Source organism: Nuphar pumila, chromosome 14 (assembly GCF_984573655.1).
Source record: "Nuphar pumila chromosome 14, dmNupPumi1.hap1.1, whole genome shotgun sequence".
In the NCBI taxonomy this organism is placed as follows: Eukaryota; Viridiplantae; Streptophyta; class Magnoliopsida; order Nymphaeales; family Nymphaeaceae; genus Nuphar; species Nuphar pumila.
Window position 1 is genome coordinate 44,520,568 of NC_143262.1, and position 72,089 is coordinate 44,592,656.

General features: G+C 36.1%; 1 pseudogene; it reads left to right on the forward strand.

The window, feature by feature from the left end:
- Positions 1 to 9,842: 9,842 nt before the first annotated feature.
- On the forward strand, positions 9,843 to 57,158 carry LOC149816794 (putative DEAD-box ATP-dependent RNA helicase 29; annotated as a pseudogene).
- Positions 57,159 to 72,089: the final 14,931 nt, after the last annotated feature.

A 72,089-nucleotide genomic window follows, 5' to 3' on the forward strand; every position in this document is an offset into this window, starting at 1 on the left:
TCCTCGTCGTAGGAGCCATTTATCTATGCACACACGAGCACTTGTTTTTAGTTTCTTAATGTATATATGGAAGTAAAAGCTTTATTTACTTAATATACATCATATTTACACAAACATCGCCTTAAACAAAAATATCATGCCGCACTGGCAGACTTTAGGCGTTGAGAAACTATATACATGAGTCTACTGACTCCAAAACATCACCAGTCTCTTTAAGACTTGGATTTCTTTGATGAAGACGAACTCCAAAAGGTCCATCTATTGCCACATGGCCTTGGTGCAGGTACTACTAGCTTTGGCTTGGGCGGCACTTCCGCACTAGCAAGCGAATACTGGGGATATATGAGAGACTCCAGTCCACTTTCCCAGTCAGCAAGATCAAGACTCTGGGAGTCTGGAATAATGATTGGCGAACAGAAAGAATCCCCTCTTTTGTTCCTGCCATTTACGCTCGGCATATGTGATGCCGGATGGTAGCTTGGCGAGTGATAGACTTCTGCAGGGAAGTTCAAATCAAAATCCCTCAGCCTTGGTAATTCATCAAAAGATGTTGGGGTATGGTTGATCCCAACACTAGAGTGATGCGGTCCACTGACACGCGAAGTCTCATCCCTGAGACCCTTTGAAGCCCGCCGACCCATATCGGCGGTATATTTCCTTTGGCATTCGTTGGCGGAATGCCCATCTTCGCCACAATATTGGCAGTCTTGGACTTCATACGGGCATATCCACTCATCGTGCATGACCTTGCAGCGATAGCAGTATCCACGCGAGTCATGAGTTGCCATCTATACAAAGATGCATCCAGATAAGAACCAAAATATAAAAACATATACTTACAGTGCAATATCGGGACCATGACGGATCTTGAACCAGGTTTCTCAGACTCATGCTCTGATACCAATTCTGTAACGCCCCGGATTTCCAAAACAAAGCTAAGTTAAAATTTTCATGAATTTCTTTTTTTTTCTTTGCAGCGGAACTTAGAAAAGCTTTTAGCAGCGGAATCAGACGATAATGAGTCGTCAGTTTTAGAAAACTCCGAGCACGTTGCAGGTATGTGGCCAAGCAACTCATTGACCACCAAAGTGTTCCATTTTATCGAAAACATATGTTTATTACAACACTACTGCTTAGGAAAGCAGTGTAGGTTCAATAAAAAGGAAGCAGTACAACTCTGTCTAGAGAAACCCTGGAACTCGATGCCGCCTTGCCCCGCATATCGCCACGCAGGTCCAACACCTGAAATCCCCATAAAACGGGGTCAGAACCACTGATGGTCTGGTAAGCATGCAATCATGTAACCATTCAACTCAAGCACGATAATGACCACTCAGGGTCGCAATGCGCAATAACGATGCTCAAGCCTCCAAGACTTAGCGTATATCGCAGGAGCCTCCTCAGGGCTATGAGTTGAACATCCGCTCAAGTCTTCATGACTTAGAGCAAGCCTTTTCAGGGCTGTGATTTGAATAGCCGCTTAAGTCTCCACGACTTAGCCATGACCTCTTCCGGGTCTCAAAGTGATGTCTAGCTCAAGTCTTCATACTTGGCACATCCGTATCCCACGCATCTAAGGACAACTCCTCGAGCTTCGCTTAGTCGTGCGGATACAACACGGGTCTTCGCCCAGTCGGTCCAGTAGTATACCGAACATGACACCTTCACAAAGGTTATGCAGGACTGACTCAACACGTCATCCACTCATACATTCAAAGCATCGCTGTACCTAGAGCTAATGCATTGTTTGATAATTAACCGCTCCCGCCTTTGGTACGCAGGTAGAGCTATTGTCCGGGCATCAACGCGACGTTCTGGGGGTTGATTATTCTATGTATTTTAGATACCCCAGAGGCCTGTTGACCCTATCCATAGTAGGGCAGTGTGTTTCAACTGGGAGAATCCTACTAGGCCCATATTCGGATGCATCCTCTACTTGCAGTAGTTGGGTTCAATCCTTAGATCTTAAGGATAACCACGACCCCAAAACCCATGAGTGACTGAGGCCATCGTGGACTCTATCAGGTCCAAAGTAAAATACATGTCACTCAAGGCTGTACCATCACTGTCATTCCACAGTGAGCATAATTCCTGAAGGGGTCTGCCAGTCTTACAATTACTTGGACAGAATCTGCATGCCATTTAGGCAGCCCGTGCTTTCAGCACTACGGGAGTATGTACCCGACCCCATTCAGTCTTCCCCAACACAGTCATTACTGAGGGGGTACCCCTAACACGATCTTCAACCGCGGGGTATGTGCAACCTTAAGTCTTATTCATATGCATGCAGAACACCGCTCTTTGGCACTTCGGCCACCACGAGCATCACACCTCTTTGGGTGGAAACAACACACTCTGGCTCTTCGGCCCTTACGAGTCTGGTTGTGTAACCGTTCTCAATGAGCATGCATATGACTCGATCTAAATAGATCGGCTACTCGGCGTATTTTTACGCAACGAGTCCAAACCTAGCCAAGGCGCAACCTCTACTCCGGCTCAGCGGCCCTTACGAGCAAGGTGCCCTTGCAGGCACAAGGATACGAGCCGATCTGACATCGTTCCATCAACGGACATCATTATGCCGTTCCATTGGTTCCGACAGCTCTTCTGCCAACCATTTCGTCAGCACCTCCCCTGCTCTACCGGCAGTGGTGCGACGAACCCTTCTACGTTGTAGAGGGCAAACCATGAACTGGGTAGCACTCTGCTATATGTCAGAGTATCCTGCTACATTCTTTCTGAGCTATTCTTAGCTTCTTTAGAAATTTTAGCAGCACTTCCTCTCTTTTACGGAGAAAGCGTGCGTTTCTTTTATCCATTTCAGCGGCATCTCCCCTCTTTGGTAGGAAATCGCCACGCTTAATTCGGGAAATGGATGCGCACCGTTGTGCGTACTTTGCATCCATCAAGGTTGCAGAAACCCTTGGCCATAGCCAGGCCATACGAAAATTGACTTAGTCATTACGTAAAGAGCATTTTGCCAAAAACCGAAGCCTTTCCAATAGGGGCTTCATTCGTCAAGCAGAATCTTGAACGAGGAGCGGTCAAGGAATCGCATGGGCGATTTGGAGTTGATCTCCATTTGAACGCTCATTTATGCGCTATATATGTAGTATAAGCAGAAGCCTGTGCTTTATACAGCGGCGGCGTAAAGAAATGCATATACTATTGTTCAGGGTGTGTAACTGAACGAAATATTCTACATATATAACAAAGCAGAAGCCTTGGCATCGTTCGACGCAACGGCGTAAGTAAATACATTGCAGAAAGCAGGAGCCTTGGCATCGTTCGACGCGACGGCGTAAGTAAATGCATAATCGGAAGTGCAGTAATCGGAAGTGCAGAAAACAGGGAGCCTTGGCATCATACGACGCGACGGCAAAGGTAAATTACATAGCCTGTGCGATATAAGACGCGTCGGCAGAATCAGCAGATATACACCTAGATCTGTATCCAACGATAGTTACGAGGCGAGCGAGTGAACACCGAAGTGTCCTAGAGGGCTCAACCAAGAACTAGGGTGAGATACTATTTTTGAAGAACGCATATACTGCGCATTCGAACATATATATCCGACGATAGTTACGAGGCGAGCGCGTGAACACCGAAGCGTCCTAGAGGGCTCAACCAAGAACTAAAGCAAGATACTACTTCAGAAAGTATATTCTATATACAAACAATCAAATACTTGAGAGAGATGGATCAACGAAGCGAACTTACTTCAAATCATGGAAGAAATGGCTCCGGGTTGCTTCTTTGGCTTCGAGCCTTCCTTCGAGAGGTCAGACTAAGTCAGATGAAGCTGACTTAGTTGAGAAAGAGGTAGAGTAGGTCAAGCTACTCAACCTAAGTGGTTTGAACCAAACAGGGTTCGATCCAAGTCAACTGGGTTCAGCAGGTTCGAACTCAGCTCAAGTAGGCTAAGTCTGGGTTCAGAAATCCAAACCGAAATCTGGACCAAAAAGGACTTTGACTTTGACTTTAAACCCAACTAGGTTCAAGTCAAGTCAACTGGGTTTGGACCAGGTCAAGTGGGTTCAGACCCAGGTCAGGTGGGTTAGGACCAGGTCAGGCAGGCTCAGGCTAAGTCAGGCAGGCTCAGACCAGGTCAGGTGGGCTCAGGTGGGCTAGGCTAGGTAGGGGAGGTTTAGGAGAGAGAGAGAAGGCAAGAGAGAGAGGGAGGGTCGAAATTATGAGAAGAGAGAGAGTGGGGAGGGCTATTTATAGCCCAAGCCCACCTCCTCTTGGGTTTTTCCATGCCCCTTCTACCCCCTTGGCTTCTTTTTAATTCCAAGAGGTTCCTTGGTGTGGGGCCCACTTGGATATTCCATGGGATATTTTTGTGGGTCCCACCAGATATTTTCTGAGGAATATTTCTGTGGGTCCCACCAATATTTCCGTGGGTTCCGCAAGAATTTCGGGTTTTCGGCGATTTTTTCCGAAAAATTCTGAGTACGCCATTTTCTTCGTATTGACGTAACTAAGAAAGTTGGCTCGCAGGAATCCTTTGATTTCATTCAGGTAGGAAGTTATGGCTTCCAGAGTGTTTGAGCATATATTCGCGATTCGACGAATATCCTAAGTATAACTGGCTCGCAGGAATTGATTCATTTTGCATTCTGAGAAGAAATGCTATTTTTACCGGTAAATGCCTCATGAATTTTATTCAGATATTTTCTGAAAAATTGCGGTTCTTACATAGTGTGACAGGGTCTTGGTTTTCAACCAAAAACAAGTATAAAATGACCATAAAAATTGCTGAAAATTGGCACAAATAAGTTAGACTCAATAACAAAGACGCCGATTTTTACGGATCAGAAATCTGATCTTCGGTTAGGGAGATACGCCCCTGACAAGTTGGTCTTGATTCAAATGGCGATTTATGCGTGACGGCTTACTCAATAACACTACAAATCTCAATTGCGATTTGTGGTGTATTCCATGAGTCACTATAGCGATTTGTGGTGTTGTTCAGTAAATCATTATGCATAAATCACTATTGTGACTTATAGTGTCGTCAGCAAATCATTGTGCGATTTACGGACTAAATCGCTACCTTAATCAGGATCAACTTGTCGAGGGCATATCTCCCTAACCGGAGATCGTATTTGAAATATGTAAAAAATGGTGTCTTTTTTATTGAGTCTAATTTATTTATGACAATTTTCATCAATTTTTTTGGTCATTTCATTCCCCATTTTGATTAAAAACCAGATCCCTATTATTCTGCATTATTTGAGTTGCAGAGGTTTTTAGTTCATTTTGCAAGAGTCATATCTCTCCAACGGAAGATCATTTTCTAAATCTGCAACAAGGGTTTTCTTCTTTTATTTGACTAATTTATATCTGGAAATTTTTATAACTTTTTATACACATTTGATATATAAAATCTGTTAAAAACCAAGACTAGTTACAAATTAATCTTATTTAACCACGATTAAACAAAATAGTTCTGGTTTTTAATAGATTTAAAATATCAAATGAGTATATAAAGTTATAAAAATTTATAGATATAGACTAGACAAGTAAAGAAGAAAACCCTTTTTACAAATTTAGAAAATGGTCTCCCGTTGGGGAGATATGACTCTTGTAGAATGAACTAAAAACCTGAGTAACTCAAACGATATAGAGTGTAATAGTGTCTTGGTTTTTGAGCAAAAACAGATATGAAATTACTATAAAAATTGCCAAAAATTGGCAAAAATAAAGTAGACTCAATAAAGAATACGCCGTTTTTTACGGATCAGAAATCCAATCTCCGGTTAGGGAGATACGCCCCTGACAAGTTGGTCTTGATTCAAATAGTGATTAACGCGTGACAGCTTACTGAATAATAGTGATTTGTAGTGTATTTCATGAGTCGCTATAGCGATTTGTGGTATTGTTCAGTAAATCAATATGTATAAATCGTTGTTATGACTTACAGTGTTTTCAGCAAATTGTTGTGCGATTTACAACGTAAACCGTTACCTAAATGAGGACCAACTTGTCGGCAACATATCTACTTAACCGTAGATTGTATTTAAAATCCGTAAAAACAGTGTCTTCGTTATTGAGTCTAGTTTATTTTTGTCAATTTTCAGCAATTTTTATGGTCATTTCATTCCCCATTTTGATTATAAGTCAAACCCATATTATTTTTCATTATTTGAGTTGCATAGGTTTTTAGTTCATTTTGTAAGTCATATATCTTCAACGGGAGGTCATTTTCCAAATATGCAAAAAGGGTTTTCTTCTTTTATTTGTCTAGTTTATATCTGAAAAAATTTATAACTTTTTATACGCATTTGATATTTCAAATCTTTTAAAAACCATGACTGATTACAGATTAATCTTATTTAACCACGATTAAACAAAATAGTTCTGGTTTTTAACAGATTTAAAATATCAAATGAGTATATAATGGTATAAAAATTTTTAGATATAAACTAGACAAATAAAAAAAAAAACTTTTTACAAATTTGGAAAATAATGCCCGTTGGAGAGATATGACTTGCAAAATAAACTAAAAACTTGAGTAACTCAAACGATATAGAGTGTGATAAGGTTTTGGTTTTCGACCAAAAACTTGTATAAAATGACCATAAAAATTGTTGAAATTAACAGAAATATACTAGAGTCAATAACGAAAATACCGCTTTTTACGGATCAGAAATCCGATCTCCGATTAAGGAGATACGCCCCCGACAAGTTGAGCATGATTCAAATAGTGATTTACTCATGGCAGCTAACTGAAAAACACTACAAATCGCTATAGTGATTTGTATTGTCTTTCATGAGTCACTATAGCAATTTATGTTGTTATTCAGTAAATTATTATATGTAAATCGCTATTGTGACTTACAATGTTTTCAGCAAATCGATGTGCAATTTATGGCGTAAATCGCTACCTAAATCATGACCAACTTGTCGGGGGCATACCTCCCTAACCGGTTAGGGAGATACTCCCCCGACAAGTTGGTCTTGATTCAAATAACGATTTACATGTGACAGCTTACTGAGTAACACTACGAATCGCTATAGCGATTTGTAGTGTATTTCATGAGTCACTACAGCAATTTGTGGTGGTGTTCAGTAAATTATTATGTGTAAATCGCTATTGTGACCTACAATTTTGAACAGGGAGAACCCTTACAACATTCATGTTTTACATTTCTCTACCTGGATGCATTAGAGACAATAGTTCAACCATAGTTGAATAAGGGCTAATGTTTGCATAGAGTGAGAATTAACATTGTTCATATACATCTTTTAATGAGCTCATATATGTTTCCTCTGCATTCGAATGTGTAGTTCTTGTCTGGAGGGCAATCTGAAGTAGTGGATACTCTCAACCTGAATGCCATGAACCAGGGCCCGAACCCATGGCACATATCGTTCTCATATGCAAGAGCCCTCCAGAACACTTGCCTCAAGACATGGGGCGGGCGACCAGAGAACGTCAAGGGAGCACAGGATACACTGCTCCTGAGAGCCAAGGCCAACTCTCTTGCTTAGCTTGGAAAATGTACTCGTGAAGGAGAGACTGAGGAGTCTAAGCAGGGGATGTTTGTCAAGGGCTATGTCTACTGAGCGTAGTAGATGCATGCGCCATGCCACAACCCACATCCCACACTTCTTTGTTCCTACATATGATATTATATGGAGTAGGTTTTGATGCTTGCCTCCGTGCAGCATGTATACATTTATTTTTTTCTCTTGTTCTGCCTTGTAATGGTTAAATACTCATGTAGGCTAAGGCTATTTTTGTTTATTATTTGCGCTCTCTCTCTCTCTCTATATATATATATATAGAGAGAGAGAGATAGATAGATAGATAGATAGAGAGAGAGAGAGAGTGGTAGTTGTGCAATCCATAGGTGCACAACTAGCAGTGGAGTTTTGCTGAGCATCCATCACGCGTGTGATGGACACAACATTTTTTCTCGCAAAAAATGTTGAAAACCGTAAAAACCCATGCAAAAAAACCTTTAGTGGTGGTTTTGAAGCACCTCTAAAGATCTTAGTTCCGTTGGGACCTTTAAATGCGCTCGAAACCGCCGCTAAAAACCTTTTTTTAAAATGTCGGGCGCATCACCTAGGGGTGTTAGCAATACTTTAAAGCTTAAAGCTAATGATAAAAAATGTGCAAAAATGCAATTTTAGCATTTTTTGCACCATTTTCGCATGCTGGCCATCCATCCAGTGTGATTCCACCGTAGCTATGCACTACCACTTTATATATATATATATATATATATATATATATATATATATATATATATATATATATATATATATATATAATCTGCGTGTGTGAAAATAAGATTGTTGAATTTCAATGGATCACATCTTTGGAGATCACATTGATTTTCTCCACTGTTGAAGAAGTGATATTGAAATTTTTTTTTTTTGAATGGCAAGTTGGATTAGGCAGATCCCTACCAGTTATACAACAATACCATAGGATTTGAACTTGCAACGTCCCAACATAAGGAGATGTGCACTAGCTGCTCCTACCAAACAAGCGGAGTCCCCGTTGGATCTTGATATCTTACTGGACTATATATCCAAGCTCATGAGTCAAACTGATCTTCAGTTCAAATCCTACTGGATCCTATTATATTATCTTGCCTTTAGAATGGAAAAAAAAACGGGAGAAAATAGGTAGTTTAGAATGGTAAACTAAACAAAGTTAATTGAATATGAAAGGCAAAACCTTTCTTTTGGTAACTCTGTGGGCAAATCATTGTTTATATACATACAGATAAATGATCTGCCATTTTGGACACAGTGTCTAGGTGACAACATGACGTAAGCACACCATGTGAAATGCTATGACACGTACCCCTTTTTTTATTTTTTTATAATATTTGATAAATGATCTACTAGCAGTGGCCGAAATGCTGCTCTTGTCCAGCGGGTAACCGACTACGGCAGCTCCTCCTCTGCCTTCGAGGGACACCTACAACGGAATCTTTCTCCAGTACACCTACAACGAAGAACAACCTCGTCTTCACCATCATGATCCTCAAGACTGCCATCGGGATACTTAAGTCTTTGCAATCACTCCTTTTCTAGAATCGTCATTTTTTTTTTGCACCAATAGAGGAAAGGGTACTTAAGTCTTTGCAATCGCATTAAACTCCAACGCTAAGTGATGCTGACAAATATGAAGATACGAGTCGCACATGCTTACATATGTGGTGCTCATTGGGACCCCCGAACACAAGATGTAGCTAACAACCCTCTTTGTGGGGGGGAACATATAACCTGCTTCGAGGAGGCGATAACCCTAGACCCCCTCCCCCTTGAGAAACGTTAGAGTCGCCTTCTTAAAAGAAAACCCCAAGCCAAAAAAAACGTTTTGTTTGTTTGAAAAAAAAAGGACCCTAGGAGCATGGTGAAGCCCCTCCCTCTCTCTACTGTGTTCGCTTCATGGCCGTCTCAAACATGTGCTAAAAGAAGATCGCCCCTTGGTTGTGTGTTGACCCCTACGGAGGTCTGTGCAAGTGCTATGAAGAAGAGCTCTCTTGGTCAAATGTCGACCCTGAAGGGTCATGCATGTGCTATGACCCAGTGGAAGGACGTACATTCAACATTGGCCAACTTCTTGCAGGTGCTAACAGATTTGAACTTGCTTCTTTGTTTCTTTCTTGTTAGATATTACATAGTGCCTAAATCTGATTTGTTCATGAAAGAGGAATAAATTGTTGGATTAACCACCACGATTGACGTGGTGGTTATCCACGATGTGGATACATCCCCATATCAGGGATGATCCATCCGATAAATCAGCATACGATAAGGGGGAACGGCTACGCAAACCGTTCCCACCCTATGCTTTATAAATACAGGGTATCATGAGCTACCCTGAGATGAGAAATACAGGTCTACTCACCGACTACCTGAAGAAGCTTGCGCTTGTGGTAGCAGCATCCTGGCTGAGCAGAGAACCTCCGGCGACCTCCATCTTCGGTAACCACAGCAGTCCGCCAATGGCTGCCTCAGGTATGCTATCCTCTTCTATGTGATTTACTGTTTTAAATAACAATTTTTGGTTTGTCCCTGTCACAGGAGAGGCGATGCCGGAAACGACCCAACAATGGGTTATGGGCCCACGCCCCGCTTCCGCTGTGGGGTGTGTTTTTCTGGTCATCCAGCAATGCAGGTCGCCATGGGGCGACGCTACAGCTGGTCACCAACGACCGTCGCCGTTGGGCGACAGACAATAAAAAATTGCTCAGGTCTCTTACCTGTGGCCGTTGGGCTGCGGGGTTTTCTTCTAGCCGACTGCCTGCAGAACACCATGGATGCATCGTTGAGAGGAGGCAGCCTTTGTCGGCTGCTTTCACCACCGCCGACCATCAGGAATCATGTGGCATCCAGGGCAGAAGAGACCCTCTTTTTCGTTTTTCCCACGTATCGCCAGGAAATAGAATCTCCGGTTAGGGAGATACGCCCCTGACAAGTTGGTCTTGATTCAAATAGCGCTTTACGTGTGATGGCTTACTCAAGAACACTACAAATCGCTATAGCGATTTGTAGTGCATTCAATGAGTCACTATATTGATTTGTGGTGTTGTTCAGTAAATCATTATGTATAAGTCGCTATTGTGACTTATAGTGTCTTCAGCAAATCATTGTGCAATTTACAATGTAAATCGCTACTTGAATCAAGATCAACTTGTCGGGGGCATATCTCCCTAACCGAAGATTGTATTTCAAATCCGTAAAAAGCAATGTCTTTGTTATTGAGTCTAGTTTATTTTTGACAATTTTTAGCAATTTTTATCATCATTTTATTCACCATTTTGATTAAAAGCCAAACCCCTATTATTCTGTATTATTTAAGTTGCACAGGTTTTTAGTTTCATTTTACAAGAGCCATATCTCTCCAACGAGAGATCATTTTCCAAATCTGCAAAAGGCTTTTCTTCTTTTATTTGTCTAGTCTATATCTGAAAATTTTTATAACCTTTTATGCACATTTGATATTTCAAATTTGTTAAAAACCGAGACTCGTTACGGATTATTCATATTTAACAATGATTAAACAAAACAATTATATTTTTTAACAGATTTGAAATATCAAATGAGTATATAAAGTTATAAAAAAATTTAGATATAAACTAGACAAATAAAAAAAGAAAACCCTTTTTACAGATTTAGAAAGTGATCTCTCGTTGGGGAGATATGACTTGCAAAATAAACTAAAAATCTAAGTAACTCAAATGATATAGAGTGTGACAGGGTCTTGGTTTTTTACCACAAACAGGTATGAAATGATCATAAAAATTGCTGTGAATTTGCATAAATAAACTAGACTCAATAACAATTTATAGTATTGTTCAGTAAATCATTATGTGTAAATCGCTATTGTGACTTACAGTGTATTCAGCAAATCGATGTGTGATTTGTAGCATAAATCGCTACCTAAATCAGGATCAACTTGTGAGAGGGATATATCCCTAACCAAAAATCGTATTTCAAATCCGTAGAAAACGGTGTCTTCATTATTGAGTTTAGTTTATTTATGATAATTTTTAATAATTTTGATGGGCATTTCATTCCCCATTTTGATTAAAAACCAGACCTCTATTATTCTGTATTATTTAAGTTGCATAGGTTTTTAGTTCATTTTGCAAGAGTCATATATCTTCAATGGGAGATCATTTTCCAAATTTGCAAAAAGGGTTTTCTTCTTTTATTTGTCTGGTTTATATCTAGAAATTTTTATAAATTTTTATATATATTTGATATTTCAAATCTGTTAAAAAACGGGACTGGTTACAGATTAATCTTACTTAACCACGATTAAACAAAATAGTGCTGATTTTTAACAAATTAAAATATCAAATGAATATATAATGTTACAAAGAATTTTAGATATAAACTAGAGAAATAAAGAAAGAAAACCTTTTTTATATATTTGGAAAATGATCTCCCGTTGGAGAGATATGACTCTTGCAAAATGAACTAAAAACCTGAGTAACTCAAATGATATAGAGTGTGATAAGGTCTTGGTTTTTGACCAAAAAAAAGTATGAAATGACCATAAAAAATACCGAAAATAGACAAAAATAAACTAGACTCAATAACGAAAATGCCACTTTTTACAGATCAGAAATTTGATCTCTGATTAGGGAGATACGCCCCCGACAAGTTGGTCTTGATCCAAATAGTGATCTATGCATGACGGCTTACTGAATAACACTACAAATTGCTATAGCGATTTGTATTGTCTTTCATGAGTCACTATAGCGATTTGTAGTGTTATTTAGTAAATTATTATTGTGTAAATCACTATTGTGACTTATAATGTTTTCAGCAAATCGTTGTGCAATTTACGGCGTAAATCGCTACCTACACTACAAGAAAATGCGTTGTTAGCCACGGACTTTAGCGACGGCATATTTTTGTCGCTAGTTAGCTACGGATTAACGAGTGAAAACCATCCGTCGCTATAATCAACGAAGCTTAAGAAAATAGCGATGGCATATAGTCCGTCACCAAGTCCGTCGCTAATTAGCGACGACTTTTGCGACATATTGTTTTGTCGTTACGGCCGCACCATTTGGCGATGATGTTTGAGACAAAAGTTGTTACGTCGCTAATTAGTGACAGACTATATTCTGTCGCTCATTTCATAAATTTGATTTACGTTGGCTTAGCGATGGAATTAATCCGTCGCTAATTTTCGAATAACCCTAATCCCAGACAACTTTTTCTTTTCTTCTTTCGTTGCTCCCGCCATTCGCCGCTCCCGCCGTTTGCCCACTCCCGCCGTTCGCCGGTCCCACTCCCGTCGTCCGCCGCTTGGAGACAGGTAAAAGAGTATGTTGCCTTTTCGATAGGGGGTCGACCTCTGCGTTTTCCGGCAGGGGGTGTTCCAGCAAGGGGTCGACCCCCTGCCTTTCTGGCAGGGGTTTAACCCCCTGCCGGAACAGGAAAGGGGTCGACCCAGGCAGGCGACCCCCTGTTGTTCCAGTAGGGGGTTGACTCACTGGCAGAAAGGCTCGGGGTCGACCCCCTGCCCGAACAGAGGGTCAGTTAACCCCCCTATATTCCGTAAGGGGGTTAACCCCTATGTTTCGTAAGGGGGTCGACCCCCTGCCGGAACAGCAGGTGAGTCAACCCCTTGCCGGAACAACTTTTTTTTTGTGTGGTGACTGCATTTTAAAACAATGTATTTTTGTGTAGATTTTTCAACGAAACCAGCTCGTGCTCAGCCATCTGTGGTAAGTAAGCGACAAAAACAATGCAAATCGGGTAAATACCCATGGTGAGTAAGTGATGCAAGCGTATCACATGTTATTTAATTTATTAGATGTAACACTTTATTGTTCACACACTCACTTAGTTGTTGATATTTAGGGTTGCTTTGTTGGAGTTCGGAGATCATGCTGAGCATGATTTTAAAGTATGAATATGGAAGTGTTCTTATTTTTGGAGTACGGAGTCCATGCTAGGCATGATAATAGTTAGTGAGATATTGAAGCGTGTTTGCTGCAGGTACATGTTTGTCATTTGTTTGATATGAATGATTACGATGTATTGCAATGTTTAATGTAATTGTATCCGTGCTTGCATGTAGTTACTTTCAATTTGATTATGACTTCAATGCATAATTGTATAATGAAAGCATGCTTCAAATGATTGTATCGTGTCATTAATAGTTTACACATGAAAATATTAAGTTATCAATGCATGCATCAAAATTCTCGTTATTGTATGTCATCATATGTTGCATGATAAATTTGATATTTTCTTCATCGTAGCATTCTGATTGTTCTCTTTTAATTCGTTAGGCTATTATTCATAACATCATAAGAAAATGACTGCAAACTGTGAATGAATGTACCGTAGGATAGTGGACAATGAGTTCTCGCATGAATATATGGATGGTGTTGAAAGTTTTATTGAATTTGCAAAGGCAAGTGTCAGTACATTGGATCCCACAGGTCAGATTAGGTGTCCCTGCAAGATTTGTAAGAATAATCGATTTGTACAACCTTATAACGTTAGACATCACCTATACAGGAAGGGTTTTGTGAGTGATTATCAGAACTGGACGTTTCATGAAGAAGAATTTAGAAACGATTTTGATGCACGGGTGAATGTGGTGCACGATAATTCATATACATATTTGATATTTGATGTCGCAGGAACAGAACTAGCTATGAGTTCTAGTGATATAAGAACTGTCGTAGATGAAGAATCACCAAACGATGCAGCTAGTAGATTTTATGATTTACTTAGAGATGCTGATGAGCCACTTTGGAACGGTTGCGAGAGTCACACTATCTTGTCTGTAGTTCTTCAACTAATGAATTTGAAGTCCGAGTATAATTTGAGTCAATCATGTTTTGACCGTTTGTGCATGATTGTGAAGAGTATGTTGCCCAAAGATGAGAAATTGCCACAAAATTTCTAACATTGCTCGAGCTGTGAAGATTGACGATGGACAGTTATATGGGTTGAAGAGCCATGATTGTCATATTTTTATGTAACGATTGATACCCCTAGCATTCCATGATATGTTAAACAAACTTATATGGATTTTTCAGAACATTGTGCGCATCAGAGGTCGTAGTATCAGATGTAAAGAATCTCGAGGACTCTGTCATCACCATTGTTTGTCTGCTAGAAAAGATATTTCTGCCAGCATTTTTTTATGTTATGGAACATTTGATCATACATTTGCTATATGAACTAAGGGTTGGTGGCCCTGTGCAATATCGATGGATGTACCCATTTGAAAGGTATATGTTTTTTTATATTTGTCTTTTTAATGACACATATTTAAAATTTGAAATGTATATTTTTGCCAGATGCATGTTCGACCTCAAAAAAAAGGTTCATAATAAAGCAAGAGTAGAAGACTCTATTTGTGAGACATACAGTTTAGAAGAGATTTCAAATTTCTCATCTATGTACTTCGAACCTCATATTCTAACACGTTACACATGCCCGCCCTGTAACGATGATGGAGAACAAGCAACTGTAGCTAACAAGCTGTCGATATTTCAACCACTTGGGAATCCTGATATTATAATAACAACCCCTGGTCGACTCTTGCATCATTTAGATGAGATTGAAGACATGTCCTTGCATACGGTACAACATGTTGTGTTCGATGAAGCTGACTGCCTGTTTGTGATGGGCTTTGCTTAGCAGTTGCACAAGATCCTTGGACACTTGAGTGAGAATCGCCAGACTCTTCTTTTCAGTGCAACTTTACCAAGTGCACTTGCTGAATTTGCCAAGGCTGGGCTACGTGACTCAACTTGTGCGACTTGATCTAGAGACAAAAATAAGTCCCGACCTCAAGCTCATGTTTTTCACATTGCGCCAAGAAGAAAAATATGCCTCTCTCCTTTATTTAGTTAACATATAAGCTCGGATCAGCAGACTTTAATATTTGTATCAACAAAACATCATGTTGAGTTTCTAAATGTTCTTCTTAAGAAGGAGGGTGTAGATGCATCTGTTGTCTACGGTGATATGGATCATGATGCCCGTAAAATCATTCTTGCGAGGTTCAGGGCGAGGAAGACAATGTTGTTAGTGGTTACAGATGTTGCTGCAAGAGGTATTGATATTCCCTTGCTCGATAATGTCATCAATTGGGACTTTCCCCCAAAACTGAAGATTTTTGTCCATAGAGTGGGCCGAGCTGCTCGGGCTGGTCGTACTGGTACTGCATATTCTTTTATGACCTCAGAAGATATGCCTTACCTTTTGGATCTTCATCTGTTCCTTTCTAAGCCTCTTAGGCCTGCACCCACTGAAGAAGAGCTTGTCAGGGACAAGGATGGAGTCCTTTCAGAAATTGTTAGAGCTATTGAAAGTGGAGAAACAGTTTATGGTCGTTTTCGCCAAAACATTCTGGATCTCATTTCTGATAAAGTTCGGCAAGTCATTGATGGATGTGCAGAACTAATTTCCTTACAAAAGGCATGCACAAATGGTTTTATGTTATACTCCAAGACAAAGCCTCTACCTTCTAGAGAATCCATAAAGAGAGCAAAAGATTTACCTCGTGAAGGGTTGCATCCAATTTTTAAGAAAGAACTGGAATACCATGAGTTAGCAGCATTGGCATTTTCAGAACCTTAAAAGGCTTTTAGGTTAGTGTTGCATGCAACCACTCATGATATGTTTTATTTCTTCGTTCTATCTTAGAGTTGTGAGTGTTAGCATCTCTGTATAACATGTTTTACAAAAGGATGGGACCATTTTCCATTTTTTGAAGATTGTTTTAAGGTTCTCAACTAAATTATCTTTTTTTATCTTTGAATCTTTATTATACTATGCATACATGTTTGTTGATGTAGGAAACACTTGTTGAAAATTTTCTAATTTTTTATGTATATGTTCTAGGCCAAAGCAGACAATTTTGGAGGCTGAAGGTGAAACTGCTAAAGCGAAACATTTGCAAGTAATATCTTCTTGCTTTAGCCATATTTCTGCTGGAACGCGCATTTTGATTTATGATTATATATTGCTGAACATATTTTGCACATATGCTCAAAAGCTGTCAATATATCAACTGTATTTATTTTGACATTTATATTGGCCACATTTTATATTAGTTTTATGTGTAAGCTTCCAATTATATCATTCAACATAATCTTTTGATTATATTAATGATGGTTTCACTATTTTGACCCATCAGATAGTAGAAACAATGATGCACACTAAACTTCATAGATACCTCCTTTAACAAAATTGTCATATAGGTAACTTGCATTAGCGAGACCAAGGCTTCAATGCTTACGTTATTTAAATTCTAAGATTCTTATTCTCATTCTCCCTCATTTAGGTGGAACCCAAGAATTGCATCTAAAGTTTATATTTAGCACTGGATATCTCGTCTTTTGAAATTTGACTGGTAATTATATGTTAAGTATTTCTTATTTTAGATTTTTTTGCTACTATGTCCTATGTAAATATGCAATAAGCCCCCACCAATGATGGGCACAACAATAGCGATGATTGTTCTTTTGCCATATTGAAGCATATCATGCAAGCCATTTTACAAGAAAGCCTTTCAATATAGGAAGGAAATATATATGCATTATGAGAGGCTGGTGGTCAATGGCTGGATAAGGATAACCTATTTGTAATTTTCTGTGCTTTTGTTTATGGAGGATGAGGTAGTTTCTACCTTTCAAAATATCAGTTATATGCTGGAGAGATTCTGTAAATTGTGCAGGGGTGATTCTATGAGTTGTAAAAAAGTTAAAGAGTGAGAGGCCTTTCTTTTGCATAGATCCAAAAGAGTTTATTACGGTGTCAGGCTATCATAATGGCCTTTGTTTGAACAGATATAATCATTGAAAATAGAACCGTTGGGATGTGTTTGGCATCGTTTACTTTTACTGTTTTTTGTATACTAATGTTGAGTCTATATGACAGCATGGGCTATTTGTCATCTATGGTTTTCTTAGTGCAATATGGGGTCTGGTGGCTTTGTTTAGGAAAGCAGCTGCATTGGGTTTCTTCTCACCGATCCAGTTGTGCGGTGGGAGATCTCTCTAATCCAATTCTATGATAACATTTTGCTATTTGGCAAGGCTTCTTTATCTCAATTTTTCAGGGCATAGATTATCCTTTGATCCATTGTTTTAATCTCGTGCGTAACAGTTGACAAATCAAAATGTGAGTTCCTGCTATTCAATTCCGATCGAGCTACAGATGAGGTTGCTGAGAACATCTTTGGATGTAAACATGGCATCCTACCTCTCAAGTACTTGGGACCGCCATTGGTCAAGAGTCAAACCAAGGCTCCTCATTGGGTGCAATTGGAGGACAGAATCCCTGTTTTCTTTGAAGCTTTAGTCATGGAAGTCAAGGTTCTTATCGCTTGCAGGCCTTGTTTTGATGGTTAAACACGTGTTATCCAATATACCTTCTTTCCTCTATCCGAACAAAACAACTAAAGTATTTGAAGAGGATATGGTCATTTCTCTGGAAAGGCCTTCATAATAATAAGAAAACAAAACTTGTCAATTTGGAAAGAGTCACCCTCCCAACCAACCTTGGTGGCCTTGGGATTAAGAGACTGAAACCTATGATTAGAACTTTGATTGAAAACTAGTGGTGATGGTTATATAGTGAGGAGTTTTCTTGAATAGGGTTTATTACAAGAAATACAAAGTTGAGGGGGCGCCATGGTGTTGGGAAGGTACTAATATATGAAATTGTGGTTCAGGCCTATGGCTTGGATGGCTAACATTTTTGGAAGATTTCAAAAAGCACATTCAGGCCTATGTCACACGGACTCAGCTAAGGAGGTGCCGCACCCGAGTCGACATGCCCCGACACGGGTGCGGACTCGGGTGCGGCTTCGGACTCGGCCCGGACTCGGTCAACGAGTCCAGGCCGAGTCCGTCTACATTTTGGACTCGGTCAACTTTGACCGAGTCCAAAAATGTCCCTAAAAAATCAAATTTTTATATTTTTTTATTTAAAAATATATATATAAAAAGAGGCACAGACTGTGACTGTGCACAGTCACAGGCTGTGCAGTGTGCACAGTCACAGACTGTGCAGTGTGCACAGTCACAAACTGTGCACAGTCTGTGACTGTGTGACTGTGCACAGTGCACAGTCGCACAGTCTGTGACTGTGACTGTGACTGTGCACAGTCACAGTGCTGTGGACTGTGCCTGTGCACAGTCACACTGTGGCATTTTAAAAATAAAATAAAATAAAATAAATACATTTTGTGCATCCATGCGACTATTGAAGAAATCCAATACCTAAAGAAAAGAATGTTTCAGTTAATAAAAAGGCTTCCATCTCCATGATATTTTAAACTAGAAATTATTTAACACACTTAGTAAATTTTGAGAAGATGAATCACAAAAATCTCACATAACAGGAAAAGTCAATACCGTATAAATGTTTTCAACAAGCTCAATAAAATTATAAATATATATATATATATATATATATATATATATATATATATATATATATATATATATATATATATATATATATATATATATATATATATATATATATTTTTTTTTTTTTTTTTGCCGAGTCCCCGTGTCCAAAAATTTTAAAATTGTGCCGCACCCGTGTCGCACCCACACCCGCACCCATGTGACATAGATTCAGGCTAATATTTAAGTTTTGAAAAAATTGGTGGCTAAACGGCCGGTGTTTAACAGCAAGATATCCTGCTATTTTTTCTGACCAAATACCAGGATTGTAAGGTTGGGGATTGCCAGTTGAATGTCTGTCAAAGGAGCTTCAAAGAAAATGAGATTATTGACTGGTTGGATTTGAGGAATATTCTTGCAGAAGTCAAACCAATTAAGGACATAGTGGATGGAGTTATTTTCTGGAATAGCAGCAACTCAAACACTTTCACTGTTTTCATCCTTCTAATGGTTGAACCTGCAGTGGAATGTCCCTAAAGATACCATATGGGCTCCTTTATGAACTATTAAAATTATACAAATTTTAATCTCTCTCACTCTCTCTCTATGCACACACACACACACACACACACACACACACACACACACACACATATATATATATATATATATATATATATATATATATATATATATATATATATATAGAGAGAGAGAGAGAGAGAGAGAGAGAGAGAGAGAGAGAGAGAGAGAGAGAGAGAGAGAGAGAGAGAGAGAGAGAGAGAGAGAGAGAGGTTCCTCCTAATGGTAGGAAGGTGTGGACAATGTGATCTGGATAGTTTTTTAGTAGCAATCAGCTTTTGAATCATCTGATTATGGCATGCAAACTGATTTTTATAAGGATTCAAAATCAATGGCTTAGAATTTTTATAAATTTTAAAGCTCATAAAATCACACTTTTCCTAAAAAAAGCTTGATCCAACAACCACTGCCTATCAAATAGATCATGCTGAACATATCTTGGAACTTTGAAAATCAGTATTGTCCACACTTTATGGACGGTTAGGAGGAACCAATTCCTATATATATATACATAATTATATATATGTATGTTTGTAGGTATATATATATATATATATATATATACTTAGTATGTATGAGAAGATATATTGTCTTTCTGAACCACAATAATATATAGAGTATGCATTCTTGTTTTCATGGATTGTGCCACCAAATGTTGGATCTAACCATCCAAACATTTAGAATGATTTATTTGCCAAATTGGTAGGCTTAATCATTTCCAATCCATCATGTGATTCAGTTCTCAAGATATTGAAAAATCAACAGTTCACAATTCATTCAGATGATATTGTTTAAAAAAATTTATTAAAACATCTTGTTGAAATCAAACAGTAACACATGTAAATAGTAAATAGATCGTGTTGAACATCTTGTCGATGATGAAAAAAGTAAATAGATCATTAAAAATCAATGGCTCAAATTCATGAAGTTGACATGATTTAAAAATGTCCTGAAACATCTTGATGAACAATAGATTTTGCAAGAGTGTGTGTGTATTTATTTATTTATTTATAGAATATATGTAATGTATGTATGTATGCATGCAGTTGTCTATCATAATCTGACACATGTTTGGTAACCTTCTTTAGTCTAGCTGGGTGTCTACATTTTTTAATTAATCTGTGCTTATCTTTTTCAGGATTATTTTTTAACAGTGGCATATATGCATTATATGTTTTATTAGTTCATTTAGAAAAACATATTGGCTGTGGCTTCATATCCTATCATCTTTTTGACAGATTTTAATATTCTGTAATAAAATTTTCAAGTGATTACAGGTTCCTACTAATCAATGGGTTGATGTGATGAAGAAGAAATGAGTCGTACATAAAGAAATCATAAACAAGGTTCATCAACAAAAATCTGGTGGGCTATCTTCATCTAAGGCACGTCTCTTATCAGATTATAGTTTCTAATTTAGCCATGCACCTTTGGTTGCCATGTTGAAGTCCATGATATATAATATTTCTATGTTGTATAATTTTTTTTACATTGTTTATGGTACTTTCTAGGAGATATTTCCCTGAATTTATATTACATACTTACATGTGTATGAATATATGTGTGTATTAAGGTTGAATCATACATAAATTCTGAAACTTTAACCTGTAGAAAATGATGGTTTTAAGGGTTTCTTGTTCAATGCTAATGGGAAAAACTAAATACCTATGGCTGAATAAGGCATATCTGACTAGCATATTTCATGCATTTGATGCAGTTAATGCCAATTGCCATCTTTGAAAAGTTGAGGTTGGAACCATGTTTTAGTTGAAGGTTGGGTTCCACATATTCCTTTATACATGTTTGTGCAAGTGTATGTGTGCATGCATGTAATGCATTTTTTTGTAATATTGACAAGCTTTAGTGGACGCTAACAAGTTTTCACTGCATTTTCTTCCTCACTGCTAAGTTTATTTTTTGTAAGATTATGAAAAGAGCACATTAAAATATGTTCTGCATTCTCAAAGTACAACTAATGAATACATCTTTTATTCTTTTATGAAATTACTTAAATGAATATGGCGATACATTTTATGGAACTACCATTGAATTCCTAAATTTGTGCGGGGTGTAATTATGTATTCATTTATTTTTTATTTCTGTTTTTGTGAAAACCCTTAAATTAGAAAGATTAAACTATATAATTGTTATATGTTGAAGATTAGATACCTATATATACTATTCATTCATTTGATAATCTTTGAATAATGACTAATACAAACATATGAACAGATTATTTCAAAATAAAATCTTGGATTCTATTAGTGTCAATAAATTTAGAAAATTAACCACAATGTATGTTCATATAACCAAAGTGTGAAAAGGGAGCTTAAAGCTAAACTTGAGAAATCAATGTCCTTTAGCGAGAACAAGTGTCAAAAATTTTTTTGGAGTGTTCAAAAGTGCCTCCACTCCATGAATTAAAAGTTGTTGCACCTTGAAGTCTGAAGTCCTTAGGGAGTGATAGTGGAAACAAATACAGGCCCTACTGTCTCTTGTACTTGTGTGCATGTTGCAATTGTTAATGAACTTCTGTTCATCCTGACCAAAGTAGAGCGGTTTTGGTCTTTTTACTTGCTTTTTTCTAAAGATGGTAGACTAAGGAGATGCAAAGGACATCATTTCCTCTTTATGTATTTTGACACCATTTATGCAAGCCATGAGGCTAGGGGTTACTAGCATTAAACTCTCGTGCAGTCTACCAATGAACATTAACAATCCTTGTCATTCTTCATTGTAAAACTAACCCATGTTTAAACCTTGGCCTAGAGTTTAGGTTCTGCACTATATTTCTTTTTACCAAATAACATATTGGTCAGATTACTGTTACAAATTCATGACATGTAATTAGTTTTTGGAGTTCATTATACAAATGCTGCTCATTTGATTGGTTAAATTTGGTTTAGAGGAGTTGTGGTTTTCTTTTTTATTTGCGTGATGGATCTTGTTCCTCTCTCTCTGATGTTTCACATTTTTTTGTTTTCTTATATAGGATTCTCAGACAGCGATCGAGGTTTCCAAGAAGAGGAAGGCAAATGGTATGTGATTCTATACATATATACACATAGATACATACATACATACATACATACATAGACACGTACATACACCTCCAGAATCTCCTCAGAATTTTTAGGGGTTACATATGCTATATGGAATTCAGAAGCTTATGAGTTCTCGAAGATCCACTTTTCAAGCACTTTATGCATGCCACCAATTTGTTTGGTTGAAATACCATATTTTAGTCCAGGCAATTCAAAAGCTTGTGAAGTTTAAAAACCTATCTGACTTTATAGAGGAGAAAACCTGCTATGCAGTGATTATACTTTCTATCTTTGTGGGTTTCCCTGCTCTTAAATGTTGTTTTTCTAATTGACACTATTCTCACTGGCTTTTAGTACGTTCTACTTTATACTGATGAGTAAAGATCTGTATCAGCATTCTTTTGTAAACCTGGATCAGAGGGAAATAGTTGAATTGAATGGTGTGTTGGTGGCTATACTGGGTGACTAACTGGAAAAAATCAAAATGGTAATGTGCTACTTTGGCAGATGCTGAATGATTCTTCTGTAGTCCAGCTTGATTGGTTGATGGTGGCACCGTTATGATCATTCAGAAAAATAGGGGGAGGATGTTACAAATGCGAGTGAGGCAACTCGATTCAGTTGATGGCTTAATCTGTATTCTCCATGCTGATGGTGGTACAATAACCTTATGATTATCCTGAAGAGGGGAGGATGATGCAAACTCTGAGGCCTGTTGAAAAATTTAGAATTTTGATGCTTTGCTAGAAAAAGATTTAGAATGGGAATACAAAATTATTACTAAAAAGCTTTTCCCCTATGCCACATGGACTCGGCTAGGGGGTCGACGCACCCGTGTCGATATGCCCCGACAAGGGTGCAGCTTTCAACATGGGGCAGACACGGTCAACCAAGTGTCGGACTCGGTCAATGTACTGGGGCTAAGTCCGTCCATATTTTGGACTTGGTCAACTTTGATTGAGTCTATTTTTGTCCATTTTAGGGCAAAAAACTTAAAAATATATATAGCCGAGTCTTATTATTATTATATATATAGCTATGTCCCCTAATGGGCACAACTTTGACCGAGTCTTATTATTGTTATATATATATATATTTTTAAATATATATACATATATATAGCCGAGTCCCCGTGTCCAAATTTTTTGAAATTGCGCCGCACCTGCACCCTCACCTGCACCCATGTGACATGGCTTTTCTCCTTTTGAATTGTTGAAGCAAGAATTTTATGTGAGATTAACAAGTCCAAGGGAAGAACTAGGTATTTTTCTGGTAGGAGATAGCGGCGTCCTTTCTTGGAGTTGGAAAATCCAACCACTTGGTTTCATTGATTTACAAGGTGTTCATCAGCCAGTTAAAGAACAGAATTGGCATTATTATAACAAATTTTAGAAGTTTAGGTATCCTTATGGGGGAACTCGATGGCTAAAATAATAATTAAGAAACACAAGCTAGTGATTCTTTTTCTTGAGCAAATCTTCAAAAGAAACCTATAGTCTCGTATGGTTATATATGTATCTGTGGTGCATGCACACATGCACTAATATTTTAGAAGTAATGCAGATATTTTCACCTAAGCTTTTCAGAATGAAATTTTTTAATTATACTGTTGAATTTTTAAATATCTATAGTTTCAAATTCATCATGATATTATGATGTTATTTCATATAATAACAGTAAACATACTCAATGATAAGTTTAAAAAGTTAATTTGCCCTTTTCCTTTCTGTTTGTCCTTCTTCTGAACTTTGCCACAATTTTGCCAACATTTTTTTAAGATTTATGTATCCCTGTATTTAGGTATCCATGTAGATATGCATTGTATATATCATTGTTTGTATGTCTGTCTTTCCATCTATCCATCTATCCATCTATCTATATTTATATATGTATATGTATAATATAATGTGTTTGTATATACTACACACATGTATGTATAGCCACATATGTCATTGTTTTCCCAATTTACTACACTCTTTAAAAATTTAAAACTACATAATATGTGGATAAATTGAAAAATATCCAAAATGTTTCGCATGAATTCCATGAAAATTGCATTAAAAGTCTGCATAACTACAGTCTTTTGAAAGCTTTTATGAGAACATATAAAATATTTGGTACTATTGAAGGTGATGGAACATTCAAAATTGTTGTTTGATGAAATTTGGATGAGATGAGTTAGTAGGTGTTATGAAGCTTGAGAGAGTTGAGGTTGCTTGGAGAATGTTTGGTGAAATGCCTCAAAGGAGTTTCATTGTTGGAATGTAATGATTGCAAGTTATATTAGAATGGTAGTTTTCATGAAGCAGACTTTATCTTTAAAGAAATGGTAGTTAGAGTATTTTGATTTCTACAAAGATACTTTTTTTTAGTGTCTCCATGCTTCTGAAATATATAAGTTATGTTGGAAAATTTATTATGAAACACAGTTGATTATCATCCAAACCACAAATAGTTAAAATCAAGCTAACTGCTTGTCGTCCAAACAGCAAAATTGGGCTTTCAGATTTTACTCTAGGTTTTTTCATTATTAGGTTTTCAGAAAAAAACAGGTTTTTCTTCATATCATCCAAGGACCCCCTTACATGCTTTGGTGAATGTTAAGGAGTTCTTGAAACTTTTCTATTGCCACCTAATTAATTGTGACATGCCCTGGTAGAATACCAAGAAAATCTGATCGAACTTGGGGTAGATGAATCTTTGGCTCAAGTTTGTTCTTAAAGTGGTGCAATGGATCCTCTTATGAATTCATATGTTGAAAGAATGCAAGCAACAACAATGGTATCCTGTTGTAATGCTTACTTAGATTTGAGAAACTCTAGTGCTTCCAATTTTTTGCTTTTACTCTGAAAATATTTTCCCCTCATTTAGTTCACTTTCTTTTCAGAAATGGTATAAAAACATCCTAGATTCTGATAAAGTGCAACCGCCATGGAAAGCTCTATACTCCAGCACCTATTGATTTATTCTGAATTCTTGGAGAAAAATTTTGTTCTGCCCAACCCCCTCTTTTTTTAAATTACATTCAAACTCCTTAGAGGGATTTTCTTTTTCCTTTTTTAAATTTCTGATATGGACCATAATATAGATCCACACCTGATCCAGACCCAAACATTATATATAAAGCCATGTCCCCGTACCCTCATTTTTTTAAAAATTGTTGTGTCTTTCCCTACATACTCATAATTGTACCTGTATCCATGTGATGGGATAAACACAGGTATATAATCTATATCTATATCTATCTATATATATATATATATAGCGAGAGAGAGAGAGCAGCTTCTATGTATCTAATTTTTTAATTTGATATGTCTAAAACTTTGTATCCGACACTTGTGTCAGTGTCCAAGTTACATAGGGTTCTATCAATCAAAGTAGGGAAGGATCTACTTATCAGTTACAGGCCATCAGATGTTGCTTATATGTGCAAATGCACACTTTCCTGATGTTCTGAATATTTTAATTGAACTACTAATTTTCAACAAATGTATGCTTTTGAACATTTTTATAAGATGTGTACTATATCCACTCAAAAGTACACTCTAGAGTCAATCATTGTTTAGTATTTCTAGTAGTTTTGGAAATTGCTATTTAACAAATTCATGCATATATACTGTCACCATTATTTTTCCAGTACTTACTATTAAGTTGACTTGATGTGTGCATAGTTGTATATGAGTTGATGATGGACTATAAGTGAGAAGTGTTGTGGTGCTCTTATCAGTTTCAGATTTGTTTCTTTTTCCATGTTTGGGTTGTGATTTTGATATGGCAACATCGGTTTTAAAATACCTTATTTGGTATTAGAATATGGAATATGGATTGGATATGGATCTGATAAAGGATCCATATCCATTCACGAGTTTTGTTTTGTATTCTAATGTAACATGTGTTACTAATAGAGGGCACTTTGGTCCTTGTAAAAGATTATTGTAACCCTATTAAGACTAATGAAGCATTACTGTAACAAAAAAAAAAGTTAACAGTGGCTGCCGATTTCTGAAAGCTCTCTCCTTTCCCCTTACTCTTTCTTATACTTTCAGTAGAACACGTCAATTCATAAGCAAATTTATCATGGTATCAGAGCAACAGATCTTTTGGGCGTGAAAAGATTTGCTCAGTCCATGTGAAAAACGACTTCTCCTTGCCGTCAACAAGCATCAGAACTTCTGGGTGTGACAAGCTTGCTCAGTCGACGTGAAAGCCGACTTCTCCTTGCTATCAATAGGTCTCTTTCTTCTTCTTTCTTCTTTATCCTATTTTCTTTCTGTCGTCATCATCTCCTGTTGCCTTCTACTTATTCTTTTATCTTCGTCTGCTGTGGATTTTTGTCACAGATCTGAAATATTTTCAGATTCGTCTCCTGTTGCCTTCTACTTATTCTTTTATCTTCGTCTGTTGTTGATTTTTGTCATAGATCTGAAATATTTTAACAGATCTGCTGTCTGTTTTTAACAGATCTGAAAATATCTCAGATCTGCTATGTATTTTCGACAGGTCTGAAATAAAATTCAGATCTGCTGTCGTTAAAATCTGCATCATCTTTAGTCCATATTACATTTCAGCATCCAGTTTTCTTCTTCTACTTCTTTTATTTTCACTTGCTGAACCTCTCTATCGCAGATCTGACACATATTCAGATTTGTTGTCGTTCCCCTTTTTTGTTGCCTCCTTTTCATGCAAAGGTCGAGTTTTCTTCTAATTTCATAAACCCGAGTCCCTCTCTGTGTGAATCTGGTTTCATTCTCTCCTGCGAAAGACCAAATCCACGTTACTGTTGTCCCAACATATTTTGTCACGCCGGTCATGCCTGTCCCAACATATTCTGTCAACCGTATCAGTTTATGATAAAACAGGCTAGCATCAACCACTAGTGTCTTTCGTTTCAATTCCTGTCAACAAATTTACAAATGGATACTTCAGCCAACTCGGGTCTCTCTTCGAGTGTCCTGGGGCAATTAGTTTCAGAAAAGCTAACTACCAATAACTGTTTGACTTGGAAAAGGCAAATTTCCCCTTTTATTAAGAGTCAAGATCTTTCAGGCCTTAGAACATATTTATGCAAGATTGAATCACTATAATTTTTTTTTTTAAACATTACAACATATATATGCATGATTGAATCACTATGAATTTTTTTTGACAGCCTTAAAACACATATATGCATGATTAAATCACTATGAAATTTTTTTGACAGCCTTGGAACACATATATGCATGATTGAGTCACTATGAAATTTTTTTGACAGCCTCAGAACATATATATGCATGATTAAGTCACTATGAATTTTTTTTAACAGCCTTAGAATTCATATATGCAAGATTGAATCACTATGAATTTTTTTTAACATTCTTAGAACACATATATGCATGATTGAATCACTATAAAAAAAAATTGATAGCTTTAGAACACATATATACATAATTCAATCACTATGATTTTTTTTCACAGTCTTAGAATACATATATTCATGATTGAATTTTTTTTTATTGACTTAGAGCATATATATGCAAGATTGAATCACAATACATTTTTTTTGACAATTTTATAACACATATCTGCATAATTGAATCCCTATAAATTTTTTTTGACTTCCTTAGAATACATATATGCATGATTGAATCCCTATGAATTTTTTTTGACAACCTTAGAACACATATATGAATGATTGAATCACTATAAATTTTTTTTGACAATCGTAGAACACATATATGCATGATTGAATCACTATGAAACTTTTTTCATAGCCTTAGAACACATATATGCTTGATTAAATCACTATAATTTTTTTTTGATAGCATTAGAACACATATATGCATCATTGAATCACTATAAATTTTTTTTGACAACCTTAGAACACATATCTACATGTTTGAATCACTATGAATTTTTTTTGACAGCCTCAAAAAAAATATATGCATGATTGAGTCTCTATAAAAAAAATTTGACTGCCTTAGAACATATATTTAATAGTTTGAGTCACTATGAATTTCTTTTATAGCCTTAGAACATATATATGCATGATTGAATAACTACAAATTATTTTCATAGCATTAGAACACATATGTAGGTGATTGAATCACTACAAAATTATTTTGACAACATTAGAACACATATATGCATGTTTAAATGACTTTGAATTTTTTTTCACAGCCTTAGAACACATATATGCAAGATTGAAATTTTTTTGATAGGCTTAGAAGACATATATCTGAGATTCAATCATTATGAATTTTTTTTTATATTATTAGAACACATACATGTATGATTGAATCACTATAAATTTTTTTTGACAGCCTTAGAACACATTTATGAATTATTGAATCACTATGATATTTTTTTAACAACGTTAGAACACATATATGCATGATTGAATTTTTTTTGACTGCCTTAGAACACATATAAGCATGATTGAATCACTATGAATTTCTTTTGACAGCCTTAAAACATATATATGCGTGATTGAGTCACTATGATTTTTTTTTACAGCCTCGAAACACATACATGATTCATTGAATGTCTATACAATTTTTTTTAAAGCATTAGGACACATATATGCATGATTGAATCACTATAAAAAATAATTGATTCACTATGAAACTTTTTGATAGCCTTAGAACACATATATGCATGATTGAATCACTATAAAAAAAAATCACAACCTTAGAACACATATATGCATGACTGAATCCCTATGAAATTTTTTTGACAACCGTCGAACACATATATGAATGATTGAATCACTATAAAAAAATTTCAACAGTCGAAAAACACATATATGCTTGATTGAATCACTATGAAACTTTTTTGATAGCCTTAGAATAGATATATACATGATTGAATCACTAAATTTTTTTTTTGACAACATTAGAACACATATCCACATGTTTAAATGACTTAGAATTTTTTTTCACAGCGTTAAAACACATATATGCATGATTGAAATTTTTTTGATAGCCTTAGAAGACATATATCTAAGATTCAATCACTATGAAATTCTTTTGACAACCTTAAAACATATATATGCGTGATTGAATCACTATAATTTTTTTTTTACAGCCTTGAAAAACATATATGATTCATTGAATGTCTATAACATTTTTTTTGCAGCATTAGGACACATATATGCATGATTGAATCACGATAAATTTTTTTTTGACAACCTTATAACACAAATCTGCATGATTGAATCACTATGAAACTTTTTTATAGCCTTAGAACACATATATGCATGATTGAATCACAATAAAAAAAAATTTACAACCTTAGAACACATATATGCATGATTGAATTACTATGAAATTTTTTTGACTGCCTTACAACACATATATGCAAGATTGAATCACTATGAATTTTTTTTGACAGCCTTAGAACACATATATACATGATTGAACCACTATAAAAATTTTTTCACAAGCTTAGAACAAACATATACATGATTGAATCACTATAAATTTTTTTTGACAGCCTTAGAACCCATACATGCATGATTGAATCAATATAATTTTTTTTTTTAAAACCTGAGAACACATATATGCATTATTGAATCACTATGAATTTTTTTTATAGCCTTAGAACACATATATGCATGATTAAGTCACTATAAATTTTTTTTTATAGTGTTAGAGCACATATACACAAGATTAAATCACTATACAAATTTTCTGACAACCTTGGAACACATATATGCTTGATTGAGTCACTATAAAATTTTTTTCACAGCCTTAGAACACATATATGCATGACTGAATCACTGTGAAATTTTTTTGGCATTCTTAGAACACATATATGTATGATTGAATCACTATAAATTTTTTTTGACAGTCTTAGAACACATATATGCATGATTAAATGACTGAATTTTTTTTACAGCCTTAGAACACATATATACATGATTGAAATTGTTTTGACAGCCTTAGAACATATATATGCATGATTGAATCATTATATAATTTTTTTGACAGCCTTAGAACACATATATGTATGATTGAGACACTATGAAAGTTCTTTGACAGCCTTAGAACACATATATGCATGATTGAGTCAGTATAAATTTTTTCACAGCCATAGAACACATATATGCATGATTGAAATTGTTTTGACAGTCGTAGAACATATATATGCATGATTGAATCACTATAAAAAAATTTTGACAGCCTTAGAACACATATATGTATGATTGAGTCACTATGAAATTTTTATGACATCCTTAGAACTCATATATGCATGATTAAATCACTATAAAATTTTTTTGACAGCCTTACACCTCATATATATGATTGAGTCACTATGAATTTTTTTTTGGCATCCTTATAACTAATATATGCAAAATTGAATCACTGTGAATTTTTTTTGACATTCTTAGAACACATATTTGCATGATTGAATCACTATGAAAATTTTTTGACAGCCTTAGAACACATATATGCATGATTCAATCACTATGATTTTTTTTAAAGCATTAGAACACATATATGCATGATTGAATCACTATGAAATTTTTTTGACAACCTTAGAACTTGTATATGCAATATTTTATCACTATGAAATATTTTTGACATTCTTAGAACACAAATATGCATGATTGAATCACTATGAATTTTTTTTGACAACCTTAAAACACATATATACATGATTGAATCACTATGAATTTTTTTGACAGCCATAGAACACTTATATGCAAGATTGAATCAATATGATTTTTTTTTGACAACCTTAAAACACATATATGCATGATTGAATCACTATGAATTTTTTTTGACTGCCTTAGAACACATATACGCATGATTGAATCACTATGAATTTTTTTTGAATGCCTTAAAACATATATATTTAAGATTGAATCACTATAAAACTTTTCGACAGCCTTAGAACACATATATACATGATTGAATCACTATGAAATATTTTTCACAACCTTAGAACTAATATATACATGATTGAATCACTATAAAATTTTTTTGATAGCCTTAGAACCCATATATGCATGATTGAATCAATATAATTTTTTTTGACAACCTTAGAACACATATATGCATGATTGAATCACTATAAATTTTTTTTTATAGCCTTAGAACACATATATCCATGATTAAATTACTATGAATTTTTTTTGATAGCGTTAGAACACATATACGCAAGATTGAATCACTATACAATTTTTTTGACAACCTTAGAACACATATACTTTTGATTGAGTCACTATGAAATTTTTTTGACAGCCTTAGAACACATATACGCATGACTGAATCACTATGAAATTTTTTTGACATTCTTAGAACACATATATGTATGATTGAATCGCTATGAATTTTTTTTGACAACCTTAGAACACATATATGCATGATTGAATCACCATGAATATTTTTTACCGCCTTAGAACACATATATGCATGATTGAAATTATTTTGACAGCCTTAGAATACATATATGCATGATTGAATCACTATATAATTTTTTTGACAGCCTTAGAACACATATATGTATGATTGAGACACTATGAAATTTTTTTGACAGCCTTAGAACACATATATGCATGATTGAGTCACTATGATTTTTTTTTATAGCCTTAGAGCACATATATGCATGATTGAAATTTTTTTGACAGCCTTAGAACACATATATGCATGATTGAATCACTATAAAAAAATTTGGACAACTTTAGAACACATATATGTATGATTGAGCCACTATGATTTTTTTTTACATCCTTAGAACTTATATATGGGTGATTAAATCACTTAAATTTTTTTTAGACAGCCTTACAACACATATCTGTATGATTGAGTCACTATGATGTTTTTTTGACATCCTTAGAACTCATATATGCAAGATTGAATCACTATGAATTTTTTTTGGCATTCTTAGAACACATATTTGCATGATTGAATCACTATAAAATATTTTTGACAGCCTTAGAACACATATATGCATGATTCAGTCACTATGATTTTTTTTAAAGCATTAGAACACATATATGCACGATTAAATCACTATGATTTTTTTTTTGACAACCTTAGAACTCGTATATGCAAGATTTTATCACTATGAAATATTTTTGACATTCTTAGAACACAAATATGCATGATTGAATCCCTATGAAATTTTTTTGACAGCCTTAAAACACATATATACATAATTGAATCACTATAAAATTTTTCAGACAACGTTAAAATACATATAGACATGATTGAATCACTATGAAATGTTTTTGACAGCCTTAGAACACATATATGCATGATTGAATCCCTGTGAAATATTTTTGACAGCCTTAAAACACATACTTGCATGATTGAATTTTTTTTGTAGCCTTAGAACACATATATGCTTGATTGAAACACTATAATTTTTTTTTTTGACAATCTTAGAACACAAATCTGCATGATTGAATCACTATGATTTTTTTTTGACATCCTTAGAACACATATCTGCATAATTGAATCACTATGAATTTTTTTTTACCATCTTAGAACATATATATGCATGATTGAATCACTGTAAAAAAAATTTAACAGCTTTAGAACACATATATGAATGATTAAATCACTATAAATTTTTTTTGACATCCTTATAACACATATATGCATGATTGAATCACTATGAAATTTTTTTGAGGGCCTTACAACACATATATGCATGATTGAGTCACTATAAAAAAATTTGAAAGTCATAGAACACATATATACATGATTGAATCACTATAATATTTTTTTTACAGCCTTAGAATACATATATGCTTGATTGAATCACTATAAATATTTTTTGACTAACTTAGAACACATATATGCATGATTGAACTCTTATGAATTTTTTTTGACAGCCTTAGAACACATATATTCAAGATTGAATCATTATGAAAATTTTTTGACAGCCTTAGTACACATATAAATGATTAAATCTCTATAAAATATTTTTGACATTATTAAAACATATATATGCGTGATTGAATCTTTATAAAAAAAATTTAACAACCTTAGAACACATATATGCATGATTGAATCACTATGATTTTTTTTTACAGCCTTAGAACACATATATGCATGATTGAATCACTATGAATTTTTTTTGATATACTTAGAACACATATATGCAAGATTGAATCACTATGATTTTTTTGTTTTGTTTTATAACACATACATGCATGATTGAATCACAACAAAATTTTTTGACAGCATTAGAATACATACATGCATTTTTTGAATCACTATAAACATTTTTAGAACCTTAGAACACAGATCTGCATGATTGAATCACTATAAAAAAAAATTTAGAGCCTTAGAATACATATATGCTTGATTGAATCAATAGAAAAAAAATTTGGGAACCTTAGAACACATATATGCATAATTGAATCACTATAATTTTTTTTTTGACAGCTCTAGAACTCATATATGCATCATTGAATCACTATGAAATTTTTTTGAAAGCCTTAGAACAGATATATGCATGATTGAATTTTTTTTGACAGCTTAGATCACATATATGCATGATTGAATCACTATAAAATGTTTTTGACAGCCTCAGAACACATATATATACATGATTGAATTTTTTTTGATAGCCTTAGAACACATTTATGCATAATTAAAATACTATAATTTTTTTTCACAATCTTAGAACACATATCTGCCTAATTAAATCACTATGTTTTTTTTTTTACAGTCTTAGAACATATATATGTGTGATTGAATCACTATAAAAAAAATTTGATAGCCTTAGAATACATATATGCATGATCGAATTACTATAAATTTTTTTTGACAGCCTTAGAACAAATATATGCATGATTTAATCGCTATGAATTTTTTTTACAGGCTTAGAACACATATATGCAAGATTTAGTCACTATATAAAAAAAAAATTGACAACCTTAGAACACGTATATGCATGATTGAATCACTATAAAAAAAATTTGACAGCCTTAAAACACATATATGTATGATTGAGTCACTATGAAATTTTTTTGACAGCTTTAGAACTCATATATGCAAGATTGAATCTCTATGATTTTTTTTTGACATTCTTAGAACACAGATATGCATGATTGAATCACTTTAAATTTTTTGACAGCCTTAGAACACATATTTGCAGGATTGAATCATTATAAATTTTTTTGACAGCATTAGAACACATATATGATATTTGAATCACAACAATTTTTTTTGATAACCTTAGAACATGTATCTGCATGATTGAATCAGTATGCATTTTTTTGATAGCCTTAGAACACATATATGTATGATTGAATGACTATGAATTTTGTTTGATAGCCTTTGAACACATATCTCCATGATTGAATCATTACAAAATATATGCATGATTGAATCACTATGAAGTTTTTTTTATAGCATTAGGACACATATATGCATGATTGAATCACTATGATTTTTTTTCAGCCTTAGAACACATATATGCATGATTGAATTTTTTTTGACATCCTTAGAACACATATATGCATGATTGAATCACTATAATTTTTTTTGGCAATCTTAGAACACATATCTGCATGATTGAATCACTATGAATTTTTTTTGACAACCTAAGAACAAATATATGCACGATTAAATCACTATGATTTTTTTTTAAGTCATAGAAAATATATATGCATTATTGAATCACTACAAATTTTTTTTGATAGCATTAGAACACATATATGCATGATTGAATCACTATAAAATGATTAAATATCTACAATTTTTTTTACAGCATTAGAACACATATATGCATGATTCAATCTCTATAATTTTTTTTTAACAACGTAAGAACACATATATGCATGATTGAATCACTATAAAAAATTTTGACATCCTTAGAGCATATATGTGTATGATTGAATCACTATGAATTTTTTTTGACAGCCTTAGAACACTTATATGTATAATTGAATCACTATGAATTTTCTTTGACAGCCATAGAACACATATATGCATGATTGAATTAGTTTAAATTTTTTTTGACAGCCTTAGAACACATATATGCATGATTGAATCACTATGAAATGTTTTTGACAGGCTTAGAACAGATATATGTGTGCTTGAATTTTTTTTTTGTATCCTTAAAACCTATATATGCATGATTGAAACACTATAAATTTTTTTTGCCTCTTACATTGAATGATCTTACATCCACCTGCCTTTAGACGTTACTTATGAATAGTCAAAGCAGATCAAAGTTCTAACCCAGATCCGAATTGGATCTTACCATATTTGGGATTTTGAATAGCAAATATCTAAAGTTTGGTCAGACTCAGGATAAATATCTGTTGAAACCAAAATAAGCACTATAGCTAGTTTAAAACTCATTTTAAATTTGACCCATTTTTCAATTTAAAATCAATAGTGTGACTCTTCTTTAGAGTATTCTGTATGTCCGACTCTCAAATTTTAATTGGACTAACAACTTCATTATGATTCTTGAGTGAGGTCAAGGTTTAAAACTAGAATCTTTATTTAAAATTAAATCCAAAACTAGTTGTGACTCACATTTTAGCACTAGATAGCACAAATATGAATTTGCATAGATAGTTAACAAATATATTTGTGTTTTCCTCAAATCCAGGTTAGAACTAGATACACATTAAAGTTGGATTTGGGTTAGAATTAGGACTACCGTGACACATTTTTTTACTTGAAGTTCAAAAGCTTCAACTCATTTTCTATAAATCCATATGACTCTCTGACTGGATTCATAGTGCAAAAATCATGATTTTATTATTTACTTATTTACTTTCCATTTTATTGTATCTCATTTCATTTTGGCTATATTGGCATGTATATCTGAATCACTCTTGATTAGGATAGTGATCTTAATCAGTTAGGATCAAGTAGGGCAGTTTAGCCTAGCTTTTAGTTAGGATCAAGGAGGAGAAGAATGCAACTTATTGAAATCCATCATGGTCGATCCGGTCGAAGCATGTGTAGATGTGGGTGGTTAGCGTTCTCCTCAGCCCATCGACACCATGGATGAGCCTAGGTCGTCAGGTCAAAAGGTGAGCAGGGCCCATAAACCCAAAGAGAGAGAGAGAGAGATCACCTTGGTAGTACCCATCAAGGTACCATAGATTTCTATATGTAGTGGGAGAGGAGTGGGGGTTACATGCATGTGAACCTTCCACATTCACCTATTGAATGTGAACCTTTCACATCCACGTAACTCCTCCTCCACTCTAATTGCAGTTCTTGGTGTGCCCTGTGTCAAACTGGGTCATATCCAGTTTGACCTGATTCAAAAGGTTAAACATTCTCTCACTTGACTTATTGGCACAAAAAAGCATATAATCATGGTTTTTTACCATTATCTCGATTTAATTTTCATGTGTGTTCACATGCTAACTTGTATCACAAGAATGAATCATGGAGATGAAAATCTTTATATGAAATGTTATATTTTCATATACTACAGTATTATTCATTTTTAGTGTTTAGCATATTAAGAATATCTTTGTGAATGGGTTAGTCTATGACCCATTTTATTGGGCATTTTTAATATTTTTATTCTACTATTCTCTCTTTACAAATGAGAGATACTTTATACAGAATCAACAATACACAAAATCATAGAAAACCAATTTAGTTTCATAAATGTGATCACATATAACTATAATGTATTGCCATACGTTAAAAGAAAACAAATAGACTCATTCTCATTACATGTTAAGAATATAATCTCGGTGCTAGCCCTTTAGTAAGTGGATCCACAATCATTTCTTTCATACCGATTGTATCAATACATATTAAATGATTCTCAGCCATTTTTTTAACGTGTCAACATGAGATGAAGCTTTTGTTATTATTCAAAAAAGACACAACTTCATTATCATATAAGATCTTTAGTGGTCTCTCAATAGAGTCCACTATACCAATATCTATAATAAAGTTTATGATCCATATGGCTTGCGATGAAGTCTCATATACAACAATAAATTTTGCCTCCATGGTGTGAGTTACAATTATAGATTGCTCTTCGCTTCTCTATGAGACAACATAACCTGCTAATAGGAAGATATATTCAGTAGTAGACTTTATACTATCGAACATCCACCTAAGTATGCATCAGAGCATCCAATGACCTCTAGGTGGTCAACATTTTTGTAGGTCAATATATATTACTTTATTTTTTGCAAATAGCATATGACCTTCTATGTCTTCTTTCACTGTGCGATCCCTCAATTAGACTTATATCTACTAAGCATTTCAACAACAAATATGATATCTAATCGTGTGTAGGTCTTTGCATATTGCAAACTCCTAGTCATCGAAGCATACATGATGCTTGCCATATGCGCCTTCTCATTATCACCCTAAGGACAGTCATTAGGCTTAATTTATCTTCTTTTATTATGGGTGCAGATTCAGGAGAGCAACTCTCTATCTCATATCTTTTAAGAACCTTAAGGATATAAGATTTCTAAGAGAGACGAAAGACACCCTTAGCTTTATCATGACAAATCTAAATTCTGAAGATATATGCAACCTCACTCATGTCCTTCATATTAAAATGCGAGGAAATAATTTTTTTTGTCTCATGTGGCATACTCAAATCATTACTTACAAGAAGAATATCATCAATATACAAAACCAAAATTATGAACTTACTCCCACTAGCGTTAAAGTATATGCATTGATCAACAATATTTTTAGTGAATCCAAAATTCAAAATCTTCTATTGAATTTCTTATACCACTAGTGGGAGGATTGTTTAAGTTCATAAATTAATTTCTTCAATTTGCAAACTAAGTTATTTGAGTCATCTACACCAAAACTAGGAGGTTGTTGCATATATATTTTCTCTTTCAAATCCCCATTCAAGAAAGTCATTTTTACATTCATTTGATGTAGATCTAAATCAAAATAAACTACGAGAGTCATGATTATTCTCAACAATTTCTTAGTTGAGACAGAAGAAGTCTCATTATAATCATTGTCCTCCATTTGTATGAATCTCTTTGCAACGAGCCTAGCCTTGTACATCTTTACTTGCCCTTTGGAGTATGTTCTTTGCAATTAATTTCTTTTTTTAGATTCGATAATAATTAACTATTTAATTAAACAATTGCTTTAATGGTTTGATATTTAAATGCAACTATTTCATGTTCTATTAATTTCTTTTATTGGTAGGAATTGGTAAATATTTTAAAATATAATGTGTCTGAGAGATTTAACAAAAAATCTAGTTTATTAAATTGATTTTCAGAATTAATATTTTTTGCTGTGTTTGCTCACATAAATAATAACTTAAAGATTTTGTTGTTTGGATGCTTTATTCTCAAACTTTATTCTAGGGAGCTATTAAATGCGATGAATACTTAGAACTTATTTCGGTTAAGGCAATATCAATGATGAAAGACTTAGATCAATCATTTCTTCTATGTAATGGTTCAATCAAATTTGTTAACGGTGGTTTTGTACTGGATCTGATACTAGAAAGCTAAGACACGTTTGAGTTTGCGCACAGGTGGGCCTCTAGTACTTGGTATGGTTGAAACGTGTCCGTTGGTGAGACTGTTGCATTATTACATGTTAAAAAAGAAAAAGAAAACTAATAATATGTTAACAAAAAAAATGGTATTTTTAGCTTGAAATCTATCGGGCTGTTATAACAACTCTACAAATCCCAACATTCTTGACATGCAAACACATCTTGTTTCCTGAGAAGATGCTTATTTTATTCTTCATTGGTTCCCTTTTATTTAGAAATGCATGTAAAGAGTTGGCAATGTCCATTATGGTACTAGAATCAATCCACCAACTATGCAATGAAACATGAATTAAATTGCACTCATAAGAAATGAATAACTCATTGCCTTTCTTCTCAAGTAATTTCTTATTCTTCAGGTAGTCCACATTTTTATGTTCATTCTTCTTATAGAATAAACACTTTATAGAAGAACCTCTTATTTAGGATTTGACAGTTGTTTGAGAGTTAGAACTCTCCCCAGAGGTCTTCTTCTTGTTCTTATTTTTGAAGAAACTCTTCTTTGCTCTGACCTATACTTTTCCAGATAAGAAGCCATATGTGCACTCTGCACCTTTTCACTCTTAAGTCTTTCTTCCTCTTCAATACACTTAGTTAACATGTCATTAACACACTTAGTTAACATGTCATTAAAAGACCACTCATCATTATGTATATTGTAAGAAATCTTGAAGGGTCTGTATTCAATAGGCAGTGAGGTCAAAATAGATGAACTAAGAAGGATTCTGAAATGGCGAACTTCATGTTATTCAACTGAGATACAATATTTTTCATTTCCAAGATATGTTTTCGGATATGACTATCATCAGAATATTTCATAAACACCAACTTGGACATCAAGATACTGACCGTAGCCTTATTAGAACTGACGAACTGAGCCTCAATGACTCAAAGAAATTCCTTCACTGTCATGCAGTGAGGGATAATGCATCGAATATTCTTAGTCACTCTTGATTACAAAAGCAACAAGCTAAATTTATTTGAGCACTTTAATTTCTTATGGGCAGCCTTCTAATCGGTTGTACTCTACTCTATAAGAGCGAGAGATTCGTTAGTTCTAAGAGCCAAATCTAGCTCCATGTAACCCAAAGTGGATAACATTATTTCTTTCCAATATGAAAAATTGGACCCGTCAAGTATGCGGATATTACTAGAACCTTCAATCATTAAAGAACCTGGTATTGTAAGAATGAAGAAAAAAGATTATATAAATGATTATACGAGACTCAAATAAAAAAGGTAAACACAAGACCATTTATTATTCATATTTTCAGAGACAAGTACAATGGGGTCAATATTATTCTACTTTGGTGAAAACGATAATACTCAAAGCTGCTTTGACTCTTCTCAATTCTTAAGAAATTGACTCCAATTGGTGAAACTAGTAAATTATATAACCGAAGGCAATTTGACACTATACAGTGGGGTACGAACATGCTTCCTAGGCTGGTGTACATACCTACTATTATACCTTATATGAATTTAGAACACAATGACCTACTTTTGAATATAACCATTGTTTCATAAAGTCACACACTACCATAATACCGAATATCAAGACGGTCCTAAGAGTCCTTAATCAATACAACTCACTTTGGTGATTACAAGAGTGAGTTAATCAAGATCTATTACCGCAAACATATGTAAACCATATGAAAACACAAATAAAGTGCATTCATTCTTAATCTCATGCTTAAATTAATCATGGATAACTTAAAAAAAATATGAAACACACCTGATATTATATTAAAGTCACCGAAAAGAATGAGATTAATGATAAAGACATGCATTTATAAGTAATATTCGAGATTGGGGACTTAAAATGGCCTAAACAAGTCCTTAAAGACCCTAAACGGGTCACTAAAAGCGTTGAACTGGTCAAAAAAACCTTGAACCAGTCTAGAAAACCATTGAACCAGTCAAAAAAACCCCTGAATCAAAAAAACCCCTGAACCGATCCCCAAATGCCCAAACTGGTCTCATAAACCATTAAACTTTTCAAAAAAACTCAAACCAGACTCTTAAAGCATGAACTGGTAAAAAAAATCATTGAACCTGTCCTAAAATGCCGTGAATCAGTCGTCAAAACTCCTGAACCAGTTCTGTCCTTATTGGGTTAAAGAGTCCAGTTTTAGACCTTATCCAACCCATCGTTACTGACCCAGTCCACCATGGAACAATAATGAGTCAGACCAGGTCTTAACGGGTCGGCAACAGATTCGGTCCACCCAAAAACCCAAATACCAGGTCCGGGTTTCAGAACCAGGTCTAGACAGTTCGGGTACACTCAGTCCACCCAGAACCTGTATCGAGTTCAACTGGGTCGGATTCAGACCCGGTCCACCTGGAACCTCAACGGGTCTGGGTCCCTAACCGGATCAGACTTAGACACGATCCACCTAGAACCCTCAATGGGTCTAGGTCTTGGACCAGTTCTAGGTCTTGGACCAGGTCCAACCGGGTTGGGCATGGACTTGATCCACCCAAAACGTGCTAATGGGTTCGAGTTTGGATCGGGTTCTGCCAGGCAATCATGAGCAGTGGCCGACCTCGACTGTTGATGGTGGCCAGCCACCATCGGCCTCAACTATTTGTCGACGAATATATGGGGAAAATAATGCATGAAAATGGGTTCCACCCCCTTTTCCTCCATCCAGGCACTACCACTGACGACTAACCATAGTTAGCGATGACCACACTCCGGTGGCCAGTCGGTGGTGGAAGGGAGTTAAACCCTAAAACAAAACCCAACCATTTCTTAGGATAGCGCTCCCTTCGAGGCATCCATTAGGTCTTCACTGCATTCATCGATCAACCCCAGGTGTCGTTGGCAATTGCCAGCCTCCAACAACCATTTGTTGGCATCCTGGGCCATTCTTCGGCAACAGCGGTGGTCCAACCATGGTGGAGGGGGCCTTTTTATAAGGGGTCTTCAAAATCCCAACTGAAAGCCAAAATCCAACATCCTTGCTTGTCATCGGCGACAACCGTCGACCTCCACGGGGTACAACAATTGTTGTCGACCTGCAGGCGATGAGTTGTTAGCCAATGCTTCCCCATCATCGTCCGACTTCTCAAAGCCAAACATAGTATGATGAGGGAGAACAACATTGACAAAAAATTCTGGCAAGCACCACATGGACATCAGCGCACCCACACCCCGAATGCGTGCAACAGAAATGTGGTGTGGGCCCATAAACCATTGTTGGCAAAAAACATGAAAAACACAATTTACTAGAACCTGTCATGGTCGATCTGGTCGAAGCTTTCATAGATGTGGTTGGTAAGTGTTGTTCTCAACCTATCGACGCCCTCGATGAGCCCAAACTATTAGGTAGAAAGGTGAGTAGGACCCTTGAACCCAAAGTGAGAGAGAGATCACCTTGGTAGTACCCATCAAGCTACCATGGATCTCTATATATAGTGGGAGAGGAGTAGGGGTTACATGCATGGCATTCATGCATGTGAACCTTTCACATTCACCTATTGAATAAGAACCTTTCATATCTACGTAACAATCCCTCCACTCTAATTGTAGCTATTGGTGTGTCCTATGTCAAACTGGGTCACATCCAGTTGGACATGATCCAAAAGGTCCAACAATAAATTCTTGTATTTAGAAATCAAAGGCATACAATTATCACTTTCCCTCATCTTCTTGCTCTTGCCATTTTACATATTATCAGAGCAGTGAAACTATATTTCTCGCATCTCGCATGGTAACAACACCAACAATCACAAGACCACTTTAATGGCGATGGAGCATCAAATCCATATTTCCTTTATCATTTTGATAATCCTGGTATATCAACCCCTCATCAGAGATAATTTTTTTATGTGCTATCGAGCCATGTGCATGGCATTGAGTGCCAAAAGCAAACTTTGTTTCATTGATGGAACCCTTCCAAAACCTAGTGGGCCTCTTTCCTTAATGACAACATGAGAGCGCTGCAAGAACATGAACCTGACATCGATCTTGAACTCCTTGCATAACGACCTTGTTGTTAGCATCATTTATGCTGAAATAGTTGTTGAAGTATGAGAAGAACTTCATGATCACTTCTCGCAAACTAATGCTCCCAAAATATATCAGATCCAGCAAGATATAATCAACCATAAGTAGATGCAAAGCTTTATCGCTATGTATTTCACCAAACTTAAAGTCATGTGTGTTGAACTCACCACATATGTGAGCATTACCACATGCTCATGTGGTGCTATGAAGGCGATTCAAAAACTACAACAAAAGCACTTAATGTAGTTCTTAATGGGCCTCAACTATAGCTATAATGCTATTAGAAGTCAACTTTTATTGATGAACCCTCTACCTACCATTGTCAAGGCATACATGCTTGTTGTGCAAGAAGAACGACAACATGATCTTCACATATCTCAACAATATGAACTAGTGGTTGCGGCTATTATCAACTCCAACAATCTCATCAAAGAAGATCTCTCCATGGGACATCAAGCACGTACTAGGCCCAAGTGTGGCCATTGTGGGAAGGTTGGCAACATCAAGGACAAGTGTTATCATCTTCACTGGTCCCCTAATTGATAGGTAGGATCATCTAATGCTCAAGCGAATGCCAGTGTTGCTGCTGTCATTGAACCCTTTAACTCGGCAAGTCCACCTCCTCAATTAACCCAAGAACTGTACCCAAAACTCATGATGTTTTATCTATCAAGGTAATACCAGCCCACAAGCCAATCTGGTAGGTAACATTCATGTCCCTTATGCATGCCTTTCAATTTCTCAATATTGGATCGATCATAGTCAGAGAAAATACTGATCATATGACCAACTTGTCTAATTTGTTGTCACCTATTCGTGCTTCTTGTCCTTCTATTGGTTTACCAAATGGGATGTCCACTCGTGTCACCCATATTGGAAACTTGAGCTTTCTCATGATTTCACCTTGAAAATGTTTTATGTGTTCTTGAATTCAATTTCAGTCTCATCTGAATAGTTGTTGCAGGTGGGTGTTCTTAATGCGTCACAAATCTAAAATGTGTGGTTTACTTCAAAATTTCATAGCTATGTTTTGAAAGCAATTTAATACTCATGTTTTATGTATTTGATTCGATAACAAATCATAAGTTTTTTCAAAGGATTTTCCATAATACCTTGATGAAAACAAGATCAATTGTCAACACATTTGTGTGGTAACACCTCAACAAAATGGGGGTAGTGGAGCGAAAACATAGAGATCTCCTTAATGTTGCTTGAGCCCTAAGATTTCAAGTTAATTTTCCATTAAAGTTTTGAGGAAGTGCATTCTTACATCGGCCTACCTCATAAACCGACTTTCCTCAAAACCGTTGTATGGGAACACCCCATATGAGGTCTTAAATAATAAATCACCCTGATACAATCTCAAAGTATTCAGGTGCCTTATGCACATAATATTTATCATTCTCATAAATTTGATAGTAAGGATCAAAAATATATTTTTATGGGATATCCCTATGGGCAAGCTACCTACAAAGTTTATGATCTTCAAACTCAAAAAATGTTTACTAGAGAGAGATGCGATTTTAGGAAACTGAAATCAAAAGGACTCTGATAATGACATGGACAATGTCTTACCATATCCATTATGGATACCCTTGAAACAGACATCAATTTGGATTTAGATATTGGATTGCAAAATCCAAATACTAGTCAAAATGACCATGAAGAAAATGTCCCACCAAATCCTTATTTTCAAGAGAATAGTACATAAATCCAAGATCCAAATCCTTAACAATTTGACACTCCACTAAGATGTTCTCAAAGGATCCGTTCACAACCATCCTATCTTAAAGATTATAAATGCTACGTTGTTGCTTCTATTTTCTAATCAAAAGGTTCGAATGAGAAGTCCAACTATACACGTTATCCCATGTCTCAATATCTTGGCTGAGTATTTTTCATCATCTCATAAAGCCCTTCTTGATGCCATAACCCAAACTTTTGAACAAAAAAGATCTGCCCAAGCCACCAAGCATCAGTGTTGTGGCAAGATGCTATGACGGTAGAGGCATGTGCCTTAGAAGAGAATGACACCGGGATTGTTAAGGATTTGCTTGAAGGGAAGCAACCCATTGGTTCAAAATGGACCTACAAGGTTAAATATAGATCTAATGGACCCGTTTAATCACAAAAGGGTATACTCAAGTGAAGGGACTTGATTATAATGAGCCATATGCTACAGTTGTTATGGTCAGGTGTCTACTTGCTATATCAACAATGCCTTCCTTCACAAAAACTTAGACAAAGAAGTATACATGAAAATACCTCTAGGACTCTAGTCGGGGGGGGGGGGGTGATCTATTTGTCACATGAACAAGTCAATTCATGAACTTAAGCAGTCATTAAGTTGTCTATGTATCTCAAGAAAATAAGGTATATGTAATCGAAGGCCAATTATTCCTTATTTTACTAAATCAAGCCTAATAGTTGTGTGTTCTTATTAGTCTATGTGGATTACATAATCATTGCCAGAGATGATGTTGGCTATATTGAGACTCGAAAAACAAGTATCAGTGACAAGTTTTGTCTCAAAGACCTTAGCCAACTTAAGTACTTTTATGACATTGAAGTGACAAGGTCAACACAGGGTATTTTCCTCTCCCAACAAAAGTACACATTAGATATCTTGAATGATGTGCTATACGAGAGCATGCCCCTATGAATTTTCTATGGAGCAACAATTGAGGTTAAACAAGAAAGATGGAGATCTCTTACAAGATGGTAGTCAATATCGACGTCTTATTGGATATCACATACATCTAACCGTCACTAGACCAGACATCATGCACTCAGTCCACATTTTGAGCCAGTTTATGAGCCAACCTTGAAAGCCTTAGATGCATCCCTAAGGCTACTCCTCAAATCCACCCTAAGGCAAGGCATTTTAATGTCATCTAGTAACAAGTAACACGATCCAAATTAATGACTATTGTGATGCAGAATAGGTGGCGTGTCCCATTACCCAAAGATCCACATCTGGATATTTCATTAAGATGGGAGAAAGCCTAATATCATGGAAAACAAAGAATCAAACCACAGTAGTGGCTGGATCCTCCACAGAAGCTGAATATCAATCCATGGCTCTAGCTGGCTCTAGCCACGTGAAATGACATGGATAAAATACTTGCTCTATGATTTTTGAGTCATAACCCATGGTGCTCTTTTGTGACAATCAGTCTGCCATGCACATAGCCGCTAACCTAGTTTTTCATGAATGCACCAAGCATATAGAAATGCCGTTCAAGATAGAGTTTATAGTAGATTGATACAAATACAATATGTTCCTATGGCCAACCAGTGTGAGGACATTATTACCAAGGCATTGGGTAGAGACCAGTTTGTTCAGTTAAAAAGAAAGTTGGGTGTGCTCAATCCACACCCTCCAACTTGGGAGAGAGTATTAAAGGTGCAAAAACTATAATTTTAATATTTACTTATTTACTTTCCCTTTTACTGTATCTCATTTAATTTTGTACATTTTGGCCATATTGGCATGTATATCCGAATAACTCATGATTCAGATAACGATCTTAATCAGCTAGGATCAAGGAGGGCGGTTCAACCTAGCTGTTAGCTAGGATCATGGACGATTAGCCAGGCTGGTTTTTCTTGCTTTCTTGTATCTGTACTCGCTTGTATCTAGAAATCAAAGTCATACGATTATCACTTTCTCTCATCTTCTTGCTTTTGCCATTTTACAATTCAGAACCTTATTGTGAGACCTGAGTTGGATCCAAATCTAAAATTAAAACTAATAAAATATGTATAAATTTGGGTGAGATCCATAACAAATATATTGGGTTTATTCTAATCAAGGTTGTAATCACATAACCCTTTTTTTTTAATCCTTGAAACCAATACGCTTAGCTTGTTTTCAACTGATCTAATGCCATAAAGTCTCATATAACCAAATCAAGAACTTCATTGTGAGATATAAGTTGGACAAGGATATGAAACAATAACCAATCTACAAAAATCATATCCAAGACCAGATCATATCCGTATTTTCAATATTAATCAACAAAATAGATACATTCAAATTTGGGACAAATCCAAAACTATTATGTCCGGGTTTTCTCACATCCTAGTTGGAATAAAGCATTGCATTAAGTTTTGGGTCAAAATGAAAGCCAACAAACATGTTCCGGTTGATCAGTGCATGGTATCTTGCATGAGAGCAATGCACGTCTAAGTTATTAAAGATGACAATAAAACTATGTCGAACATCAATTGGTTAAGTCATGTTGCCACACAATTCGAAACCCACATACAACCAAAGCAAACTAAGGGCTTGTTTGGAATTTGGTAGCTGGGATGGGCGTTCATGCATTTGGTGTTCCCGAGGTAAAATCTTGGTCATACTACCTTAGTGGTCCCGTTTGGAATCTGGCAGCTGGGATGGGCGTTTATGCATTTAGGAAATGAAAGTGAGGACCTTTTTCCTTTGTATTTACACTAAAGAATGGATTTGACAGCTGCAACTTCTTCAAATGCATAAACTCACATGATTTCATCCCAACTACCAGATTCCAAACAGGGCCTAAATAATATCAAACTAATTTAACAGAAAAATTGAATACGGGGCTCCTTCAAATGGTTGCATGGGAATGGAGAAAGGATAATAATGGAGGGATCATGGAAAAAAGAGTTGGGAATGAATGATGGAGATGGAAAAAGAAAAGGATGAAAGGGCAAATCTAACTTTTAAAATATCTAAATCAGGTTAATCAAATGAGGGTAAACCTCAGTTACAATAGGTCATTATTTGACCATTTTCAGCAAAACTTAGTACACCTGCGTATATTTGAAGCGTTGCTTTCCCCGTTTAGCAATTGCAGCTTCCACAGATTGATGAGGGATTTATTTTTTGCCAAAGAACTACTAAACTCTCAGTAGACAACTATTTGTTATGGGAGTCATAGTTTACTCCCTTGCTTATGTCTTACGATTTATATGGCCTTATTGATGGGTCAAATCCAAGTCCGCCCAGGACCAAGGGCTAGTGCCGACAGAAAAAGGCAGGAACCAAAACCATATTTCATGGCCAGTGTTAGGCAAGACCAGCTCCTCCTAAGCTGGATAATATCTTCCTTGTCTGAGAGTGCATGATCAAATCGTTGGTTTAACGAGGTGTGGAGGAACATGAGCGTTTTTGCTCATGCGGACATCGTGGCCGTCTGTTTGCATTTTGGATGAATACCACGTGGTTTGGTTGACTTTTGAGCTTTTTAAAATACAAATCGGATGGCCACGATGTCAGCATGAGCAAGAATGCTCATGTTCAGCATGACCTGATATGCTTCAAGTGTGGAACACCCTTAAAGATACATATGCTGCTCATTCTTGCTCTCGCATAGTTCAACTTAAAGAGCAACTCACAACCATCATGAAAGAGCCTCTCACCATCGATCACTACAAGAAATATGTGGATTAGCGACGACTTAAATCCGTCGCTAATATGTGGCTAAACAGTTTAGCGACGGATAGCTTCCATCGTGAATTTTTCGACGCTAATTAGTGATGAAATATATTTGTCGCCTGTTTCGTCGCTAACTTGCGATGGATTAACGAATGCCAAAATCCTTCGCAAGGTCGTCGTTACTCTGCGGAGGTCTGGTTTTGCAATGGATTTTTAGCCGTCGCTAAATTCAATGCCTAATTAGCCTTGGATATATCCGTCGCAAAAAAAAATGAAAAAAAAATATTTGAAAATTAAATATCAAGAAAAAAATTCTCGTGATACAATTTATATTTTCTGTGAATAAAAAACAAAGTACACATCAAAATACATATAAAAGGAAAATGAAACAATTAATTGATCCACTATAAAATTCGCAAGTTCTAATTATTTACAATTCAACATTTACATTTTTTAAACAAAAAGAAGGTAAAACAAATTCAACACATAAATCTAATCATCACCAAGATTTTATGCGTCCTCTTGTTCAGTGTCTCGATCTGTCCCTTCAACTCCACTATGTTGATTATCGCCAGCAACCTACACGAGAAAAGAAATGTCAGTAGTGATAAATAAAATATATTGAAATAAATTATACTCTATATGTGATTCTATCATGCTCATATGTATTCTAAGGCAATAAAAAAACTTTATACATGATTCTATCATGCTCATATGTGTTATAAAGCAGTAAAAAAAAACTTTATATGTGATTCTATCGTGCTCATATGTGTTCAAAGGCAGTAAAAAAACTGTATATGTGATTCTATCATGCTCATATGTGCTCTAAGACAATCAACAAACTGTATATGTGATTTTACTATACTCATATGTGTTCTAAGGCAGAAAAAGAACTTTATATGTGATACTATCATGCTCATATGTGTTCTAAGGCAGTAAAAAAACGGTATATGTGACCATGCTCATATGTGCTCTAAGGTAGGCAAAAAACTGTATGTGTGATTTTATCATGCTCATATGTGCTCTAAGGCAGTAAAAAAACTGTATATGTGATTCTACTATGCTCATATGTGCTCTAAGGCAGTAAAAAAACTGTATATGTGATTCTATCATGCTTATATGTGTTATAAGGCAGTAAAAAAACTTTATATGTGATTATATCATGCTCATATGTGCTCTAAGGCAGTAAAAAAACTTTATATGTGATTCTATCATGCTCATATGTGTTGTAAGGCAGTAAAAAAACTTTATACGTGATTCTATCATACTCATATGTGTTATAAAGCAATAAAAAAACTTCATATGTGTTTCTATCATGCTCATATGTGTTCTAAGGCAGTAAAAAAACTTTATATGTGATTCTATCATGCTCATATGTGTTATAAGGCAGTAAAAAAACTTCATACGTGATTCTATCATGCTTATATGTGTTCTAAGGCAGTAAAAAAACTTTATACATGATTCTATCATGCTCATATGTGTTATAAAGCAGTAAAAAAAATTTATATGTGATTCTATCATGCTCATATGTGTTATAAGGCAGTAAAAAAACTTTATACCTGACGGGCATCAGAGCTCATGTTGAATGCAGACGAAGTTTCTCTATCCTGAAAAAAGTTGCACAACTCATTACGGACAATGTTGGGAATCACTTCATTTAAAAATTACTGCATGTTGTCCTGAAGACGCTAACAGACACCATCCCAAGACATGGCAGGGTCATTAGGACGTTGAGAGTTGATGCTGGCGGGAGAACTCTGTGGGCCCAGGGTGTAGGAGGCAACAACTGGTGTGGTGTTCATGTTACTCCCAAACCCGAACACACGATCCTTTTTGGGTTCACCGGTTGCAGTCACTCATGCTGCAGGATCAAAAGGCGGATGCTGAGTGCAGTCATCGCCATATCGCTGTACCATTTACTGCTCGTATGATTCCTACAATGTAATGATTAGAATATGAATTAATAATTAAGAATTACAATGTTTATGATAACGTAATTCATAGTAACTTGTCTATTACAATGTTTATTAATAAAATAAATACATATCGTTGTCGCTCTCGCCTTCTCTAATACGAACTCTCCCATGGTCTTACGTTTATGTGTTTCAACAAACACATCCTTTTATGACACAATGCCTCATTTTTCTGCTTTCTGCGAAGTGAAATGATAAAAGATTTAGTTAACAGGTTTGCAACAATACTTATAAAATTGACAATATATATATATTGATGAGTTACCATTTTCTTCTGGTGGCTCCCAAAAGTCCTAGATCCACCTGTGTGTAGATGGGCTTCGGGCATTTTCGCTCGATTTTATGCAGCCTTCACTGAGCGATTTCGAAATGCATCCCCAACCCACTTGTCACACATTCCCTCCCAAACATCTGACCAGATAGTAAGAGGTTCATGGCCCTTCCACTGCAGTAGATCATCTATCCTGCCAAATGCTTTTCTTGCTACAATCTTCATATTGTGCCGCATGTCTGCAAATCGATTGGGAGTCACCTTCTGCCATACCTTCCTTGCATCATGTTCCTCCACCGTATTAGCGAAGCGATTGGAAGCCTACAAATATTTTCAGAAAGTTAGTAGATATGACTATAACAAAAAATTAAATATGAAACACATTAACTATGACAAACAATTGTATACCGTGAATGAGGACCACAATCTGTCTATCACTTCTTTTGGATACTCTTTTCATTGAGTGACCGGTCCTAGTAGATGTTGAAGTAGTGAATTCTTAATTTCGCGTACTACTTTTTGTGGCTCGAACCTTGTGCTGCACATGAATTGGTACACAGTAAATATCAATATACAATATTTATAAGATATGCAATAAGTGAAAATGAAATACTTACGGTCGATTATCAATATACACTAGTCAAATGAGTCTTCTTGTGCCAGACTGAGAAGACCCTGCATTCTGTGTTGGCTCCTGACTTGTATGATCAACTGGTGTAGGTGAGTCATGTACAGGCGAAACTACGTTAGAAATTCTCAGAATGCACATTTCAACTAATCAAGTATCCAATTAGTTAAATGATATACGTATCAAAGGAGCCCGTGAAGATGAAGGTTGAGCCTGGCTACCACTGGATGAACGACCACTGTAACCTCCACGAACCATATTCTAACAAATAAAAAATGTCATGCAATACATTCAAATTGTTTCAAATCATTCACATCAAGTATTTCAATACATTCAAATCATTCATATCAAGTATTGCAATAATACATTAAAAATATTCAAATCATTCACATCAAGTATTGCAATAATACATTCAAAATATTCAAATCATTGCAATATATTTCTATACATTCAAAACATTAAAATCATTCACATCAAGTATTGCAATAATACATTCAAATCAAGTATTGCAATAATACATTCAAATAGAGGTTTGTATTACAAGATTTTGCTCACTAGCTCAAGAATTCTTCTTCCTCACTTGTTTGACTTTCATATTTGTCTTCTTCTTCATCATCTTATTCTTCTTCATCTTTTTCTTCATTGTTTGCCCATCTACTTGGTATATCACTGGGATCACATTCTTCTATGAATGTTTCATCGACCAATGACGATATGACATGCATATCATACGCAACATCGTGACCATAAGAGAAGTCATAGATATCATCTGATTGATAGTAATCACTCTCTTTAGTTAACTTGTCTTCTTGTAACTGATCATGTTCAGGGTGTAGTTTGGACTTCACCTTGCAAACTGCCCACCATTCATTTCTATCTGACTTTTTTGTACTTGGATATGAAGTATAATAAACTTGTTGAGCTTGCGAGGCTAATATGAATGGTTCATATGTTCCAAACCTTGATTTATGATTCACTTCCATGATGCCTGAGGCTTTGTCGACTCTTGTTGCAGTTGGGTCAAACCATTGACACTTGAATAAAGTTACCCTATTATTTATGCCTAAGTCAACTCCATTATTTCCTCTATAACACCATAGTAATCATGTTCATTTTTACCGTAGTTACTACCCTTGACACACACACCACTATTCATCGTTGATTTGTTTATATCGTAGTCTTTTTTATGAAATCGATAACCATTTATGATGTACCCGTTGTAACATTGCACAACTTTGGTTGGACCATTTTGTAAATCACATATTCCATGATCTTTAACATCACCATGGCAGACCTACACACAAACATAAACAATAATTGTGATCATATGCAGGGAAGTCACTGATTGTCCATAGAATACCGGCCTTCATATTGAAATTTTGTTTTTTGTAGGCATCATACGTGGTAACACCGTCATCCCACAATACTTTTAGTTCATCAATCAATGACCTTAAATATACATCAAGATTTTAGCCAGGTGAGGTCAGACCAGGGATCAATAGAGACAAGAAAAGATTTGAACGCTTCATACACAAGCTTGGTGGAAGGTTGTATGGAGTTACAAATACTGACCAGCATGAGTATTGAGTTGATCTACCCCCAAATAAATTAAATCCATCTGTACATAGATCGAGTCTAACATTTCTCACTTCCATTGCGAGGTTCTGATGAGTATGATCAAAGTGCTTCCAAGCTTTCGTGTCAACAAGATACGTGATCTTGTCTTCATCATGTCGAAATTTATTTGCATGTCATCTCATGTGTTTAGCTGTCCTTGAAGACATATACAACCGTTGCAATCTAAGAGTGATAGGAAAGTAGCAGAGCGACTTGTATAAAAACTTCTTTTGATCTCGTGCTACCATTGCCTCTTGTCTTTGGCTTGAACCGAGGATGCCCACATGACGGGCATGATATATTATTTTTCTAATCCTTGAAATACAACATGCAGTGATTTGGATAAGCATCTATCTTTTTATACCTCATACCTAGAGCGTTGACCATAACTTTCATACGATAGAAATTTTATGGTAATTTCTCATCTTTGGGCAACATACTCTTCACAATCATTCACAAACGGTCAAAACATGATTGACTCAAATTATACTCGGACTTCAAATTCATTAGTTGAAGAACTGCAGACAAGATAGTGTGACTCTCACAACCGTTTCAAAGTGGATCATCAGCATCTCTAAGTAAATCATAAAATCTACTAGCTGCATCATTTGGTGATTCTTAATCTACCGCAGTTCTTACATCACTAGGACCCATAGCAGAACCGAGTTTTGTTCCTGTGGCATCAAATATCAAATCCATAGATGGATTATCGTGCACCACATTCACCCATGCATCAAAATTGTTTCTAAATTCTTCTTTATAAAACGTCCAATTCTGATAATCACTCACAAAACCCTTTCTGTATAGGTGATGTCTAACGCCATGAGGTTCTACAAATCGATTATTCTTACAAATCTTGCAGGGACACGTAATTTGACCTGTGGGATCCACTGTACTGACACTTACCGTTGCAAATTCAATAAAACTTTCAACACCATCCATATATTCATGCGAAAACTCATTATCAACTATCCTACGGTACATCCATTCATGGTTTGCAGTCATTTTGTCGTATGATGTTATGAATAGTATCATAACCAGTTAAAAGAGAACCATCAGAATGCTATGATAAAGAAAATATCAAATTTATCATGTAATATATGATGTCATACAATCACAAGAATTATGATGCATGCATTGATAACTTAATATTTTCATGTGCAAACTATTCATAACACGATACATTAATTTGAAGCATACTTTCATTATACAATTTCACATGGAAGTTATAATTAAATTGAAAGTAACTACATGCAAGCATGGATACAATCACATCAATCATTGCAATACATGAAAATCATTCATATAAAAAAATGTCAAACATGTACCTGCAGCAAACACACTTTAATATCTCGCTAACTACTACCATGCCTAGCATGGAATCCGTACTCTAAAAATAAGAACACTTCTATTCTCATACATTAAAATCATGCTCAACATGATCTCCAAACTCCAACAAAGCAGTCCTAGATATCAACAACTAAGTGAGTGTGTGAACAGTAAAGTGTTGCATCCAATAAATTAAATAACATGTGATGCACTTGCATCACTTACTCACCACAGGTATTTACCCGATTTGCATTGTTTTTGTCACTTACTTAATACGGGTGGCAGGGCACAAGCAAGTTCCGTTGAGAAATCTGCAAGAGACACTCTGCTAAAATGAAGTCACTCCCTGCCGAAATAAAAACCGAGGCAAGGTCGCCCCCTTGCACGAATAAAAAAATAATAGGCGGGCGACCCCCTGCCCGAATAAAAAAATGACAGGGGTTGACCCCCTTTCCGAATAAAAAAATGAGGCATGGGGGCGACCCCTGCCAAAAAAAACAAACAAGGCAGGGGGCGACCCCCTGTCGGAAAAAAAAACCATGGAGGGGGTCGCTTCTCCACCAGAAAAAAAAAGTGGCAACGAGGCAGGGGGGTCGACTCCGTGCCGAAAAAAAACAAAACACAGGCAAGAGGTCGACCCCCTACCAGAAAAAACAAAATCCAGGTAGGGGGTCGACCCCCCTTGCCGGTAAAAATAAACTAGGCAGGGGGGACGACCCCCTGGCAGAAAAAACAAACTAGGCAGGGGGGTCAACCCCCTACCAAAAAAACAAAACAAAACGCAGGCAGGGGGTCGACCCCCCCTGTCGGTAAAAATAAACTAGGCAGGGGGGTCGACCCCCTGTCGAAAAAAACAAACTAGGTACGGGGGTCGACCCCCTACCGAAAAAAACAAAACGTAGGGCAGGCGCCTGTAAACACCCCAAATTTTCACTCACCTTCCTGACATCGCCCTCAATCGGCACATTTCAGTTCTCTGGAAGCAATAAAGGGCAAAATGGTCATTTTCTGAGATTGAACCTTGCAGAAAGTCCTAAATTTCATTCTTGAGCCTCAAAATTTCCATATTTAGGTTCAGAGACATCTTCAAATGGCAAAATTTCAAAATCCTTTTTCTGGAAAAAAAGCTAAAATTTCCAAGTCCGAGCTCAGAGTGACATTTCATAGAACATGTCTTTGCATAGCATTGCATCATTTCACTGCACAACATGTCATTTTGAGATCCAGAACTCCTGATTTTCAAAATTGTCCATCCAGATTTGATTTTTAAACTTTTTTAAATTGATTTTTAAAACCCTGGGTATTCAAAATTACCAAATTTTCCCATTTTACCCCCAGGACTTTGAATTACAAAAATTTTCTCAAGAAAAACAATCTGGATATTTGGATATTGATTTTAAAGATTTTATCTCAAAACTTTTTGCAAAAAGGATTTTAAATCTCTTTACAAATTTTGTTTTTATATTTATCCATATTTTTGCCCTGAAAACCCAATTTTTCCAAATTCTTGAAAAACAAATAATGTTTTATCTCGTATCATCAAAAAAATGGAGCAGGACCCGCCTTTGAACTAGCATCATACTCAGACTCTCAAGTAAGTTGTTTATTCTCAAGCGGGACCCACCCGAAGTTCGTACCAATTTGCAAAATTGTCTTTTTCATTTCTTAATACTTATTTATTTATTTTTTAGTTAGTGGGCCCACACACATGTGGCACCCCAATTGAAAATAAAAGACTTTATTTTTGGTTGAGGTGGCATTTTCATAAAAGCCTCTCATTTTTTTTATTTTATTTCTTTTTTTTGTTTAAATAAATTTTTTTTTAGAAGGAGGCAGCCTTAAATGGCACAGCCGAATTTCCCTAAAATCATAAATTTGATTTTGCCTAAAACTTAGGGAAATAAAACCAAAATTTGAAAAAACAGGGAATGTGCCCCCCTTGAAACGGCTATTTCAAAAAAATTTCAAAAATGAAGTAACGGAACCTCATGAATGGGGGTTGCGTTTTCTTCTTTTTGAAAAGATTTCAAAATTCTTTAAGAGGAGGAGGCCATTGATAAAAAAGAGGGCTGCATTTTTTTTTTGAGAAAGGAGAGTCGATTAAAGGGAGGAGAGTCGATTGAAAGGAGGAGAGTCGATTGAAAGGAGGTAGCCGATTGAAAGGTGGGATTGAAATCTGGTTTTCTTTTGGGTTTTGCAGGAAAGGGCTCTGAATCGTGAGGTTGCCCAACATCATCCTCCTTTAGCCAAGCTGCAGCAAGTGGCTCCAGCACCATTGAAACAAACCCAGAACGTGGCTGCCTCCTTTGCCTTCAGCCCAGCCACCAAACACTTCCTTCAACCCAACCACCAAACACTCCAGTCGGTTGCTGCCATCATCCATCTCCACTTCCTTCAGCCACAACCCAACGTGTTCCTGCCATCCTTCATCAACCATCCAGCAAGAAGCAAGTTGCTGTCTCAAACAGCTGCAGCCCAGCTTCTTTACCCATTTTTCTTCAGCCCACTTTCCTCCAGCGCCACGTTGTCACCCATTTTAGCCCAGCCACAGGGAAACCATTGTTTTCATCCAATCCAGCCCAGCCACCAAGCCCTTCAACGGTTCCTTCCACCTTCCTTCAACCCAGCCACCAGGCCCTTCAACGGTTCCTCCACCTTCCTTCAGCCCAGCCACCAAGCATTTCAACGGTTCCTGCAGCCCAGCCAGCAGGAGATCCAACATTTCCCACCTTTCCTTCAACCCATCAACAGGGGACCCAACTGCTGTCATTCATCTTCAACCCCACCAGCAGAAGATCAAGCCGCTCCCTATCTTGCTTCAGCCCAGCAGCAAGGAAGGATTCTCATTTGCTGTCTACAAAGGTCACAAAGTGGAGAACGTGGCTGCCTCTTTCCTTCAACCCACAAGCCACAGGGGATCTAGCAGCAAAATTGCATTTCCTTCAGCCTAACCAGCAGTAGGTCCAGCGTGAAGTAGCATTTTCATCTCCACTTCAGCCCAGCCAGCAATCTCTGCATCTTCTTCAACACATCAGCTGTAGGAAATCACCTCTTCCTTGCTGGTGTAGAAGATCCAACAGTAGCTGCCTATCATCCTGCAACCCAGTTACAAAAGACCGATTGTGGTGCGTGAGATCCACAAACATGCCTTTCTTCTGCCATCTGTATGTTTTCATTTTAATTTAATCCTTAATTTATCCATAGTGGTGGTTTGACAGCACCTTAAATTGGGCCTTTCATATTTAGCTTAGTATTTATTTTGTGCTTTGTATTTTGAATGCTAAAAAAACAAAAAAAAAAATTTTTTTTGCTAAGGCTATGGCTGGTTATCACCATCTGAGTTACAATATCATACTTTGTGTAGCTTAATGTCAAATTTCTGTTTGATGAAGCTGTCTGAGTTATAAGATCATACTGTGTTGCTAAAATTTCTGTTCGATGAGATTGTATCTGAGCATCATTTGAAATCATTGGTTTTTCGTGAGAAATAGGTTAGAAATTGTTGATAATCAATCATTTTGACTGTATGATCTTGGTGTTCTTTTTCAATGAAAATGAACATCTGAATTTTAACTTATTCCTGTTTGCCAATTATTTTTTGTCTTGGCAATTGGCTGTGTGAATGGCTTATGAAAAGCATTTCCTGCAATTGGTTTTGTGAATGGTTGTGTGAATGGATTCTAAAAAGCATTTCTTGGCAATTGGCTGTGTGAATGACTTATAAAAAGCTTTTCTTGGAAATTGGCTGTGTGAATGGCTTCTAAAAAGCATTTCTTGGCAATTGGCTGTGTGAATGACTTATAAAAAGCTTTTCTTGGAAATTGGCTGTGTGAATGGCTTATGAAAAGCATTTCCTGCAATTGGTTTTGTGAATGGCTGTGTGAATGACTTATAAAAAGCTTTTCTTGGAAATTGGCTGTGTGAATGACTTATAAAAAGCATTTCCTGCAATCGGCTGTGTGAATGTCTTATGAAAATCGGTTCCTGCAATTGGCTTTGTAATTAGCTGTATGAAAATCAACTATTTTATCTATGACAAGGTTGTTTGGAATATCTACATACTGGTTGCAAACCAATAGTCAATCACAGAGATGATAAGTCCACAACATCTACACCTCTCCGCTAAGTTTTCACAGTCTTTTCATGATATTCTTGAAAACAGCTCATTGCTTCCACAACCCATTTCCTGCACATATTCATTTTCTGCTGCAAGTGTGCAGTCTTGATATTTGGTCATATTCATGAACGGATATCTCTATATCCAATCATGATCTCCCAACCATCTTTGGCGTGCTTCATTATGGATATATAGGGAAGCTCCATACCCATTTTTACTGGAAATTGCATTATAAGTTGAGAAGTATGGTTGTGTGAAATCACCTACAGAAACTGTCTATACCTGTATTTTCTGATTTTACCCATTATATAGAATTTTCATTTATATGTATATTCTCTTATTATAGGTATATATATATATTGATATGTATGTATATCTACCCATATGTATACGTATATATATATATGTATATATGTATATATATATATATATACATATATATATACTTATATATATATCCCTTCATGTGTATTGGATATCACATATATTTTCCTTTTCTCTTATTTTTGTATATATATCTTCATTGTCATATATTATTTATCATAAATTCGAATATTTCTATATCTATATGTGTCTCTTCTTTGTATATATTATATATATGTTCATTTCCTTGGTTATCTTGTACTAACTCTCATTTTGCAGAAAAATCTAGAAGATGCTGATTCCTTGGCTCCATTTCAATTTTCTTTTACTTTATGTTATGCAATGTAACAGTCCAATGTAAACCTTGGAATAAGATTTACTTTTACTGCTTAGATTAGGATGCATCTCATATAGTTTGATTTCAGTAATATCCTGATTCTATGATGCATATATCTCAATTTTCAAAATCCACCGTGGATGAACACGAATGGCACGTGCACCAACTCTTAGAGAGTTGATGAACTCGGTGGAGTCCATATTTACGGCCCTAGTCGAAATATGGACGAGACCCAGATCCATCATCTCTCTACCAGTCACATTGAGCCTACACTCTTAGGCTATCTTGAAAATGCACCTCATATTTCCAATGTTTTCAAAATATCGTGAATTAACTCAAATAAACCCTGAATATATTCATGGCCACAGTCAGAATATGTGAAGGATTTACTTTGGCTTAATCCACATTTTTCCAACCAGTTTTTCAGAAATCTTTTCAAAGTGCATTCATTCATTTAAATAATTTGCATCATTTGTTTTTCTCATGATTTTCTCAAGAGATTTTCACTTCATGGAATCGATTTCTCAAGAAACTATGATGATATTCGGAGTTGGATTTTCCAAATCAAAGTTTTCCTGTGATTTTCCTTGAAAATATTATTTTCTTAAGATGATTTCAAAAGGAATTTTCATCTTTCTCAAGAATCAAAATCGATTTTCAGATAATTCAAAGATAAAAATTCTCAGGATTTTAATTTCCTAAGTTCTAAATTTCCTTCTCTAATGAATTTTCCTATAAATTTTCTATCCATTTCTTAAGAAAATTCTCAAAGTCCGAGTTTTCCCAACAAGTGCTTTCCTTTTTAAATGTTCATCTTTTCTCAAGAATTCCTTCCATTTTCCCGAGATTCTCATTTCTTCATGGTTTTCCAAGTCTTTCTAAACTTTCTCAAAATTTTCCTGAGATTCTCATTTCTTCATGGTTTTCCAAGTCTTTCTAAACTTTCTCAAAATTTTGCTGAGATTCTCATTTCTTCATGGTTTTCTAAGTCTTTATAAACTTTCTCAAGACTTTCTCGAGATTCTCACTTCTTCAAGATTTTCCAACTCTTTGTAAACTTTATCGAGATTTCAAACCTTCTTCGTCTGAGTTTTCCTAAGAGATTGATTTCCATCTTTTCCTGAGAAATGCTTTTCAACTCCAAATGTTTCCAAGCATACATCATGTTTTCCCAAGCTGCATTTTCCAAAATCTCATTAGCACATGCCTGAATTCTCTGTGCATATAGGATAGAACACGATTTTGATGATTTAACTAAGTCAAGCATAGTTTTGGTCCTTGGTTCGATTACCCCTGTTGAAGGGGGCAGGAACGGTCGAACCTCGTACCGACAGGTCGAGCCCCATCCCATGGATTTTCCCGAAATTTTCAAAACGGAGGCGAGTATTTCAAAACCATTTTCCAAAATCCGGTCAAGTTTAAAGCACAAAAGCATTTTCCTCTCTCTCCCGCAAGGAAGGGAAGACGAGAAAATTTTTGCGACGATAACAGGTTTGGCGACCGAGATGGGACCTATCCTTGTCTGACCAAAATTGTGCTTGACTTAGTTCAATTATCGAAACTGTGTTCACAAAATGTCAGCTCTCTTTACTTTTGATATCATGCGAACTTAGGAGCCTAGGTTCTGACCTAGCTGACATTGACTGCATGTAGCCTAGGCATGGTTTGGTAGGACCAGATTGAGGAGATATTTTCATGCTCACATAGACTTAGTTCTAAATACAACTCTCCTCAATTTAGGATCTGAATGCAAACATGTATGCTTCTTCAAAGTTTTTTAAAAATCTATCTCTCTAGGACTTAGAGCCCTCTATTTCTTGCATGTGATCATTTTTCAAAACCTCCCTTACCTACTTTTACCCGGTCTTCACGTTGCTGGGCTCTCTTCCAGAACCATAGTTCGGGACAGAACCTCACAACTGGGCCAACTATTTGGGTTAACACCCCCCTACCACGTACCGCGTGCCACAGTCCGAAGTATATCGGTAGGCGCTCAAGGATGTTGGAAAACCTTACCTTAGAACCGGAGTTGAAATTATATGCCACGTACCTCGAATTTCGATTCAGGTATATCGGCATAACTGGATTGGACAAAGATGATCTGAACCTAGCGTTAGGGTTAGGGTCCTACAGCTGTTTTCAAAATAATGCATCTAGAATCAGCCTTTTAGGGAGTGCTGTATATGCATAAATGTTTGTGCAGGATGTGATTGTTCGTATGTTACCTCTATTTTCTTACATTTTCCCAAAAATATTTTTCAAATTTCCATATTTCTCACCTTTTCCTTTATTTTCTCAAACCCTGGATGATTTTCCCAAATATCCAATTTCTTTCAAAACTCAGGTCATTTTTCCTTCTTCCGTTCTACTGGATCTCAATTTTTCAGCTGCATTTTCATCCTGCTTGCAATTTTTCAAAATCATATGTTTCTCTCCTTGAATTTTCAATTCTTTTGTCTATTTGCAAAATTCTTCATCATATTTTTCTCGTGTATACCTTGATTATTGCGGTGGAAATTGTTTACCCACTTGCCTTCTCCTTATTCTAAATCCGTTTGCGGATTGTTTTTCCAAGAGATATCTCTTTCCTTCAAAATGGTGTTTTTTCTCGTGGTTGACGACCTCGCCTAGGTAACAAGGCATATTTTTCGTTGTTATTTCTCTTACAAAGAATGACAACACAATTGTCGTGATTTCAGCGGCGACTCCATCCCTAGTAATGGGATATTCTTCCAATTGTCTACCACATCATCAATAATCATTTTTTTTCCCAATCCAAAATTTCCTCAGAGTCTAATCAAGACTTCATCCTGCAGAGAGCATCCACCGCATTTGAGGGTTCGAACAAGGGCAGGAAGAAGAACCACATCACCATAATACTCGTCGGCCTCAGAAGAAGAGATGGACTCCCCGCGATCCGAAAAGAGTCAAGAGCAACAACAAGAAGAGGATGGCATAGACCCACATATGTATGCCATGTTTCAGAAAATGATGACCAAAATGATGAGTGAACGGGCTGGGACCAGTGCAGAGAAGAACCCATTCAGAGAGAAGTTCCATGGACACAAGGATAAGAAGAACTCCAAGAAGCAAATTCAGCCAGAGGAAATTTCATATGAGTCAGAATCAGAGGAAGACACCGATGAAGCATATGAGGTGCCTCCGGCATTTCAGAAACAGGGCCGAAAACAAAGGAGGAGTCACAAATCAAAGAATCAAGTTGCAGAAAAGCCCCTGCAGTCACAGTTCAAAGAAATGGCCAAAGTTGTTAAAGACCTGCAAGCTCGCGACAAGGGCAAGAAAGTCTTCACTAGCGAGGACTTCTATGATGGCTTAGAAGGAGACGAAGATCTGAAAAATCTGCCTCGCAAGTTCATCAAGTTCGATGGTTCTGGTGATCCCAAAGCCCATCTCGCCATGTTCTTCGCCGAATGCTCCAAATTCAAGAGAGACAATAGGGCCCTATTTCTCTGTTTTCCTCGTAGATTAGAAGGCACTGCCGCCAAGTGGTACTCCGAGCATATCAATCCAATTGAGCTGCGAGAATTCGATAAGGTGGTCAACCTATTCATTGAGCGATTTTTGTTCAATACTGAAGCGCTTCCAACATTGAGCCATCCCTGCAATCTAAGGCAGAATGAAAATGAAAAGGCAAGGGACTTCATTCGCAGATGGAGAGAGACCTGCAACAAAATGAGGGATCCTATATCAGAAAGGCATGCTTTATCCTTAATCCTCAACATTTTTTCGTAACCTCTGAGAAGATTAATCTCTACCTCACCCTCCAAGTCTTTCATTGAACTCATTGAACGAGCTGAATGGCTCGAAATGGGAGTAGAGAATGGAGTCTATGAAGGCCTTACCATTGCAAGAAACAGTCAAGATGCCAAAAAGAAGGCTCACTTCACTTTTGCGGCCAAATCTTTTAATAATAGCAAAGGCAACAAGAATGATCATGGCAACAGTTTGGAGAGAATCAAAAGGCAAAAAGGGAAGGACATCAACAGTGATAAACCTCTCCAATCCAGTCCTCAGCATCAAAAGAAAGATCAGGAAAAATCAAAGCACAAAGACTTGAGAACTGATCGAGAATTCACCCCTCTGGATCAGACACTCGAGAGTATACTCGAGTATATGCTTGAGAAAGACCTTGTTCGGTTGCCTAAAGTCGATGATCCTCCAGCAATTATGGGCAGATTCAAAGAACAATTTTGCAAATTTCATCGAGTAATAGGGCACGATACAGAAAACTGCTTTGTCCTTAAGAACATTGTTCAAGACTGCATTGACAAGAAGCTTCTCGTTGAAGATGAAAAAGAGGACTAGTCATCCTGACTAAGCTTTTTTGACAATCATTCCAGAAGTTGACAATGTCGGCACTTTCTCATTTTTCATCTTGCTTTTTCAAAAGAATAATGTAATCCCATTCTCCTTCCTTGATTTTAAAGCATCAATAAAGTCATCGAATTTTTTAATAGCTTGGCGCCATCTTATTTGCTTCTTCTTCCTTTTTAAAATGTCTCTCTTGTGAGGAATGATCTTGAGAACGTCTATTAGTCAAGAAGCTTGTCAATTATTTTTTTTTTATTCAAAATTTTCCTCCCCAGTCACACTGGGGCATTTTTTTGAAAATTTATCTTTACCTCAAAACATCCTGTATGCAGGCAGGATAAACAAATCTCTCATTTTGCATATATATGCACTCACTTGCATTAATTTTGCATTCATTTACATGTCATATGCATTTGCATTTGCATTTCATTTTGCATCAATTCTGCATCCATTTTGCATCAATTCTGCATCCATTTTTTCCCCCTTCAGGTTAAGGGATAAAACCTGAATCATTTTCCATATATTCTTTAACTTCGACCTCCAGGTCATCCAATCTCCAATTTTCAAATTACCAAAATTCTCAATTTCGACCGCCAGGTCATCCAATTTCCATTCCTCGTTCAGGATAAGGGGATAATCCTGAAACCATTCATAGAAGCGATTCAACTCTCTATAATGGTCCTTGTTCTTCATTGAACTGATAGTGTTCCAAGTGAACTGATAGTCGTTCTTCATCGAACTGATAGTATTCCCAGCGAACTGATAGTCGTTCTTCATCGAACTGATAGTGTTCCAAGCGAACTGATAGTCGTTCTTCAATGAACTGATAGTGTTCCAAGCGAACTGATAGTCGTTCTTCATTGAACTGATAGTGTTTCAAGCGAACTGATAGTCGTTCTTCATTGAACTGATAGTGTTCCAAGCGAACTGATAGTCGTTCTTCATCGAACTGATAGTGTTCCAAGTGAACTGATAGTCGTTCTTCATTGAACTGATAATGTTCCAAGCGAACTGATAGTCATTCTTCATTGAACTGATAGTGTTCCAAGTGAACTGATAGTCGTTCTTCATCGAACTGATAGTGTTCCAAGTGAACTGATAGTTGTTCTTCATTGAACTGATAGTGTTCCAAATGAACCGATGGTCGTTCTTCATTGAACTGTTCTTCATTGAACTGATTTTGTTCCCAAGTGAACTGATAGTCGTTCTTCATCAAACTGATAGCGTTCTCAAATGAACTGATAGTCGTTCTTCATTGAACTAATAGTGTTCCAAATGAACCGATGGTCGTTCTTCATTGAACTGATATTATTTCCAGCGATGGTCATTCTTAATTGAATTGATATTGTTCCCAGTGAACCGATGGTTGTTCTTAATTGAATTGATATTGTTCCTAGTGAACCGATGATCGTTCTTAATCGAACTGATATTATTCCTAAAGATGGTCGTTCTTAATCAAACTGATATTATTCCTAAAGATGGTCGTTCTTAATCAAACTGATTTTGTTCCCAATGAACTGATAGTCGTCTCCTTTGGATAGGAGATGATAATTTTTGTCACGGATGTATTGAGCCAGACCTCAAATGCTCACTTTCACCCAGGATTTCAAGAAAATTTTGTCAATTTGTCAATCAAATTATTTGTTGATTTCAGAATTTTCATTGCATAAATCTTTACCTCAGTTCACCTTCAGCATTACTTCCAAGAGAGTGAAGCTTTTGCGAAAATAGATTCAAACTTCAAATTTTTTCTATTGGCCAACCAAAAGGATGAAGGATAAATCCTCGATATGGTCAGAAAAGAAGATTCAATGTTATTAAAAAGCCATAGATGATTGATATTGATCGCAGTCAAATGGCACATCTTTAAAGATTATTCTTGTAAAACGAGGCAGTGAAAATATCCTGAGCGCTAGAAAAAGAGAGCATTCACCCAAGCCCTGTCTCCTCAAGATGGAATTAAATATCCGCAAAAGGGATCTCTCACCTGTCGTCAAGATGAAGGCGAATTAGGCGAGTACACCTCGGGGCCAAAGAAGATTCGAAACATCTCCAAGATGACGGAGTTTGTGACGGATCCTTCCAGGGAAAGTCCAAAGCACTGTCAAGATGAAGGCAGATGCGATGAGCCTCCCAACAATCCCTAAAAGATATTTAATTTCAGCTATCATCCAAACCCCTGAGCCAATATCGTCAAAGAAGGATCGAAACATCTCCAAGTTGAAAGAGTTTTGCGACGTACCCTTCCAAAAAAAAGAGAGAGAGGAAAAAGAAAGAGAGAAAAAGTCAGAACATCTCCAAAATGAAGGAGAATGCAGCAAAAAACTCAAAAGAGTGCAGAAAGATTATCATGAGAGAAGCTCCCAGGATATCAAACTGCCAAAATTTGCCAAGAATTTCTTTAAATTTATGCAATTCTATTATCAATATTCTTTCATCAGTTGCTTTCATAATATCAAATTCTCTTTCTTGTTCATATCAAAGAAATTGATAGCTTCCTTGACGAAGGTCAATTGCAAGCAATTTGAGTTTCAAATCTTGATTCTACGAAGTCAATCTCGTTTGGAGGTAATACTTCAGGTAGAAAAGATGGAATATCTTTTCAACAATGTGCATCATTTTCAAATACTTTGAATCAACAACAAAATTCTCAGCATTTTGACAATATTTTCTAGCTATCCTGTCGTGAAGTGAAAGCTTGATGACCGCTTTGATACATCCTGACACCAATTTTAAATCCTTCTTAAGGACTTGATTCCTTCCCTTCTATGAGAGCGTGAGCTCTCAGATTCACACACTTCCCTGTGTTTCCACTGTCCAACCATAGACAGTCCATTTTGGTTTGAGGTCGAACCACCAATCATTTCTCGCAAAAGGCAATTTCAAAAGCTGATTTTAGTCTCAGCAATGAGACGCCCAAGATCAACCCCTTTTCAAAGCTTTAGGGATCCCATTTTCCTTCCTTTTGCAAAACTCCTGTCGGATTTATTGTGCAAAATCCGAAGGTTCCATCATGGTCTCTTCTTTCGAGGATTCCACTCCATTTTTGGCCTAATCAGGATAAGGGTATAAACCTGAGCCTCATCCAAAGAAGTATTCCATCTTTCGCCCGATCAGGATAAGGGTACAAACCTGAGCCTCATTTGATGAGATATTCCATTTTTCGCCCAATCAGGATAAGGGTATAAACCTGAGCCTCATCCAAAGAGGTATTCCATTTTCCACCCGATCAGGATAAGGGTACAAACCTGAGCCTCAATCAACGAGGTATTCCATTTTTTGCCCGATCAGGATAAGGGTATAAACCTGAACCTCCTTCAATGAGGTATTCCATTTTCCGCCCAATCAGGATAAGGGTATAAACCTGAGCCTCATCCAAAGAGGTATTCCATTTTCTGCCCAACCAGGATAAGGGTATAAACCTGAACCTCATTCAAAGAGGTATTCCACCCGATCAGGTTAAGTGTATAAACCTGAATCTCATTTCAATGAGATATTTCATTCCCCAATCAGCTCAAGGGTTAAAACCTGGGCTTCGTTCCATATGAGTATTTATGTCCCATCCAGGTCAAGGGCATAAACCTGAATTTCACTCTCACAGAGTGAGTCTTTCCTCTTCATTTCTCCATTTCATATCTACCATCTTCCTCAGGCTAATTTCTTCATACCAAGCTAAATCCTTCTAACTGGGGCATTTGGTGTGTTTTCTTTTCCACTAAGCTCGACCATAAGCTGGCTTAGTAGCAAAGAGGGGCATCTGTAAACACCCCAAATTTTTACTCACCTTCTTGACATCGCCCTCAATCGGCACATTTTAGTTCTCTGGAAGCAATAAAGGGCAAAATGGTCATTTTCTGAGATTGAACCTTGCAGAAAGTCCTAAATTTCATTCTTGAGCCTCAAAATTTCCATATTTAGGTTCAGAGACATCTTCAAATGGCAAAATTTCAAAATCCTTTTTCTGGACAAAAAGCTAAAATTTCCAAGTCCGAGCTCAGAGTGACATTTCATAGAACATGTCTTTGCATAGCATTGCATCATTTCACTGCACAGCATGTCATTTTGAGATCCAGAACTCCTGATTTTCAAAATTGTCCATCCAGATTTGATTTTTAAACTTTTTTAAATTGATTTTTAAAACCCTGGGTATTCAAAATTACCAAATTTTCCCATTTTACCCCCAGGACTTTGAATTACAAAAATTTTTTCAAGAAAAACAATCTGGATATTTGGATATTGATTTTAAAGATTTTATCTCAAAACTTTTTGCAAAAAGGATTTTAAATCTCTTTACAAATTTTGTTTTTATATTTATCCATATTTTTGCCCTGAAAACCCAATTTTTCCAAATTCTTGAAAAACAAATAATGTTTTATCTCGTATCTTCAAATAAATGGAGCAGGACCCGCCTTTGAACTAGCATCATACTCATACTCTCATGTAAGTTGTTTATTCTCAAGCGGGACCCACCCGAAGTTCGTACCAATTTGCAAAATTGTCTTTTTCATTTCTCAATATTTATTTATTTATTTTTTAGTTAGTGGGCCCACACACATGTGGCACCCCAATTGAAAATAAAAGACTTTCAAAAACAAAACAAAAACTTTATTTTTGGTTGAGGTGGCATTTCCATAAAAGCCTCTCATTTTTTTTTTATTTCTTTTTTTTTGTTTAAATAAAATTTTTTTAGAAGGAGGCAGCCTTAAATGGCACAGTCGAATTTCCCTAAAATCATAAATTTGATTTTGCCTAAAACTTAGGGAAATAAAACCAAAATTTGAAAAAACAGGGAATGCGCCCCCCTTGAAACGGCTATTTCAAAAAAAATTCAAAAATGAAGTAACGGAACCTCATGAATGGGGGCTGTGTTTTCTTCTTTTTGAAAAGATTTCAAAATTCTTTAAGAGGAGGAGGCCATAGGTCAAAAAGAGGGCTGCATTTTTTTTTTGAGAAAGGAGAGTCGATTGAAGGGAGGAGAGTCGATTGAAAGGAGGAGAGTCGATTAAAAGGAGGTAGCCGATTGAAAGGTGGGATTGAAATCTGGTTTTCTTTTGGGTTTTGCAGGAAAGGGCTCTGAATCGTGAGGTTGCCCAACATCATCCTCCTTTAGCCAAGCTGCAGCAAGTGGCTCCAGCACCATTGAAACAAACCCAGAACGTGGCTGCTCCCTTTGCCTTCAGCCCAGCCACCAAACACTTCCTTCAACCCAGCCACCAAACACTCCAGCCGGTTGCTGCCCATCATCCATCTCCACTTCCTTCAGCCACAACCCAACGTGTTCCTGCCATCCTTCATCAACCATCCAGCAAGAAGCAAGTTGTTGTCTCAAACAGCTGCAGCCCAGCCACGTCCCAGCTTCTTTACCCATTTTTCTTCAGCCCACTTTCCTCCAGCCCCACGTTGTCACCCATTTTAGCCCAGCCACAGGGAAACCATTGTTTTCATCCAATCCAGCCCAGCCACCAGGCCCTTCAACGGTTCCTTCCACCTTCCTTCAACCCAGCCACCAGGCCCTTCAACGGTTCCTCCACCTTCCTTCAGCCCAGCCACCAAGCATTTCAACGGTTCCTGCAGCCCAGCCAGCAGGAGATCCAACATTTCCCACCTTTCCTTCAACCCATCAGCAATGGACCTAGCTGCTGTCTTTCATCTTCAACCCCACCAGCAGAAGATCAAGCCGGCTCCCTATCTTGCTTCAGCCCAGCAGCAAGGAAGGATTCTCATTTGCTGTCTACAAAGGTCACAAAGTGGAGAACGTGGCTGCCTCTTTCCTTCAACCCACAAGCCACAGGGGATCTAGCAGCAAAATTGCATTTCCTTCAGCCTAACCAACAGTAGGTCCAGCGTGAAGTAGCATTTTCATCTCCACTTCAGCCCAGCCAGCAATCTGTGCATCTTCTTCAACACATCAGCTGTAGGAAATCACCTCTTCCTTGCTGGTGTAGAAGATCCAACAGTAGCTGCCTATCATCCTGCAACCCAGTTACAAAAGACCGATTGTGGTGCATGAGATCCACAAACGTGCCTTCCTTCTGCCATCTGTATGTTTTCATTTCAATTTAATCCTTAATTTATCCATAGTGGTGGTTTGACAGCACCTTAAATTGGACCTTTCATATTTAGCTTAGTATTTATTTTGTGCTTTGTATTTTGAATGCTAAAAAAACAAAAAAAAAAAAAAAATTGCTAAGGCTATGGCTGGATATCACCATCTGAGTTACAATATCATACTTTGTGTAGCTTAATGTCAAATTTCTGTTTGATGAAACTGTCTGAGTTATAAGATCATACTGTGTTGCTAAAATTTCTGTTCGATGAGATTGTATCTGAGCATCATTTGAAATCAATGGTTTTTCGTGAGAAATAGGTTAGAAATTGTTGATAATCAGTCATTTTGACTGTATGATCTTGGTGTTCTTTTTCAATGAAAATGAACATCTGAATTTTAACTTATTCCTGTTTGCCAATTATTTTTTGTCTTGGCAATTGGCTGTGTGAATGGCTTATGAAAAGCATTTCCTGCAATTGGTTTTGTGAATGGCTGTGTGAATGGCTTCTAAAAAGCATTTCGTGGCAATTGGCTGTGTGAATGACTTATAAAAAGATTTTCTTGGAAATTGGCTATGTGAATGGCTTATGAACAGCATTTCCTGCAATTGGTTTTGTGAATGGCTGTGTGAATGGCTTCTAAAAAGCATTTCTTGGCAATTGGCTGTGTGAATGACTTATAAAAAGCTTTTCTTGGAAATTGGCTGTGTGAATGGCTTATGAAAAGCATTTCTTGCAATTGGTTTTGTGAATGGCTTTGTGAATGACTTACAAAAAGCTTTTCTTGGAAATTGGCTGTGTGAATGACTTATAAAAAGCATTTCCTGCAATCGGCTGTGTGAATGTCTTATGAAAATCGGTTCCTGCAATTGGCTTTGTAATTAGCTGTATGAAAATCAACTATTTTAGCTATGACAAGGTTGTTTGGAATATCTACATACTGGTTGCAAACCAATAGTCAATCACACAGATGTTAAGTCCACAACATCTACACCTCTCCGCTAAGTTTTCACAGTCTTTTCATGATATTCTTGAAAACAACTCATTGCTTCCACAACCCATTTCCTGCACATATTCATTTTCTGCTGCAAGTGTGCAGTCTTGATATTTGGTCATATTCATGAACGGATATCTCTATATCCAATCATGATCTCCCAACCATCTTTGGCGTGCTTCATTATGGATATATAGGGAAGCTCCATACCCATTTTTACTGGAAATTGCATTATAAGTTGAGAAGTATGGTTGTGTGAAATCACCTACAGAAACTGTCTATACCTGTATTTTCTGATTTTACCCATTATATGGAATTTTCATTTATATGTATATTCTCTTATTATAGGTATATATATATATTGATATGTATGTATATCTACCCATATGTTTATGTATATATGTATATATATATATGTATATATATATATATACATATATATATATATACTTATATATATATATATCCCTTCATGTGTATTGGATATCACATATATTTTCCTTTTCTCTTATTTTTGTAAATATATCTTCAGTGTCATATATTATTTATCATAAATTTGAATATTTCTATATCTATATGTGTCTCTTCTTTGTATATATTATATATATGTTCATTTCCTTGGTTATCTTGTACTAACTCTCATTTTGCAGAAAAATCTAGAAGATGCTGATTCCTTGGCTCTATTTCAATTTTCTTTTACATTATGTTATGCAATGTAATAGTCCAATGTAAACCTTGGAATAAGATTTACTTTTACTGCTTAGATTAGGATGCATCTCATATAGTTTGATTTCAGTAATATCCTGATTCTATGATGCATATATCTCAATTTTCAAAATCCACCATGGATGAACACGAATGGCACGTGCACCAACTCTTAGAGAGTTGATGAACTCGGTGGAGTCCATATTTACGGCCCTAGTCGAAATAAGGACGAGACCCAGATCCATCATCTCTCCACCAGTCACATTGAGCCTACACTCTTAGGCTATCTTGAAAATGCACCTCATATTTCCAATGTTTTCCAAATATAGTGAATTAACTCAAATAAACCCTGAATATATTCATGGCCACAGTCAGAATATGTGAAGGATTTACTTTGGCGTAATCCACATTTTTCCAACCAATTTTTCAGAAATCTTTTCAAAGTGCATTCATTCATTCAAATCATTTGCATCATTTGTTTTTCTCATGATTTTCTCAAGAGATTTTCACTTCATGGAATCGATTTCTCAAGAAACTATGATGATATTCGGAGTTGGATTTTCCAAATCAAAGTTTTCCTGTGATTTTCCTTGAAAATATTATTTTCTTAAGATGATTTCAAAAGGAATTTTCATCTTTCTCAAGAATCAAAATCGATTTTCAGATAATTCAAAGATAAAAATTCTCAGAATTTCAATTTCCTAAGTTCTAAATTTCCTTCTCTGATGAATTTTCCTATAAATTTTCTATCCATTTCTTAAGAAAATTCTCAAAGTCCAAGTTTTTCCAACAAGTGCTTTCCTTTTTAAATGTTCATCTTTTCTCAATAATTCCTTCCATTTTCCCGAGATTCTCATTTCTTCATGGTTTTCCAAGTCTTTCTAAACTTTCTCAAAATTTTCCTGAGATTCTCATTTCTTCGTGGTTTTCCAAGTCTTTCTAAACTTTCTCAAAATTT